The following is a 72,089-nucleotide window of genomic DNA, read 5'->3' as shown; positions in this document are numbered from 1 at the left end:
TTGATACTCAAAATATTTAAATATTTACAAAAAATTTTAAAAAATATTAACGACAAAAGATAAGTCAGATTATCCAACTTAGGTGGCCACTTTAGCATTATGTACATAGAAAATGTGCTCCGACAATAGTGATAGATATACTTGCCAAATTTTTAAATTATTCAAAAATATTTTTTTGTTAACATCTTTAATTTCATGGTACTTTTTATGGACGCTTAAATTTTGTAAGTACTGAATTATTAGTTAATTCTTCTATTTACTCGTACTTATGATGTATAAATATTAATATAGATATAAAATACGATATAATACAAAATTTGTTGACTTATAAATTTTAAAATTTTATAAGATACAAAAATACACACATACATATATATATATATATATAATATTTTTTAGATAAATTGTAATAATATTTTAATATTTTATTGATATTAAAACGTAAATTAATTTTTTAATTATTTTTAATATCTTATTTGAATTATATAAAATATTTAAAATATTTTTGTTTTAATAAATAATAATATATTTTATTTTTAAATTTATTTAAAGAATACATGTTAAGGATAAGATTGGACATGCTAACATGTGATGATATTTAAGTGTGTCCAAACATGTCTGGAGAAGAATGTTTTAATTTTTATTAAGACATAGTTGGACACAGTAGACACGTGTGTCGGACGAGAGCTGATAAATGTTGTGTTCAAAATGTGTCTGACATGTGAGCACGACAGCTCAACAAAGTATCCGTGTTTTATATGCTCATGCAATTTTAAATGTTACATGTTCATACCCTGGATCAAAAACATAAAGCCATACCCAATAAGAAAAAATGACCTACCCAAAAAAGGGTGGTCACTTCTAATTGTCTGACCTATATTAAAAGGTCGGGTACGACAAGGGAGGTTTAGTCCCACTTATCTGTACTTTATTTAGAAGATAGATCTTAACAAACCCCCAAGATAAAGGGAACGGTTATCCACTAACAAAAGTGAAACTACTTCAAAAAGATTGTTATCTATTCTACTATAAATACATTGACATTTTTCAGGTATATTCAAGTCCCAATCTGCTAAAAACCTGCTTAAAACCCTTGATAACTTAAGCATAAAGTCTCTTGCAGATACCACGCACCCCCATCTCCTCACGAAGAACTCGGACAGCAGCACCTCGACACTAGAACAAGTCGGTCACTACCTCAGGAGGAGTCTGGACTTCACATTCAGACTCAAATCACGGTTTCAGGTAACTCTCGGAACATTGGCACTGTTGTCGGGGACTTGGAAGTCTACATTCCTGTATGGTGAACAACCAATACGAAGACGGTCATACGGCACTTGAGTCGGAACCAGAGCCCCACCATGACGACCTGACACTAGCATTACCTCCACCTTGAGAAAGAACAAATGCCACCCACAGAGAAGAAACGTCGGAAAACCCTCATCCGCGGTAGATTCATTCGGATGTCCACCGGTCCAAAGATGAAGAACTTTCCTATCTGACGAAAATATTTGGGTTAGTTCATGGCCACCGTGGAAGATTAGAACAACTTGAGCTGGAGGCTGAGCGGCAACGAGAAGCAGAACATGAATTATGAAAAGAAGTACAACAACAAAAAGAGTTGGAGGAAAAGCTTTTGAGGTTAGAAGCTGACCTCCGAAGATGGAGCAATCGGGCAGATTGGGAGGAAAGTTCTCTTGGAGGTGAAGATCCATTTGATGAAGATATCATGCGAGCCAAGGTTCCTAGAAATTTCAAAACTCTTGACATGGATCTCTATGACGGAATAACTGATCCGAGACATCACCTCAATAATTTCAAAAGTCAGATGTACTTAGCTGATGCTTCTGATGCAACTCATTGCAAAACCTTTTCGACAACCATGACCAAATCTACAATGAAATGGTTTAACAACTTACCTCCCAAGTCGGTAACTTACTTTGATGACCTGACCAGAAAGTTTCTTACTATTTTTTCAATACAAAAAGACAAGGTAAAGCATGCTCCAAGCCTACTGGGAGTGAAGTAAGAAGTTGGAGAGACACTCCAAGATTTTATATAGAAAGATTCAACAAAGTCTGCTTGAAAATAAAAACTTGCCTTTTAAAGCAGTTGTAATGGGGTTGGTTAATGGCCTTAAAGAAAGGACGTTTTCCCAATCCATATCCAAGCAACACTCGACTTCCTTGTACAAAGTATAGGAGCGGATAGAAAAATACATCAATATGGAGAAAACAACTAGATTACCTAAACAAGTCTTATTATCCGGAGAATATACCATTGTTCTTTCTTTCTTTTTTTTTTTTTGAAATCACTCCGTGGTGAACACATCGTGTCCACCATCTTTTCTATTTAAAAAAATAAAAATAAAAAATCATTATTTCCAAATCACCATAAATAAAAATAGATTTTTCTGGCCTACTTATACATAATAAAAAAACTAAATGAACACCATAAAACACCTATTTTTTCAACATTATGACTATCAGAAGCGTTAGCCCTATTCCATATAGTTAAAACAGAGCATACCCACAAAACTCCAACCTATGTTAATACAATCAAATCTTAGAAACCACACATACGAAAAAAAAGCAGAAAATTCCAACCAAACTCACAACATAGATACAACGAAGAACAATTATTGCATTGCAAATAAATAATAATAATTACATACCTTCATTGACAATGAAAATGGTAGACATCTCTTGCTTACGGTAGAGGAGACGAATGCCTAAATTACACTTGAGTCAGACTATTTTCTGTCACAAAACTTTAACCCCACTTGGAACTTTACAACAACATCATTGATGAAAAGAAGAGGAAGAAGAAGGAGGGTGGAAGTGACAAAGATGAATGAAGTGTTTGTATTTGATACAAACCATTTTACATTCTAAATTTCATCCAAATAGCGTTGTTTTAGCCAAAATTGGGCGCCAAACCAAAACAACAATATTTTGGCACCCTCCAACGTGGCAAGGTAATGCCACATCAATACCGTGACAGTTGAGTCATCACCAGAAAAGTGTCCGGAGATCACTATAGTGTTCGAAATTGTATCTGAAAGACTATAATAATAAAATTGGAATCTCGAAGACCACATTGGGTAATAACCTAAGTTTCAAGGATCATTACGAGGATTTACTCATTTGAACTAGGTTATGCGTTTGGATACACCTATAATAATTGGCATAATTGCACGTGCTTCTTGCATTTTGCTTCCATATACAAGGTGTATGTTACTCCATCGAGATGGTTGCCGATGTCAAAGGGTCAAAATTGGTAATGAATTGGACATGGTCGAAAGGGGGCTGTGGAGGTATTGGAGTAAATACCCATAGTAGTCCCTGAGATTCATGCAATTACTCATAGTAATCCCTAAGATCCCGATTTTTCTATTGTAGTCCCCCAGATAGAGCTCTGAGCACTCAAACTAGTCCCTGATCATATTTCAGGTGATGACTCATCACCGGAGCGCTGACGTGGCCTCTGATTGCCACATGGGACGTGTTCAAAACGACGTCGTTTTGGGTTTGACGCCTTTGAAAGCCAAAAACAACGCCGTATAGTTGTTACTTAGTATGAAAAATAGTTTTCTCCCCCAACACAAACACTTCGTCTCTTCTTCTTCCACCCTCTGACTTCTTCTTCATCTCCCCATCAATGGCGTAGCCGTATGGTTGTATTTGCTGGGTTTACAAAAATTTGAGAGAAGAAGTCATCTGATCAGAAGTTGCTATCGCTCTTCCCTTCCCTTCCTTCACCATAAATATGAGGTTCTGACGTTGTGATCGAACTCAAGGTAACTTTCATTTTTTTACTTTGCATTTTGAATACAGTGTTGATTGATCATAGCATTGGTCAGTGTAGTTGAGGTTCTGGAATTTTGGTGTCATTGTAGTGACTAGGGTTTGAATCTTGGCTGGGATTTGTGGGGTTGCTGTAATACCCGAATGAAACAGGGAGATGTATGGAGGTTTGGAAAAATCTGTTTTCTTGTGGTGATTATTTTTCCTTTTTAATGCATGATTAGGCTTTCAAATTCTCCCTGTATACTGTAAAAATTTTAAATTTCTTGCAGATGGAGGAGAAGTTGGACATCATGTTTCATCACGGAGGTGACTTCAAAAAAAATGCAGAAGGGATTATGATATATTCTCCGAACAACAAGGCCTGTTTAGGTGATCTAGACACTGATAGTCTAGATGTCTTCTACATACGGAACTACGATAAGGAGCTTGGGTACGATGACATAAAACAGTGCTGGTGGCATGTTCTTGGAAAAGGCTTGGATAATGGGTTGAGAAATGTAAACAGTGACAAAGAGATAAGAGAGATGGTGAATTGTGCTAGGACAAATGAGGAATTTATTGATATATATTTCGAATATACAGTGTTAGTGCCGGAGGTGTTAGAGGGAGATAACACAATTGTGTACTTGAATGATGATGGTGGAGAGGGGTGTAATGCAGGTACAGCTATTGATGTGAGTCCCCCACTAACACAGACTCATGCACTCATAGTTGCTCCTATCCCTAAGGTTGTACCCAATACTTCTTGCAAATCCAGTCCAAAAAAAAAACAAAACATCTCCACGGCAATCACAACCATCACACTCCAAAACTGCTAATCCTTCCAAGACAACCAAACCTCTCAAGAAGACCAACTCCCCAAAGCCCACTAGGCCCACCAAGCCCACCAAGCCCACCAAGCTCACCAAGCTCACCAAGTCCACCAAATCAGCCAGCCCACGAAACCCAGTCAGAACACTAAACCAGATAATAGCAACAAGCAGAAACTGTCCAAGAGACCAAGTATTTTCAAGAGACCCTGTATACGTTCTGCTTCTAGAGGATTTAGTAGCAAAGTGTTTAACAATGAAGTTCTCTTTGATGTATCTTCTGACTCTTCTAACAGTGAAAAGGATAGCATGTTTAAGCCAGGTCCGGATGAGGGTAGTTCCTCTGATTCTGAGTCTATAGGGAATGATCCTAAGATTGGGAGTAGGATTAAGAGAAACATGACACATGTAGCGGTGGATAAGAGAAATATTAATCCACTAGGTAAAGGAAAGGAGAAGATATTACATGAAGACGATGGTTTGGTGGAGGAGGTGAGTGACGCTGAAGTTGACCTTGGGTTTGTGGGTTGTGTTCATGAAGGGGCAGATGATGGACTAGACCCAGGTGTTGACTCAGATGGCACCAATTCTTGGCACTCAGAGGAGATGAAGACGCCTCCAAACTCAGAAGATGAGCTGGAGGAAGGAAATGAATCTGAAGAGGCAAGTCTGCTATTTAGGGAGGGTGCAAGGTTTGGAGAGCTGCACCTTGAGGTAGGCATGAAGTTCGGAACTAAATGGGAATTTAGAGAAGCTGTAAGAGAATATACAATCCAAGAAAGTAGAAGCATAAAGATAGTGAAAAATGATAACATAAGGTGCAGGACGGTGTGTAAGGTCAAAGAGTGCCCATGGGTGGCTTATGCATCAAGAGATCATGAAGACACCTGTTGGCAAATTAAGACTTTCAATGATGACCACACTTGCCCAAGAGAGGACAAGAATAGGGCTACCAACAGGAATTGGGTATGCAGCAAGCTTGTGAAGAAGGTGAGAAAGTATCCAAATTTTAGACCCTGCGAGGCTACAACTTACTTCAAGACACGGTTTGACTTGACACTGAATAAAAACTCAATATCCAGGGCATTAATGGATGCAAGAAGTGTAGTGTATGGGGATGAGAAAGAGCAATATAGGATGGTTAGGGATTATGGTATGACGCTGGTGCACGAAATTGCAATCACACTTTTGCAATTCCGCACAACTAACCAGCAAGTGCACTGGGTCGTCCAAGTAATACCTTACGTGAGTAAGGGTCGATCCCACGGAGATTGTCGGCTTGAAGCAAGCTATGGTTATCTTGTAACTCTTAGTCAGGATATCAATAATTATCAGGGTTGATTGTGAAAAGTAAAAGAACATGAAATAAGTACTTGTTTTGCAGTAATGGAGAACAGGTTGAGATTTTGGAGATGCTCTATCTTCTGAATCTCTGCTTTCCTACTGTCTTCTTCTTCATGCACGCAAGGCTTCTTCCATGGCAAGCTGTATGTAGGGTTTCACCGTTGTCAATGGCTACCTCCCATCCTCTCAGTGAAAATGTTCAACGCGCTCTATCATAGCACGGCTAATCATCTGTCGGTTCTCAATCAAGTTGGAATAGAATCTAGTGATTCTTTTGTGTCTGTCACTAACGCCCAACCTTCAGGAGTTTGAAGCTCGTCACAGTCATTCAATCCTTGAATCCTACTCAGAATACCACAGACAAGGTTTAGACCTTCCGGATTCTCTTGAATGCCGCCATCAGTTCTAGCTTATACTACGAAGATTCTGATTAAAGAATCCAAGAGATATCTACTCAATCTAAGGTAGAACGGAGGTGGTTGTCAGGCACACGTTCATAGGTGAGAATGATGATGAGTGTCACGGATCATCATATTCATCAAGTTTAGGAACAAGTGATATCTTAGAATAGAAGCAAGCGTGATTGAATGAAAAACAGTAGTAATTGCATTAATCCATCAAGTCACAGCAGAGCTCCTCACCCCCAACCATGGGGTTTAGAGACTCATGCTGTAGAGGATACAATGAGGAACGTGTAAAGTGTCATGAGGTACTGATACAATATCAAAAGGTCCTATTAATAGTGAACTAGTAACCTAGGGTATACAGAAATGAGTAAATGACGTAAAAATCCACTTTCGGGGTCCACTTGGCGTGTGCTTGGGCTGAGCATTGAAACTTTCATGTGTAGAGACTTTTTCTGGAGTTAAACGCCAGCTTTTATGCCAGTTTGGGCGTTTAACTCCAATTTTTGTGCCAGTTCCGGCGTTAAACGCCGGGAATTCTGAAGCTGATTTGCAACGCCGGTTTGGGCCATCAAATCTCGGGTAAAGTATGAACTATTATACATTTCTGGAAAGCCCAGGATGTCTACTTTCCAAAGCAATTGAGAGCGTGCCAATTGAGCTTCTGTAGCTCCAGAAAATCCACTTCAAGTGCAGGGAGGTCAGAATCCAACAGCATCTGCAGTCCTTTTCAGCCTCTGAATCAGATTTTTGCTCAGGTCCCTCAATTTCAGCCAGAAAATACCTGAAATCACAGAAAAATACACAAACTCATAGTAAAGTCCAGAAAAGTGAATTTTAACTAAAAACTAATAAAAATATAACAAAAACTAACTAAAATATACTAAAAACATACTAAAAACAATGCCAAAAAGCGTATAAATTATCCGCTCATCACAACACCAAACTTAAATTGTTGCTTGTCCCCAAGCAACTCAAAATCAGAATAGAATAAAAAGAAGAGAATATACTATAGACTCCAAAATATCAAAGAAACTTAGCTCCAATTAGATGAGCGGGACTAGTAGCTTTTTGCTTCTGAACAGTTTTGGCATCTCACTTTATCCTTTGAAGTTTAGAATGATTGGCATCTATAGGAACTCAGAACTCAGATAGTGTTATTGATTCTCCTAGTTAAGTATGATGATTCTTGAACATAGCTACTTTATGAGTCTTGGCTGTGGCCCAAAGCACTCTGTCTTCCAGTATTACCACCGGATACATACATGCCACAGACACATGACTGGGTGAACCTTTTTAGATTGTGACTCAGCTTTGCTAGAGTCCCCAATCAGAGGTGTCCAGGGTTCTTAAGCACACTCTTTTTGCCATGGATCACAACTTTATATATTTTTCTTTTTCTCTTTTTTTTGTATTCACTGCTTTTTCTTGCTTCAAGAATCAATTTGATGATTTTTCAGATCCTCAATAACATTTCTCCTTTTCCATCATTCTTTCAAGAGCCAACAATTTTAACATTCTTAAAACAACAAATTCAAAAGACATATGCACTTTTTAAGCATTCATTCAGAAAACAAAAAGTATTGTCACCACATTAAACTAATTCAACTAGTTTCAAAGATGAATTCGAAATCCTGTACTTCTTGTTCTTTTGTGATTAAAGCATTTTTCATTTAAGAGAGGTGATGAATTCATAGGACATTCATAGCTTTAAGACATGAACCTTAAAAATAGATATAAGGTAAGACTAATAGTAATAGAAAACAGAATTTTAAATTACTCTAAAATAGACTCTTAATGATAGAAATTATCACAGAGTTAGAACTCAACAACATTGATCTTGAGAAGTGGATGCTCCCTCAACTTGTGGGGTATTTAATCCTTCAAGGGAGAGCTTTTGGCGCTTCAACTCCTGTAGCTCACGCCCCTGCTTCTTTTGTTCCTTCAGCAATTTGTAGAGCATGCAGTTTTGATTCTGCTATTCTTCCTTAATTTGTTCCATAGCTTCTTGCAGCTTGGCAACAGATGCTTCTAGATGAGTCCAGTAGTCAATTTCAGGAAGTTCAGGGAGGAACTCCTGCGCCCTCCTTTTGATAGAGTTATCTTGCATTTGTCCTTCCATTGACCTCTTGGTGATTGGGTGCTCAATTGGGATGAATTCATCTACTCCCATCCTCACCCTAGCATCTTTACATAGCAAAGAGATTAAGCTTGGGTAAGCTAGTTTGGCTTCAGTGGAGTTCTTGTTTGCAATTGTGTAAATCTCACAAGCAATCAGATGATGAATCTCCACTTCTTTTCCCAGCATAATACAATGAATCATCACTGCTCTCTTGATAGTAACCTCAGAACGGTTACTAGTGGGCAAGATAGAACACCCTATGAAGTCCAACCAGCCTCTTGCAACTAGTTTGAGATCTCCCCTCTTGAGTTGGTTTGGGACACCTTTTGAATTGGTCATCCACTTGGTTCCAGGGAGGCATATGTCCTCTAGAACTTGATCCAACCCCTTATCTACTCTCACCATTCTCCTATTAAAAGATTCAGGATCATCTTCTAGTTGAGGTAATTTGAAGACCTCTCTTATTTTGTCCAGATGGAAGTAAATAATTCTCCCTCTGACCATAGTTCTGTAGGTATGAAAAGCGGTTCCAGTCATTCTCTGCTTATCTGTTAGCCACAGATTTGAGTAGAATTCCTGAACCATATTTCTCCCAACCTTTGTCTCAGGGTTGGTTAGAACTTCCCATCCTCTGTTTCGAATTTGCTCTTGGATCTCCGGATATTCATCTTCTTTCAGATCAAATTTAACTTTCGGGATCACTGACCTTAGACCCATTATTTTGTCGTAATGGTCTGCATGTTCTTTGGTTAAGAACTTCTCTTGACTCCAAAGGTCTTTTGGAGCATTCTCTTTCTTGCCTCTTGAATTGGTTTGTTTTCCTTTGGGAGCCATGATCTTGATGAGCCTTAACTTAGTGATCACGAAAAAACACACCAAACTTAGAGGTTTGCTTGTCCTCAAGCAAAAGAAAGGAAAGAGGAGAGAGAGGAGGAGAGCAAATTCGAATGGTGGGGAAGGGGGTGTGGCCGAACATAAATTTATAAGGAAGGGGGAGAGATTTTGAAAATTTTGAAGGAGATTTGAGAAGATATGGAAGAAGTTGAGAGATATTTGAGTTTTTTTTTTTAAAGAAGATTTGGGAAGGATTTGAAAGAGATTTGAAGAATGATTTTAATTTTGAAAATTTGAAGGTGAAAGATGAAAGTTTGAAATGCGTTTATGTAGAAAATTATGGATCAAAACAGGAAAGTTTGAAAAAATTCGAAGTGAAAAGCAAAATCTCTGTCCCCCACCTTTCTGGCGTTAAACGCCCAAAATGGTATCCATTCTGGCATTTAACGCTCAAATGTTGGCCAATTTGGGTGTTTAATGCCCAGCCAGGTACCCTGGCTGGCGTTAAACGCCAGAAACCCCTTCATCACTGGGCGTTTTGCTAGATGCCCAGGATGCTGCACACCTGGCGTTAAACACCCAGAATGGTGCCCATTCTGGCGTTTAACGCCCAAAATGGCACCTTTACTGGCGTTAAACGCCCAGAATGGTGCCCATTCTGGCGTTTAACGCCCAAAGTACCCCTTACTGGCATTTTTTTTCCAGCAAGCTCCTTTTCTTTGCTTTTTGCCCTGAATCCTTCTGTAACTCTGTGAATTCCTTCAATTTTGATGATTGCCCTTTGAGAATATGTATCAAACTTTGATTAAACAAAACAGATAACCTGCTAATGACTGGGTTGCCTCCCAGCAAGCGCTTCTTTATTGTCTTTAGCTGGACCTTCACTGAGAATCATTCAAGCCTCAGTTTTGAGCATTCTTGCTCAAAATTGCTTTCAAGATAATGCTTGATCCTCTGTCCATTAACAATGAACTTTTTGTCAGAATCAGTATCCTGAAGCTCAACATATCCATATGGTGACACTCCTGTAATCACATACGGACCCCTCCACCAGAATTTAAGTTTTCCTGGGAACAGTCTGAGCCTAGAGTTGAAGAGCAAAACTTTTTGTCCTGGCTCAAAGACTCTGGATGACAACTTCTTGTCATGCCACTTCTTTGCCTTTTCCTTATAAATTTTTGCATTTTCAAAGGCACTGAGTCTAAATTCATCTAGCTTATTTAGCTGGAGTAATATTTTTTCACCAGCTAACTTAGCATCCAGGTTTAGGAATCTGGTTGCCCAATAGGCTTTATGTTCTAGTTCCACGGGCAGATGATAGGCCTTGCCATACACAAGTTGGTATGGAGAGGTTCCTATAGGAGTCTTGAATGCTGTTCTGTATGCCCACAGAGCATCATCCAAGCTCTTTGCCCAATCCTTTCTACGGGCAATTACAGTCCGTTCTAGGATTCTTTTTAGCTCTCTGTTAGAAACTTCAGCTTGCCCATTTGTCTGTGGATGATACGGAGTTGCTACTTTGTGGCTAATTCCATATCAGACCATAGCAGAGTACAGCTGTTTGTTGCAGAAATGAGTGCCTCCATCACTGATTAGGACTCTGGGAACACCAAATCTGCTGAAGATGTGTTTCTGGAGGAATTTCAACACAGTCTTAGTATCATTAGTGGGTGTAGCAATTGCTTCTACCCATTTAGATACATAGTCCACTGCCACCAGAATGTAAGTGTTTGAGTATGATGGTGGGAACGGACCCATGAAGTCAATACCCCATACATCAAACAATTCAATCTCTAAGATCCCTTGTTGAGGCATGGCGTATCTGTGAGGCACGTTACCAGCTCTTTGGCAACTGTCACAGTTACGCACAAACTCTCGGGCATCTCTATAGAGAGTAGGCCAGTAGAAGCCACATTGGAGGACCTTAGTGCCTGTTCGCTCACTTCCGAAATGTCTCCCATACTGTGATCCATGGCAGTGCCATAGGATCCTTTGTGCTTCCTCTCTGGGTACACATCTGCGGATCACTCCGTCTGCACATCTCTTAAAGAGATATGGCTCATCCCATAGGTAGTACTTGGCATCTGAAATTAATTTCTTTCTTTGCACCCTGCTGTACTCCTGGGGTATGAACCTCACAGCTTTATAATTTGCAATATCTGCAAACCATGGAGTTTCTTGAATGGCAAAGAGTTGCTCATCTGGGAAAGTCTCAGAGATCTCAGTAGAAGGGAAGGACGCCCCATCTACTGGTTCTATTCGGGACAGATGATCAGCTACTTGGTTCTCTGTCCCTTTTCTGTCTCTTATTTCTATATCAAACTCTTGCAGAAGCAGCACCCACCTTATGAGCCTGGGTTTTGAATCCTGCTTTGTGAGTAAGTATTTAAGAGCAGCATGGTCAGTGTACACAATCACTTTTGACCCTACTAAATAGGATCTAAACTTGTCAATGGCATAGACCACTGCAAGTAACTCTTTTTCTGTGGTTGTGTAATTCTTCTGTGCATCATTTAGAACACGGCTGGCGTAATAAATGACATGCAGAAGCTTGTTATGCCTCTGTTCCAACACTGCACCAATGGCATGGTCACTGGCATCACACATTAGTTCGAATGGCAATGTCCAGTCTGGTGCAGAGATGACTGGTTCTGTGACCAGCTTGGCTTTTAGGATCTCAAATGCCTGCAGACAATGTGTGTCAAACACAAATGGTGTGTCAGCAGCTAGCAGGTTGCTCAGAGGTTTTGCAATTTTTGAAAAATCCTTTATAAACCTTCTGTAGAATCCTGCATGCCCCAGAAAGCTTCTAATTGCCTTAACATTGGCAGGTGGTGGTAATTTTTCAATTACCTCTACCTTTGCTTTATCCACCTCTATTCCCTTGCTTGAAATTTTGTGCCCAAAGACAATTCCTTCAGTCACCATAAAGTGACATTTCTCCCAGTTTAAAACCAGGTTAGTCTCTTGGCACCTTTTTAGGACAAGTGCTAGGTGGTGAAGACAGGAGCTGAATGAGTCTCCATATACTGAGAAGTCATCCATGAAGACTTCCAAGAATTTCTCCACCATATCAGAGAAGATGGATAACATGCATCTCTGAAAAGTTGCAGGAGTATTACACAGACCAAAAGGCATTCTCCTGTAGGCAAACACGCCAGAAGGGCAAGTGAATGCTGTTTTCTCTTGGTCCTGAGGATATACTGCAATTTGGTTGTAACCTGAATAGCCATCCAAAAAGCAGTAATAATCATGACCAGCTAGTCTTTCTAGCATTTGGTCTATGAATGGTAAAGGAAAATGATCCTTTCTGGTGGCTGTATTGAGCCTTCTGTAGTCAATACACATACGCCACCCTGTAACTGTTCTTGTAGGAACCAGTTCATTTTTTTCATTATGAACTACTGTCATGCCTCCCTTCTTGGGGACAACTTGGACAGGGCTCACCTAGGGGCTATCAGAAATGGGATAAATAATCCCAGCCTCTAGTAATTTAGTGACCTCTTTCTGCACCACTTCCTTCATGGCTGGATTTAGCCGCCTTTGTGGTTGAACCACTGGTTTGGCATTATCCTCCAATAGGATCTTGTGCATGCATCTTGCTGGGCTAATGCCCTTAAGATCACTTATGGACCACCCAAGAGCTGTCTTGTGTGTCCTTAGCACCTGAATCAGTGCTTCCTCTTCTTGTGGATTTAAAGCAGAGCTTATGATCACTGGAAAAGTGTCACCCTCTCCCAGAAATGCATACTTCAGGGATGGTGGTAGTGGTTTGAGCTCAGGTTTGGGAGGCTTATCCTCTTCCTGAGGAATTTTTAAAAATTCTTTTGTTTTCTCTGGTTCTTCCTGATCAGGCTGAACATCCTTGAAGATGTCCTCTAGCTCTGATTCTAGACTTTCAGTCATATTGTTCTCTTCTACTAAAGAGTCAATAATGTCAGCGCTCATGCAGTCATTTGGTGTGTCTGGATGCTGCATAGCTTTTACAGCATTCAACTTGAAATCATCCTCATTGACTCTCAGAGTTACTTCCCCTTTTTGTACATCAATAAGAGTTTGTCCAGTTGCTAGGAAAGGTCTTCCTAGAATGAGAGTTGCACTCTTGTGCTCCTCCATTTCCAGCACTACAAAGTCAATTGGAAAGGCGAATGGCCCAACCTTGACAATCATGTCCTCAATTATGCCTGATGGATATTTAATGGAGCCATAAGCAAGTTGGAGACATATACGGGTTGGTTTGACTTCATCAGTCAACCCAAGCTTTCTGATAGTAGATGCAGGTATTAGATTGATACTTACTCCCAGGTCACACAGTGCTGTCTTGGTGCAAGCACCTTCTAATGTGCATGGTATCATAAAGCTTCTTGGATCTTGAAGCTTTTCTGGTAAGCTTTTCAGAATGACTGCACTGCATTCTTCAGTGAGAAACACTTTTTCAGTTTCTCTCCAATCCTTCTTATGACTTAAGATCTCTTTCATGAATTTAGCATAAGAAGGTATTTGCTCAAGCGCCTCTGCAAACAGAATCTTTATTTCAAGAGTCCTTAGATAGTCTGCAAAGCGGGCAAATTGCTTATCCGGTTTCGCTTGGCGGAGTTTCTGAGGATAAGGCATCTTGGCTTTATATTCCTCAACCTTAGTTGCTGCAGGTTTCTTCCTTACAGAGGTGGTTGGAGAAGCCTTTTTAGAGGGGTTACTATCAGCACTCTTAGGTATCTGATTCCTCATTGGCGTTTGAACGCCAGGATTGGGTGAGAAATGGGCGTTTAACGCCAACTTTTCCCCCTTTTCTGGCGTTTGAACGCCAGAACTGGGCAAGGAATGGGCATTTAACGCCAGCTTTTCCCCCTTTCTGGCGTTTGAACGCCAGGAGTATTCCTCTCTGGGCTCTTACTGTCCTCAGAGGGATTTTGAGCAGTGGTTTGGTTATCCTCTGTCAACTGTTCCTTTCTTGGCTTTTTGCTACTTTGAGCAGTGTTATTCAATGTCTTCCCACTCCTCATTTGAACTGCTTGGCATTCTTCTGTTATCTGTTTAGATAACTGCTGTTTTGTTTGATTCAACTGTGATTCTATGTTCTTGTTGGCAATTTTTGTTTCTTGGAGCATCTCTTTAAATTCTGCCAACTGTTTTGTCATCAGGAGTAATTGTTGATTAAGCTCAACAATCTGTTCTTGAGGATTAGGATCAGTAGCTACTGCCATAGCTTCTTCTTTTGTAGAGGGCTCACTGCTAGAGTACAAATGTTGATTTCTAGCAACAGTATCTATGAGTTCTTGAGCCTCTTCAATGATCTTCCTCATATGTATAGATCCACCAGCTGAGTGGTCTAGAGACATCTGAGCTTTTTCTGTAAGCCCATAGTAGAAGATGTCTAACTGTACCCACTCTGAAAACATTTCAGAGGGGCATTTTCTTAGCATACCTCTATACCTCTCCCAGGCATTATAAAGGGATTCATTATCCTCTTGTTTAAAGCCTTGGATGTCCAGCCTTAGCTGTGTCATCCTTTTTGGAGGGTAAAATTGATTCAGGAATTTGTCTGATAACTGTCTCCATGTTTTTATGCTTGCTGTGGGTTGGTTATTCAACCACCTCTTAGCTTGATCTTTTACAGCAAATGGAAACAGTAATAATCTGTAGACATCCTGATCTACCTCTTTATCACGTACTGTGTCAACAATTTGTAAGAATTGTGCCAGAAACTCAGTAGGTTCTTCCTGTGGAAGACCGAAATACTAGCAATTTTGCTGCACCATGATAATGAGTTGAGGATTTAGCTCAAAGCTGCTTGCTTTAATGGGAGGTATGCAGATGCTACTCCCATATGCAGCTGTAATGGGGTTAGCATATGACCCCAGAGTCCTTCTGGACTGCTCAATTCCACTTAGGTCCATGATGGAGAAAGAGAATATGATATGGATTCACAAGTGAAGTAATTTTTTTTATTAAAGGTGACCGAAGAATTTAAAATAAAATAAAATAAAATTTTGAAAACTAAAAAAAATGAGATCAAAACAAATTGAAAACTAAATCAATTAGTTAATAAAAAAAAGATTTTGGAATTAGCAATTGAAAAGATATGATTGAAAATTATTTTGAAAAAGATTTAATTTTTTTGAAATGAGGAAAGAGAAAAACAACAAAATAACACCAAACTTAAAATTTTTAGAAAATCAGCCTCAAATAAAAGACTCTAAACCAACAAAAATAAAACAGTCCTAATCTAAGCAACAAGATAAACCGTCAGTTGTCCAAACTCGAACAATCCCTGGCAACGGCGCCAAAAACGTGGTGCACAAAATTGCAATCACACTTTTGCAATTCTGCACAACTAACCAGCAAGTGCACTGGGTCGTCCAAGTAATACCTTACGTGAGTAAGGGTCGATCCCACGGAGATTGTCGGCTTGAAGCAAGCTATGGTTATCTTGTAACTCTTATTCAGGATATCAATAATTATCAGGGTTGATTGTGAAAAGTAAAAGAACATGAAATAAGTACCTGTTTTGCAGTAATGGAGAACAGGTTGAGGTTTTGGAGATGCTCTATCTTTTGAATCTCTGATTTCCTACTGTCTTCTTCTTCATGCACGCAAGGCTTCTTCCATGGCAAGCTGTATGTAGGGTTTCACCGTTGTCAATGGCTACCTCCCATCCTCTCAGTGAAAATGTTCAACGCGCTCTGTCACAGCACGGCTAATCATCTGTCGGTTCTCAATCAGGTTGGAATAGAATCTAGTGATTCTTTTGTGTCTGTCACTAACGCCCAACCTTCAGGAGTTTGAAGCTCGTCACAGTCATTCAATCCTTGAATCCTACTCAAAATACCACAGACAAGGTTTAGACCTTCCGGATTCTCTTGAATGCCGCCATCAGTTCTAGCTTATACCACGAAGATTCTGATTAAAGAATCAAAGAGATATCTACTCAATCTAAGGTAGAACGGAGGTGGTTGTCAGGCACACGTTCATAGGTGAGAATGATGATGAGTGTCACGTATCATATTCATCAAGTTTAGGAACAAGTGATATCTTAGAATAGAAGCAAGCGTGATTGAATGAAAAACAGTAGTAATTGCATTAATCCATCAAGACACAGCAGAGCTCCTCACCCCCAACCATGGGGTTTAGAGACTCATGCTGTAGAGGATACAATGAGGAACGTGTAAAGTGTCATGAGGTACTAATACAATATCAAAAGGTCCTATTAATAGTGAACTAGTAACCTAGGGTATACAGAAATGAGTAAATGACGTAAAAGTCCACTTTCGGGGTCCACTTGGCGTGTGCTTGGGCTGAGCATTGAAGCTTTCATGTGTAGAGACTTTTTCTGGAGTTAAACGCCATCTTTTATGCCAGTTTGGGCGTTTAACTCCAATTTTTGTGCCAGTTCCGGCGTTAAACGCCGGGAATTCTGAAGCTGATTTGCAACGCCGGTTTGGGCCATCAAATCTCGAGCAAAGTATGAACTATTATACATTGCTGGAAAGCCCAGAATGTCTACTTTCCAACGCAATTGAGAGCGCGCCAATGGGGCTTCTGTAGCTCCAGAAAATCTACTTCGAGTGCAGGGAGGTCAGAATCCAACAGCATCTGCAGTCCTTTTCAGCCTCTGAATCAAATTTTTGCTCAGGTCCCTCAATTTCAGCCAGAAAATACCTGAAATCACAGAAAAATACACAAACTCATAGTAAAGCCCAGAAAAGTAAATTTTAACTAAAAACGAATAAAAATATAACAAAAACTAACTAAAATATACTAAAAACATACTAAAAACAATGCCAAAAAGCGTATAAATTATCCGCTCATCAGACGCTGTTGAAGACTAATCCCGGTTCCACTGTACAAATATGCACCACCCTCCAACCAGATGGTGAAGTTACCTTTGATAGAATGTATATATGTTTAAGTGGCTGCGAAAATGGGTTCAAGGCTGGTTGTCGTCCTTTGATAGGTCTGGATGGTGCTTTCCTGAAGACACAGTTTGGTGGCCAGATTTTGTCAGCCGTAGGGTTAGATGCAAATCATTATATCTATGTCATAGCCTGGGCTATTGTCAGAGTGGAGAATACAGAAACATGGAGATGGTTTCTTGAGCTACTTCATCAGGACTTGGGGTATTATAAAGATCATGACTGGTGCTTCATATCAGATATACAAAAGGTGTGATTTTTTTTATTGTCTTGCTTTGACTTTATTTGATCTTATATTAAGAATTGTGTTGTTATGCTTACTGTGAAGAATTGTGCTTTCATTGGATTTTGATGGTTAGTTTTTAGGGAAAGAATTTTGATGTTAGGCTTATCTGAATTAATTGTAAGATCATTGGATATTGATGGTTAGTTATTAGGGACAGAATTCTGCTGTTATGCTTACTTGAAGAATTGTGCTTTCATTCGATATTGATGGTTAGTTATTAGGGACAGAATTCTGCTGTTATGCTTACTTGAAGAATTGTGCTTTCATTCGAAATTGATGGTTAGTTATTATGGAAAGAATTTTGCTGTTATGCTTATCTGCATTAATTGTGAGATGATTGGATATTGATGGTTAGTTATTAGGAAAACCATTGTGCTGTTATGATGACTTGAAGAATTGTGCTTTCATTATGCTTGTATGCATTATATGGAGAACTTGTAATTATTGGTTGTCTGATTAATCTAGATGTCCTATTAAGCATGCTATATACTTCCTGGATCATTATGTGCACGTTAGATAAACGTTAGGGACTTGTATGGGTCACGATCTTCAATTGTAGGGACTATTATGGGGATAGTAATCAAATGTCAGGGACTATTATGTGTCACGATTATAATGCCAGGGACCATTATGTGTGTATAATGTGTATAATGTTTATTGAATCTGGCAGGGACTGATATCAGCAGTAAATGCGGTGATGCCTGATGTGCATCACTATTTCTGCGTCTGGCATTTATGGAAAAATTTCAACAAGAATTAGAAGGACTTACAGCTACGGAGATTTCTATAGGAATGTGCAAGGGCAACAACATACCAAGAATTCAGGGATGGAATGGACAAGATCAAAAGGTTAAATGAGGATGCTTGGACATACTTAGAGAAGTGGCCGATGGATGCTTAAACCAGAAGCTTATTCATCCATAAGCCAAAGTTGGATAACATCTGTAACAACGCATACGAAGTGTTCAATGCTAAGATGCACGAGCCAAACCCATCATAACATTGCTGGAGGAGGTAAGGATGTTTGTTATGCGTACCAAAGCGAAAAACAAGGTAAAGCTATAGAATCATACTGGGAAGTTCACACCTATTATAAAGAGCAGGCTGGAAAAGGTTAAGAAAGATTCCAAGCATTGGAAGCCTATTTGGACTGGGGATAACAGATACGAAAAAAATTTGAGGTGCACGGACATCCAACTAACCATGTTGTGGACATAGGAAAAATATCGTGCACATGCCAATTTTGGATGCTAACGGGTAAGTTAATTATCTTTATGCATTTTACTTACTTTAACCATAACTATTATCATGGTTCATGTCACTGTTTGGCACCTGTAGGTATTCCGTGTATGCACGCTTGTGCTGCCTTCTCTCGTGTGAATAAGCAACCAAAAGACTTCTGTCACAGATGGCTGACCAGGGACTCATACAGGGAAACTTATAACCACCACATTAGTTCAATTCCGGGTCAATTAATGTGGGAAAGAGCAGAGGACTGTAACAGGCCACATGCCCCCTAAAATCAAGACAAAACCTGAAAAACTAAAGATGAAGAGGAGGGTGGATGCAGACGAGAAGAGTGGTTTTAGAACTAAGAAGCCTAAAGTTGACCCAAAACTCTCGGGCAACACTGCAGACGGTGTACACCTAAAGAGACAGTCGGGTGCCTTTACATGCAGTTACTGTGGTGAAAAGGGGCATACGAAGAGAGGCTGCAAAAAGAAGAGAGATGCTTATGCTGGTACTGCTGCTGCTGCTACAGCTACCGCTGCCACTGCCGCCGAGGCGGCCGAGAAGAAGAAAAATGATGAAGTACATCCTGTGCCTGAGCATCCTGTTCAGCAGCCCCAAGACGATTCTGGCCAAGCAGATTTAGAAAGCAATCCCCAGGAGATCGACTTAACTCAGCCTTTTGCTTCTGAGCAAGAGGATTCTGAAAAGGTAACTAAAATATTACATTTGAGTATGTTATTATTTCCATGAATAAATAATACTTAATGCCACTTATTTCTATTATAGGATCCTGGACCGAAAAGACCTTTGAAGCTGTCACCAAGAAGACGATCCTCTCTGCCGCCAATCGCACCAACAGTGAATCTCTTGCAGGGTGCATCTTCAGCAACATCTTCAAAGTTTGCCAACTTAATGCAGTTCATCCCAACGCCAGGATTTAAGCCCCAAGAAAGAAGAATTGAATACTTTAGATATATATATTTAGGAGTTTCTATTTTGTTTTGTGTTATTAGTCTTTTCCATCGTATAATGACTAGAAGGTGAACTGTGATCCAAAGGCCTTTTTAGTATGCCTTGGCCTTGCTTTTGATGAAACTACAGATAGCAGCATAATGGTTTCTAAGCTGCCTTTTACAGTCAACTTTTGTTGTTTTTTAATAAATAATGGAATTTATGTTAATATACTATGCTATATGGTTTACCATTCAAGAAGCAGTTTCTTTATTTTTTTCATAAACAATAGGATTTATCTTAACAACAATTTCATAGGTAACAGCACTTTTCATTCTATCAAGAAGCAGATTTTTACAACTGTTGATAACAAGGAATCCAAAACCACCAATTCATTTATCATTTACAACACAGGATCACCAACAACAGTGTCAATACACACACAGCTAACACTAACAACTGGGTAATCACTTTTTGCATCTTGACATCCTCCTCCAACCTTCAAAGCCTCCAATCAAAGTTGATCTTCACTTCATCACCACGCGATTCTGACTTTTTAACCTGTTCCTCATTCACAGAATCTGCTCAGGCAAAAAACCCGCACTATCTCTTTCCACTTGTCTGTAACCAATAAAAGATTAAAGTTTAGAGAGGAACAACACAAGAACAGTCAGGGGAGGAGAATCATAACAACACAAGAACAGTCATGGGAGGAGAATCATAACAACACAAGTAATTATTCTAACCTACATTATAATTGGGGCAGCCATAGAACGGTTTATTCGGATTCAAATCTGTGCTAGACCATCTGAGAACTGGCCTACAGCCACAGCCGCACCATTCTGGCGGGACCGATCTTCTGCTCTTCGTTTGCATTCTAGTCCGGTTCCAGCTAGATGGGGAACAAACAGAGCTTCCACCTGCAGTGCTACCTCCACCCATCATCGACATGAGTAGCAGCCCCGGATGAGAGTGTATGAACAAGAAGAAGTGTATGAAAGAAGAAGAAGAGGTGAGCAAGACGAAGAGGGGAAGTGTATGAGAATTTGGGGATTTAGGGTTATATATACTAGGAGGGACCAATTTGGGTAAAAATTGGAACTTAGCCAGCTCAGCTATCCGTTGGGAGCCCTCTAGCGTGGTAATCAGAGGCCAGTCAGTGTTCCGGTGATGAGTCATCACCTGAAATATAGTCAGAGACTAGTTTGAGTACTCGAAGCTCTATCTTGAAGACTACAATAAAAAAATCGAGACCTTAAGAATTATTATGAGTAATTACGTGAATCTCAGGAACTATTATGAGTATTTACTTGGAGGTATTGCTTGGAGGAGTACTTCGTCAACAAGTATGCAATGTGAGAAATGAAAATTGGGCGTGATCCATTACATTGTGATAACCATCAAAGCGGTCACGTGTCATCAAATAATTGACTATGTTTTTCTATAAATTAATTAAGATTCTACAAAAAAAGAAAAAATTAAAAATTCTCTTTAGAATCACACTCACACAATTCTCATATCCCAATGATGACTTTCTGAAACATATTCCTAAGTTAATTTATGTAAATTTCCTTTCATCTTCTCTTTTATTTGTCTTTTTTCTACTATTCTTCTGCAATTCACATTTATGTAACCTTTATTATTTTTAATTTCGTAAGTTGTAATTCTACTTTATTTTTTTTTGTCAAGTTTTGTACCGATTATTTTCAATTCCTTCGAACTTCTGAGAAGGAATGTTATGGTTTTTAATTTCAAACTCTGCAAAGTGTATTATCAAGTTTTTATAATAAATCTAGTTATTTGTTTGGGTAATTATAATTTTATACTTTTTTAATTTTTTATTGACAAAATATAAATTTTGATGCACGTTAATGTGTATTACCATAAAAACGGGTTTAGCTACCAAATTTTAACTACAAATACTAAATCTTGATAAAAATAAATGAGCGTGTTTTCTATTTACTACGAAACATTGTCACAGTGACTAAAATTTAATCTTTTGCCATAAATAATATTTTCTGTAGTTATACTTCCTACTTACATTAACGTGCCATGACTATCTTGTCTTGAATAAATTAATTTTTTAAATAAATTTATTAATGTATAATATCATTTTTTTAAATAGTCTAACATTAACACGTATTTATGAAATTAATTTTAAAAATATAAAAAATAAATTTAGATAAAATAAAAAATTATAAAAATAAAGATAATATTCTAATATTTAAGTTAATTATAAAGATAAAAGTTATTTTACTAAAATAATATAATTTGAATAGATAATAAAAAGTTTAATAATTTTTAAATATAAAATTTTTTTCAGCTTTTATTAAAAATAAATTATTTTATTATTTTTAATTTAAAAAAATGAGGATAAGTTAAAAAAAAATTTAGTCTTTATTTACATAGTTTAGTATTCACTATATATTTTTGTGAGTACTATACTCTTATTACATGCATAATTATCTTTTTAAAAATTATTTGGTGAAATTATGAATTAAATTTTTTATTTATACTATTATTTAATTAATATATTTCATTAATTAATTATTTTATAATTATTTTTAGTTATAAAAAAATTAATACTAATTAATTTATGAGTCACTTATATAAAAGTTTACAATTTTATTAAGTAACAAAGAAATTAATTTATAAAATTTCTTATAACAATTTTATGTAATAATTAATTTGTCTAATGTAATAAAATTTTAGTAACTAATTTAGCAATTAAAATTTATTAAACATTAAATTTTTCAGGTAAAAATATTTATAAAATTTATATTAAAGTAGTTTTTTGGTTATTTATTGTTATTATAATAAAAATTAAAGATAAAAATATTACGGACTCAAAATTTAAATTTAAATTTATATTTTTAATCATATTTGACCATTAAAAAATAAATAAATAACTATTGTATCAAAAATAAAATAATTTAAAGTATATTTAGTAGATAATAAACAGTAGAATAGAAAAAATATTTTTAAGATTAAAGAAAGTTAAAAAATCTAAACAACAATGATCAAACTGAATTTTTTAGATTTAAAATTTTAATGTGCGCTTAACTTCTCAGGTAGCTTTTTGCGAAAAGTTAAAGTAATCATGGACAAATTTTAATATAACTTCTCATCATTCACGTTGTCTTTTAACTCCTACTTTTCTGTAGCACATGAAAACACTTTTTTTAACCACACTATATGAACTCTTATATGATAAGGTATCCTCCAAACTCAAAATACCGATTTTTTTCTTCATTTTGGTGTTATTTGTTGATTTTTTTAGCAGATTTTTTCGTAAAACCAAAAAGTAATAATTCAGGAGAGGTCTTTTTAGCAGAACTACGGTAATCACATAATATCAACAACAATAAAGAATTTGCAGAAGGTTTGGACGAAATAAGTCAAAATCAACTGTATATGGAATTTTAATTTTTTTTACGTGATTTTTTGAGTTCTAATATTTAATTTATTTATTTTATTCAATTTTGTATTCAGTTGTGGACACTTAGGAGAAATCACAACTGGCAAAAGGATGACAATTCAAATTTGGCATTTAAAAAATATGAAAAAGACATCATAAAACTTGATGGGCATGGACAAAGTCGAGATAATGACATAAATTTATTGGTATGATTTCTGGGTGTCATGGTCCGTAGAGCAACGCTATAAATTGAAAAGATCTTTAGTGTTGAAAATGTAGGACGTGTGATAAATTTAGAGTAGTTGGTTGAAACTTTAGAGAAAAAGCTATGGAAATGAAAAAATCAAAATTTAGTTGACAATTCTATACAAATTTTTGTTATCAAAATACATGGATAAAGTGTATAGTTTATCTTGTGATTTGCCAAACATTTAATGAGTGTATTTAATAAGTAATAGTTGAAATTTTAAATATATTTATTCTAGAAGAGATTAAAATTTATTTTATTTATGTTAAAAAAAATTTATTTCTTATTAAATATAAGTCTAGACTATTATTATTATTATTATTATTATTATTATTATTATTATTATTATTATTATTATACTGAATTCTTATTAATATTTTTTTATAAAAAATGTTAGATATTATATGTTTAAAAAGTTTGATTTTTGTTATTAATGTTATATATATAAATATAATTTTAAATTAATAAAATTATTCTATTAGAATAAATTAGTACAAATTAGTTATGGATTGTATGTGAAAAATAGAGTGAGTTAGTCATAAAAATAGTGTGATTAAATAACCCAACGTCAACTCCAAAAAAACTGTGATTGAAAAATTCGGTCTACACAAATGAAGTATGGTAAAATTATATTTTTCGATTTGATTATTCTTATTTAGCCACGGTATTATGCGTGGACAATAATATACAAATTGTGATTTTTTAAAGGTCTCCACAATGTTTAAAACTATGGTTAATAATGTTAATATCGTGGCAAATTGAAAATACAATTCCCTGATTAGCCATAAATATTCTTTCGTAGTCAATGTATGATTGCTATGGTTATCTTAGAGTTTAACCACGATTTTTTGTGTGGCTAAATCTCTTATTTTTTGTAGTAGTGGTACTTATAAGAAGAGTAAGTTTCACTTCTAAATATTAGAAATGGAACCACGATTTGTGTTTTGAAAAAGTCTTGTTCACCCGCAAAACGTAAAATCAGCATAACACAAGGTATACAAACAAACAATATGTGCTTTAATTAAAGTAGGACAAGTGGATATTATTGTTTGTATATGTAGATAGCAAACAAATCAACGACATGTTCACTTGGAAGAATAACTCATGCTAGTATAAGTTCCAAGAAGTCATACTAGAGAATAGAGATAGATAGAGTTGTACGATCTAAGAGAGCGCCCGAAAAGACTTCATTAGACCATTCTTTTTAGTAAATACCAAATTATTCCCAAAAGAATTTTATATTAGACATGTCGATCTTTAACAAATGATTATTCTTAAAAGTTTTTCAAAATTTATTTTTGTCAAATAAATTAGTTCTTCTATTAGGTTGAGATTTGAAACATAAACTATAAATACTCTAATAGAGAAATCTATGGAGATAGTGAATATCATGACAAGGAGAAAGATTAATATTATGTGCCTACAAGAGACAAAATAGATTGGTTCGAAGGACAGAAAAATAGATCGATACTTCTGATTTCAAACTTTGATATACAGAAAAGGTGAAGAATAGGAATAGAGTTGGTATTATTGTGGATAGCAATGGAAGAAGGACGTAGTGGATGTCAAGAGGGTGTGAAATCGGATTATCTCTATCAAACTTGTGGTGAATGGAGGTGCTTTTCATGTGATTAGCGCCTATGCACCGCAAGTAGGTTCGGACGAACAACACAAGATAAGGTTTTGGGAGGATCTAGAGAGTTTGGTCCATCAAGACATACCTTTGAGAGATAAGATTTTCTTAGGAGGAGATTTAAATGGCCATGTTGGAAGAGAAGTAACTGGGTATGGAAGTATTCACAGAGGCTATGGTTTCGGAGTGATCAATGCCGATGGTAAGACTATTTTGGACTTTTTCTCAACCTTTGACCTTCTCATCGTAAATACATGTTTTAAAAAGAGAAACGAACATCTTATAACCTATAAGAGTGGCATGACAAGCTCTCAAATCGACTTCTTGTTGAGGAGAGTTGATAAAAAAAATTGCATTAATTGTAAAATTATCTCGAGAGAGAGTTTAACAACACAATAGAGGATGCTCGCATAGATTTTCGCGTTGAGCAAAAATTGAGGAAAAGATATCATACGAAGAACCCAAGGACGAGGTGGTGGCGGATGAAAGGTGAGAAACAAAGAAGCTTCCTAAGACGAATAGGAGAAGAGGCCAAGTGGGATGGAAATAGAAGCGCGAAAGAGATGTGGAGGGAGATGGCAGAAGTTATTAGAAGAATAGCAACAGAAAGTTTTGGTGAATATAAAGGGATATGACTAAGAGGTAAGGAGTCTTGGTGGTGGAATGCGAGTGTACAAAAAAAATAAAGATAAAAAAGTGAATGCTTTAAATAGCGGTCTTTATGCCGCAATGCAGATAATTGAGAAAAATATAAGGCGGCTAAGAAAAAGACAAAAGTGGTTGTAAGTTAAACAAGAACAAGAGCATATGAGGGTCTCTACCAGTCTTTGGGAACGAAAGAAGGACAAAAAGGTATATATAGAATCACAAAGAGCTGGAAAAGAAGAATGAGAGATTTGGATCAGGTTAAGTGCATAAAGGATAAGGATGGAGAGGTGCTGGCTTAAGAAGAGAAGATTAATGAAAGGTAGAAGAGCTACTTTTATGAGTTATTTAATTAAGGACATAAGACTCTTTCGAGTTTGGTCGGTTATGCACAAGGGAAGAAGATAAAAATTTTGACTACTATCGAAGGATTCGAGACTGCAAGGTAAAAGAGACTTTAAAGTAGATGAAAAATGGCAGGACAATAGGACCTAATAATATCCCAATTGAGGTTTGGAAGGACCTTGGAGAAAAAGGCATTCATTAGTTAACCAAGCTTTTTAATGATAATATATTATATATGAGTACAGTAATATTGTGATAATATAAATACAAATATTATTTCTCTAAATCAAAATAACTAGAGTAAGTTCATACAGAAACAATTAAAATAAAAAAAAGAAAATATTCGCATGCATCTTTTAATTTATTTCTCAACGCACATCACATCTATGTATAAATATTTTTGCATATATCTGATTTTTCTCAACTAATGCTTGTTAATCATTGCAGGAATAATATATATTGAATGCCACATTTCGGAATAGGCTATTGGGGTTAAAGGTGAAAAAATAGTAAGTGGCTTTCAAAAAATTTTATTTTTAATAAAGTTGTTTTAGTTTATTTTACAAGAAAGAAATGATATTTAGGCTTTTAGAAAAGATTTCAATTTGACAAAATACACTAAATATAAATAGACATACTAGAAAAATGCAATCTAAAAATTAGATTTCGGCATGAATTTTGTAAGTTTGCTTAGCAAAATAAATCTTTCAGTCCTCTAAATTTAACGATTTTATGTTAATTGTAATGTTTTTAGTAATTTTTTATGGGAATCTCCTAAAATTCAAAAGAATTGGATAAAAGTCTAGAAATTGAAATTTTATTCGGTTTTTTATATTTAATTTCTAAATATTTTTAAATATTTCAACAAAAAATTAAATCAAATATATGAATTATTTTTCAATTATGAAAAAAAAATATATTTTATCAAATTAAAATCTTTTTGGATGACCAAAATATCAACTTTTTAATTTCCGTCAAGAGAAATAAATAATGTTAGTTTGGTTCTTCTGGTGAGTTAGTAAGTTATTAGTCCCTTTATTGGACTTGATGGCTGCAGTTGGTGAACTTTCCCCTAACAGAATTTGGTTAATAATGGTAAGCATTTATTAGAATTAAATAAGGTTATTAATCAAATGTATTGGTTATATTAATAGGCTAATAATACTCCTATATGAACAATTTGTAACTGGTTATTTCTCTTTTTCAATTGATGGCTATCATGACCTGAAGAAACACACAAGTTTTATTTATATTGAGTTTAGTTTGTATCTATTGATAGTGTCCGTGGTCTGAATAAACTTCTGTTTCTATTACATTTAATCAATTACCGTCACACGGATTAAAAGCCGTAAATTTTTTGTGTATTATGTAAACGAAATTCAAGAAAAAAATAGAACAATAATATAGTTGGAGCCTTGGAGGGTTAGTGTAAAAATTTTAATGTATCTAAAAATTAAACTCTTGCCCTTCTCTCTAGTTGGTTTTCCATCATTATAATAATTACCTTTTCTAGGGTTTAATCTTTTCATTTCTGATGTAGAAGTGCGGTGTATAAGGCAACTGAACCTAACTGGCTTCTTTTGTGTTGATGCTGTCATGTATAGCATGAATTAAAATTAAAGAATTCATGCATGAATCATGTGGCCTAAAACAATTTTTATTTGGGTCTTCAATTTTCTCTCAGACATGCAGAAGTTTGAGCAATGTGACAAAATTACAATTCAGAGGATACGAAATATATCAAACGCATCAATTATTCCAATAGGATCTGAAAAGTAGTTAAGGAATAAATTATTCTCTCATATCCTCTTTGTGTTATCGTATAATAAATCTAACGGATTTAATATATGAAATAATTCTTTTCATCTTTTATTTGAATTTAGAATATTGTGTATGTTTTAATTAAATTCTAAACAATTAACTTATTATAAATAATTTGACACCGTTTTATCAAGAGTCACTACATTCGCGCCGCATAACGCCCGTCTGTGACACAATCCGGGAAAAAGAGTGGCAAAATGGTGCTTCAATAAAAGTATGAGAGTAAGTACTCCTCGTACTCTATAATTTATCTATGTCTAATGTAAGACGGGATAAAGTTAGACAGTCCTATGTTGAGAAAGATCAACGGATTTGGAGTTGGGAAGCGTATCTCCGATTGGAGAGTGAATTATTTGGAAATGTTTGGAAGAATGAATTGTTTCATATGTTCAAGTGGACAGGAAGGATAAATGACATCTATTTGGCACGTAAGGAGAAGTATGGCCGAATCCATCTATTTGCTTTCATCAGGTATACTACAAAAGGAGGGGCATTAAAGACCATCAAAGAGATGAATGGAATGCGATTAAGGAGCAAAGAAATCTTTGTGAGTGAGGCTAAGTACAGAAGGAGGATTGATGTCCGGGAAAAAACCACTACGCACGATGAAGATGTCAAGGAGTCTCCTGATGAAAAACAAGAAAAAATTAAAGAAAAGGATATTGAGGTGAACGAGAAAGAGAGAGTTGTCTTGGAACACCATAGAAGTAAAGAACTAAAAATTCAGAGGGAACCGTTGGAGTTGGGATGAGATGCGGTGGTAAAGATGCCACAGGGGCTACAGGAGGTAGAGCATGACGAGGATAGAAAGGTATTTGATGTTGAGGATTTGGATGAGTGGCATGAGGGTTTTTTGAAAATGCGAACAGATAATCTTTTGGTGTATCCGACAGTTATGGTAAATGTGGAATCTATGGGATCTCAAATAATCAGTAACGAAGCAATCTCTGAACAATCAGAGACTTGGAAATACGGGGATAAACGGAAAGAAAGGGTTGATTTGGTGTTGAATAAAAGTTCAGTTGGGGCTGGGTTGAAGTATATAAGGCCCAATATGTTAGTGGGGTGTGGCGGCGAAGTGGCTGTGTGGTGCGACGAAGAGTATGTTATTGTGCATTTTAAAAGGGCCTCCTTGCTGGTTGCTGCAGGTGACGATGAAGAGAGGGGCGTGGCTGGTCATGGAGTTCGTGAAGGGGTTGATGCCACGGTGAATAGCACCAACGAGGTAGATCTGGGAGCAGTGCGGAAGTCAGCCGCTAGTGGCGGAGGTGATAATGTCTGCACTGAACTTGATGGTGTGGAGGATAAGGAGGAGCGTGAAGCCCCTTATGCACCCGACGAGCAGAATCAAGTCGGAAAAGAGATTGGCGGAGGTGCGGAGAATTGTTCGAACAGCACAGCAGAAAAAAACATTCCACCAAGTGTAGTTAATGAGATCCATGCTAGTTTGGATGAGAGTGGTAAGCAGCATGTTGGCATATGTCTAATGAGAGGTAATGCAGTGCAAGATTCAGATTTAGAGGATGAGAATACAGTGGTGTAGAAAACTGGGTTGGATGATGAAGGGGCTGTCAGAAACTTGGAAGATTCGGAGGACTCAGAGCCAGACAGTGAAACTAATCAAGATGAACACGGAGGAAGTTTGGATAAAGATATGGCTGAAAATAGGGCTGTTTGGGATCTGGCTGTCGAATTAGGAGCTATTTTATATGACGAGGATGAGGACATTATGGCTATTCTCCAAGTTCAGAATGAAGTATTGGCGCAAAAAAGAAGGCAAGCAAAACAGAAAGAGAAAGCAAGAAGGTGCCGCCCCAAAAATCGAAATAAGGTGTGTAATAAAGTTTTTAAATGATTTTAGTTTGTGGAATATGAGGGGTTTAGGGGGTGTTGAAAGTAGAAAATGGTAAAAAATTTAAGCGTAAAAATAATGTGAATATGTTAGGATTGATAGAAACAAAGAAAGAGGTGATTTCTAAGTTTGATGTAGTGCAATTTTGGGATAATAATGCGGTGAGTTTGGAATTTGTGGGATTGGAAGGTGCTTCTGGAGGTTTAATAATAATGTGGGATGTTATGATGTCTAGGTTGAGTAATTGTTACAAAGGAGAGAGATGGTTGTGTATAGAAGGGGAATTGACAAACAATAATTTTTATTTGTACTGTTTGTTTGGTGTATGGTGCGCATACAAGGGAAGAGAAGCTTGCTATGTGGGAAGAGTTGAGTTTTTTTATCGGAAATATGTCAGGTTCCTCTTTACTACATGGGTGTCTTCAATGAGGTTGTGCAGTTGGAAGAAAGAAAAGGCGCTAATGTGTTAACATCAGTATCGAACTGGTGGATATAAAGCTGAATGACTGTAAATTTACGTGGTTCAGGAGGTCAATCATGCAGTCAAATTAATAGAACACTGGTGAGTTTTGTTTCGTTGTTAACATAAATATTTTCGCATTTTTTTTCTTTTTTCTTTTTCTCTTTTTTCTTTTTCTCTCTTTTTCGCATTTTTCTTCTTTCTTATTTGCGTGTTTTCTCCTCATCGTTGTTTTTTTATTGCTGCTATTGTTGCTGCGTTTTTCTCTCTCTTCCTCTTCCTAGTAACTTTGCAGCATTATGTGTTTCTTCTTTTTTTTGTTAATTCGATTTTTTCTTTTATTTTTGTTAAAAGAGTAAAATAAGAATAATTATGAGAAGGTAAAACAAGAAAAAGAAAATGATGAACAAGAAAAGAAGAAGAAGATAATGAAGAAGAAGGAGGAGGCGTTGTTTTGAGTTATCGTTAAGTAATTTTCAGTGCATTCTAGATTTAAATAAGGTGCACTTAATCTATACTTATTTTGAACTGAGTTTATTTGTGTGTGTCGTCTTCATTAAGTAATTTCGGTGCATTCTTAATTTAAATAAGATGTACTTTTAGTTTGTGCTTGTTTTGAATAAAGTTTGTTTGTGTGTTGTCATCGTTAAATAATTTCGGTGCATTCTGAATTTAAATAAAGTGCATTTGGTCTGTGCTTAGTTTAAACCGAATTTGTTTGTGTATCATCATTATTAAGTAATTTCGGCACCGTCTGAATTTAAATAAGCTAAGGTGCACTTTTGGTCTGAACTTATTTTGAACTGAATTTATTTGTGTGTCGTCATCATTAAAGAATTTCGGTGCATATTGAATTTGAATTGTTATACATATAAGAAGACGACGATGATGATAATAACGATAACAATAACGATAACGATAACAATATAATAATGTTGATGGTGGAGGAGCGAGGAGGAGGAGGAGGAGGAGGAGGAGGAGGAGGAGGAGGAGGAGGAGGAAAAGGAAGGAAAAGATCGAAAAAATTAAAATGAATAAAGAAAAAGGAGAAGGAGAAAAATGAGGAGGAAGAAGAGATGGAGGTGGTGGTGTGGTGGTAACAATGATGATAACGAAAGAAAAAAATGAGGAAAAGAAGAGGGGAAAAAAGATGCAGAAAACAATTATAACAATTTGGTTGGACTTAGTTACATATTTTGCTTGATTGTATAGTTTTATTCAATAAAAATTTGTCCAAAATAATTTAAAATTATCTTAATTTTTTTAATTATTATTTATCTTGTTTTATATTCTTATTTTATATATTATATGCATAAAATTATAAATATTAAATTAAATAAAATTATTTTAGATTAGATTATTATCTTTTTAGTATTACCATCCTTAAATGTATATATTTTGAACCGTTATTATATTTGTCTTTTTTCATTAAATATATCTATTAGGATACATTTTAAGTATATCACGAATTCAAGTGTTTTAATATTTTTAACAATTAGTCTCAATCACAAAAAAATATATATATATAATTGAGGTTAATAACTAAATCAATTTTTAATTAAAATTAATAGTTAAAATTACTAAAACATATGTTCTCATGCTATACTCAAAATGTTTCTTACCTATTAATATTTATATAGTTCATAGTTCATACTTCTTGCTTGAAATGTTAATTTCTATATTTTGTCTGTTGTACAAATTTGCACTTTCTTCATGAATTATTGTAGCACAAAACAAAACTATTGCTTGCTTATTTCATATACTACGTACAAAATGGTTGAATGATTATCTTCCTTTCCCTTTAAGTCCCATCATCATGATCATATATATTTTGGTTTGCATATGCATAATAAAAGGTGTATATGTTGGGTGTTGACAGGAAACAAATTAAATTGATTCCTTCAATCTGAATCTTTATTTTTCCTGTTCATTATCACTCCTAATTTAAAACTATAGCGTTGACTACTTTATCAATCATATTAATCTTTAATTTTTCTTCGCTCTTTTTAGAGAGAGGCCCTAAAGTTGATGTTCCTTGAGAACAATCCACTTACAACTGCTGATATGTTAGGCTATTTGTCCTTTCACTTTTACTTCCAAATCAAACTCCACAAAGTTTCATATATATATATATATATATATATATATATATATATACAAAAATATTATTTATATACTAAAATCAATCATTAATATATTTATGTATAAATATGTGTGATTTAATTTATTTTTAATATATATTTATATACATATATATATATATATATACAAAAATATTATTTATATACTAAAATCAATCATTAATATATTTATGTATAAATATGTGTGTGATTTAATTTATTTTTAATATATATTTATATACACCTAACATATATATATATATATATATATGAGAACGACATTCTTATAAGAATGTGAGAATGCATTTATATTTATTGTCTAATAAATGATACTATAAATACATTCATTGAATTTATGACAATATATTTATTTAAAGTCATTGTATTTATGGACATTATTTTTAATTTTTGTTAAAATATATTTAATAAAAATATTAAAATAATTAATTTCGTATAACCATAAAAAAACATAATTTAAAAAATGTACATAATAAACAATACTTTTTAAAAAAAATGAAATCATGTAATAATTAAAAAGATTCTTGAAGACGTTAATTATAAAATTGCACGGCCTTCACAGTACATTATTATCATGACCTAAAATAAAATAGGTATTAAATTAACTTCTTTTTATTTTTCTTTGGGTGTTACTTCATTTAATTTTATTTACTCTATTTTAATAATTATTTATCTCTTCTATGATTCTCTTCTTGGTTCTCACTAATGGCGCTGTTTGTAAGCCATGCATTTTAAATCCATCTTCTTAGTTGCATATTATTAGACGCGTATTTATTAGTTAATTATTTTTTTTATCTCCTTTTAATTTAATTAATACCTTTGTTTATCAGTTGCTATTTGAATATTTACATGCTTTGTTTCTTGTCGTGAGTTTTTAGTTGATGAAGCATATAAACTTCTATATATTTTTATATTAATTTCTTCAAAATTAGGCATATTAGGTACATATTTGGATGTGATTATCTATTTTTTTTAAATACGTTATATTTCTTCAAAAAAATTAAATGAAGCGACAATAGACAAAGTGATTAATTAAAATATTAATCAGGGACATTTTATAAATAATAATATTAAAATTAATAATGTATTGATTAACTAACAAGTAACTAATATCTAAAAATATATTAATTAATTTTAAAAAAATAAAACTAAGAAAACGAATTAATATAAATGAAAAGAAGTTAATTTTATACTTATTTTGTTTTAGGTCATGACAATAATGTGCTGTGAAGGCCACACAATTTTATAATTAACATCTTCAAAGATAATGGAATATTTTTAATTACTAACAATTATCTCAAAAATAAAGTTATAATATATATTGAAATGAAATATTTTTAATTATTATATGATTTCATTATTTAAAAAAATATTGCTTGTGTACATTTTTTAATTATGTTTTTTATAGTTATATGAAATTAATTATTTCAATATCTTTATTAGATATATTTTTATAGAAATTAAAAATAATGATTGTTGAGTTTGAGAAAATAAGAACAATTAATTGATGATGATTAAACATTATTATTGGGTTAAAAATCTAATTATGTGTGTGATTGGTTTGTTCATTCGGCAGAAAATTATAATAATCAAAGCAGGCCCAATAACAAGCTAATAAGGTCCAATAATGGTTCAGGTCCATAAGCACTCAACTCGCTCATTCATGACCCAAAGGAAATAGTTGCTTATCACTAACTATAACAACACATTTCTATTTGAACCAAAGCTAATGTAACCGAACACACACACACTCTCTCTACCCACGTGAGTACTTCTAAGAGTAAGTAAAAAAAGGTAGCTCTGATTAGCGCTCAAATTAAAAAAAAAAGTGATTACCAAAATCAAGAAACAAAAAGGAAAGAAGAAGAAAGTAAAAATTAGAGCACAAAAACAAAGAACAAATCAAGAGGTGAATTAGAATATTTTTCAATACATCTAACTATTAAGATGAAGAACGAAACTCAACTCTTAAAAAAGTATCAATGCATTAATTAAAATAAACAAAAATCACATTACCAATCCATGAAAATCAAACAGAACTCCTAACATTAACAGAGTAGGTTTAGTAACTCATGATGAAAAAAACAAAAACCAATGAAAAAAATGCAGGAATGCTCAAACATCTTTCTTCTGAACCATCGTTCACTTATTTATACCCTAAATCCTATCCTAAAATTTAAATTCAAAAACTAAATCAAATCTTATTTTTGAAAGGATAAAATAACTAAAACAATAATTCAAATCTAAATTAAAGCTAAATCTTATTTTTTTAGAAGAAGTTAACAATAACTAATCGTTCAAATCTTGAATTTTTTGGAGAGTGTGGGCTGAATTAAAAACGTCATGGGAGAATATTTTGGGCTTAGTGTTGGGCTTTGATATTAGTGCCAGACTTCAATACATTTTTGGATCATTGGAGGTGAAATGGTCTTCAAAGTTGGGTGCCCAACTTGGCACAGGGCGCCCATTATTTTGGAACACTTGGCACTAGGTGCCACCCTTCCATGTCAGGCGCCAACCTTCATTTTCTAGTCAAAGGCACTGGGCTTCATTTTTGGGCACTGGACTTTGAACTTCTGGGAGCTAGGCATCCATTTGGGTGCTGGACTTGGTGTGTCGGTGCTGGGCACCCATTTGGTAGATCCTGGGCATCTGATGGTGCCTCACTTTTTTGGGAGTTCAATCTTGTGCCTTCTTTGTTTGCTTCTCTCCTCTCTCCTCTCTGTTTCTTTAAAGAATAATCATGAATGCACAATAATTCTAAACAACTCCAAAAATATGATTAGCTATGAAAAACTTCATTAAAAATATAAGAACTTCGAATTTAAACCTAAGAAAAACTATTTAAAACAATATGAGAAAATAATGAAAGATGCCAAGGCATCACAACACCAAACTTAAAATTTTGCTTATTCTCAAACAAAAAGAAGAATAAACAGAGGTGATCTTAGTGATAAGAATTGAAGAATTTGTTAATTCAAATCCAATGTTAAAGTGAAAAGTGGGGTTTATAATAATCTCTATGATCATATATAGATTTTTCTTATCTTGATGAATCTTGCATATTTAGGAATTAAGAATATTCAAAATCTCTAATTTGAATTATATTATGAGAATCCTTTTTATAATTTCTTGCAAGTTTAATAGGGGTGTCTTGTTCAATAGACACCCTGGCAGCTTGACAAAAATGGTGGACGATACTCGAAAATCTGAGTTTTGCTCTTAAATCTTCACTTTGAGCCATGGCTTGTACGTGTGTGGGGATGAGATTCTCTACTCTAACTCCTTTCCCAGTCATGATAGAGTGGCTTAGTACTGCTCTATCCACTGTTACTTCAAAATGATTAGAGGTAGGGATAATAGAGTGTTGAATAAAATCCAACCATCCCTTAGCAACAAGAATGAGCTCCGTCCTCTTTAATTGGTTTGGTGTTCCCTTGGAATCAAGTTTCCATTGTGCTCTTGGGACACATATGTCACGGAGCACTTTGTATTCCCCTTTTTTATTCCTCATCCTCACTTCATAATCATAATAATTGGAATTAGAGGAGCGAGGTTGGGAAGGGAGGCAGAGAAGCCTTCAAATATTCTAAGGTTCAAAGTCAACAGGTAGATCTCGGACATAACTCATGAAGCTAGGCTCTTTGGGTTCTTAGGTTTCCTCCTCAAGGGTCATCCAAGCATTAGCATAAAACTTATGAACCAATGTGTGCCCCATCCTTCTCGGTGGATTGGCCAGGATACTCCATTTTTTCGTGATATTTTGGCTTGAACATCTGCATAGTCATCCGATTTCAAGTCTTATCTTACATCGGAGATGATCATTTTATCCATCGTCCACATGCTATATTGGTTTTCATGAAGCTTGGAATGAAACTGGTTTGCGTCATATGAAGGAATGGCTAGTTCCTTTTCTTTTCTCTTTTTGAACAAAGACATATTGATTCCTTGAAATAATACCTCACATTATGCAAAACAGTTTCAACACCAAACTTAGACTTTGAATGTATAAGTGAGGAGAGAATAAAATATGAAGTGAGGTGAATAAAGAAGAAGATGAACATGAAGAATGAAGTGTGTGATATGTGTGTAGTGTGTATGTGCAATTATAGTGTAGTGAAATGTGAATTGTGTGGTTAAAAATAAATGATGGTGTCTATGGTGTGTGTGCTATGTGCAGAAAGAATTTGTGTAAAACAAAAGCTAGATGACAAAATTGAAAACTTTGAAGGATGAAAAAGTAGATACATAAAGGTAACGTGTGGTTCACTACAAGAATAATTAGTTTTAGCGACAATTTTTTAGCGGCAATAATACAATAGTCACTATTTTTTATATTTAAGTTATGTTTTTGTGACTATTATATATTTGCCATTAATATTATATATTATCATGGCAATTATTATTATTGCCACTAAAAATATAATAAAACTATTTTTAAAAAGTTTTTAGTGGCCATAATACTATGGCTGATATTATTTTTATTAACATATAAAAAAATTACTTTTAATAAAAAGTTTTTAATGGCCATTGTATTATGGCTGGTATTAGTTTTATTAAAATTTTTTTTTATAACAATTAGAGAGAGAAGAACAAAATTTACGAACACCCCCTTTCTGTTAGCAACCTAACCCTAAACACAGTCACCATCACCATCACTCATCGCCGAACTCTTCTCCTCCGGTAGAGAGTGTTGTTGCCGCCGACAGAGACAGACTATGAGTGTCATCACACTCTTCTTATCGCCGAACTCTTCTCTCTCTCTCTCTCTCTCTCTCTCTCTCTCTCTCTCTCTCTCTCTCTCTCTCTCTCTCTGAAACAATAAAGAAGGTGAGGAATCGCCGAAGGTACATTTGCCAAGAACACTGACACCGGAGACAGCATTGCCATTAAGGTCATGGCTAAATACGCGATTCTCAAGCATAGAATGGTTGAACAGGTCAACCTTATACTTTAGTCTTCTTTGTTTACTTATCTTCTCAATTATTGTTAATTGTTCTTTTGATTCCTTTTATTTTAATTCACGTACTCACGCTTGTTTTTCATTTAGGTTGAATTTATATCAGCCACAAATACAAGGTTAATAATACACTAATACGCATTCCTTCCATTATTTGCTTACATTGTGATTTTTTTTTATAATTTGTGAAAAATTGAGAATAGGCACATAATGTGTTTAAGAAAATGCCAGCTGGAGCTTCAACCGTTTCTGATGATTTTATGTTGCAGGAAGATATGAAACTCATGGTGGGAAGAGGCCTTGATGCTTATAGGTTATCTATTTCTTGGTCAAGATTGATTCTAAGTATATAATACTCCTAACTCAAACTTGTGTTTGTAATGAGAAAAGTTAAAATTTAATTTATGTTCTGTATTAGTTTCTATAGTAAAGCCTTTAAAAATGCTTTTTCCTTCTTTCTTTCTTCCCAGATGGTAGAGGACCCATCAATTCCAAGGGATTACAATTCAATAACAATCTCATCAATGAACTCATTAGCAGTGGTAAATATAATGAGTTTTCTTAATTTGAAATACCATGTATTGCTACTTCTTCAACTGATATGTTCCTTATTTACATTAAGCAAGAATCCAACCACATGTAACACTGCACAATTATAATCTTTCACAGGCACTCGAAGATGAATACGGGGGATGAGTTAGTCCTAAAATCATGTGTGTTAATGAATCATTGTACACACTGTTGTTTGAATTAATCATTGAAACTCTTGTGCTTGAGACACAATTGCTTATTTTACAACTGTAGAAAGAACTGAGAAATATGAATCTAAAAATCACTTGAATGCGAATGCAGGAGAGACTTCATAAATTATGCAGAAGTGTGTTTCAGAGAGTTTGGTGACAGAGTCTTATATTGGAATACTATGAACGAGCCGAACGTGTTCACCGTAGGTGGTTATGATCAAGGAACAACCACACCTACACAATATTCGCCCCCATTTCGCCAGAAATATAACAGCAGTAGGGGTGACTCCATAACTGAAACTTACTTGGCAGTTCATCATATTTTGCTATCACATTCTTTAATAGTGAGATTGTATAGAAGAAAGTATAAGGTATATAGTATTTACTTGTTGCAAAGGAAAAAGCTTTGACTTAGTTACTTATACCAACTCTTAATTGAAGTTCATAGTCTTTTTATATTGAATTTAGATTATTCTTCCTGCAAATGATACGGATGAAGATTGGGCAGCCACTCAAAGAGCCGGTGATTTTTTTATTGGTTAGTAAGTTAGAGACCTTCAACTGGTTGTTTTACTCTCATGTTTTTCTTATTTAGATTACTTAGTTGCATAACCACACGGCATTACCTTTGTTCTCCTGAAATTTGATTTTCTTGATCCTCCTTCATGTAAGAGAGTTTTTTCTTATTTAAAAATTTACTAAATTGTTCTTTTTTTTCACTTGTTATTTCAAAAGTTTTTGAATTCTTTCTATGGCTTCTTCAATGGTGTTCTACTGTTACCCTTGTTTTTTTTATCGGCCCAAAGTTCTGTTCCTAACTGATTTTAATGCATATGTTTAGTTTCTCTTTATTTTAATCTTCCTGTTCCATCTTCCATGACAATTAGTGATTTAGTGGATTTTACTCGACTATAACTTGGCGATGAATGACTGGCTTTTCTGCAGTCGAGTCCTTACAAGATGCCTTGAAGCAATTATATCTGATTGATGCTATTGATGAAAATGGTGCAATTACAAGTATTGGACAGAAAATGGCTGGTAGTAATTTCTCCTTTTCTTTTTTGGTTGAATTTTAAATTAGTCTGGAGAAATCATGCATTTCACTATCATTATCTTCATCATGAGATGTCAGTATGAATGAGTATTTCAACAAGTTTCTTGTGCACTATTTTCTTTCTAACTTCATTAATTTTAATTTTAATTTTTTGTTCTAAAATTCTATGCAGAGCTTCTATTAGAACCTTCCTTATCACGAACCTTGATGGAGGCAAAAGATTATGGTTGTATACTTGAGGCTTTGACTGTTGTTGCCATGTTATCAGCTGAAACTACATTGTTACCAGAGCAGAGGTTCTCTCTCTCATTCTCTCTCTCTCTCTCTCTTTACTCTCTCTCTCATATATTATTTCAACAACAAGAGTGAATACGAATCATTATAATATATTGTGCTATTGGTAAAGTAGTGTGACAAATGGCTTGTTTTGTTAGGTCAACGGATACAAAAGAATTCATCACTTCAAGATGTGACAAGGGTGAAATACTTGCATGTATATATTGGTGCTGTGCTTGATTCCATAAGGTAATGCAGTTGCTAGTTTTTTGTGGTTTGAAAAAAAATGAGAGTTTATTTTTCTTGAGTTACTACTCTATTTAGCTTATTTAAAAAGTTCAAGATAGACCTTATGAAATTTTGGTTACATAACATGTGAAATCTGGTTTTTGGCTAACGAGTTACCTTAAAGTAGCCGATTCAGTTGGAACCAGAATAGTTCGATTCTAGAAGGCTCATAGTGCTAATGAATTAGACCCTTATAAAAGGAAAACACAATTGCTTTATGTGTGTATATTTTTTTCATGTGATCCTAAATTTTTCTTCTCAGAGATGGATCAAACATAAAGGGATATTTTGCATGATCTTTCATGGATGTATTTGAATTATTTGAATTTTGGTTTAAGTGCTTGAAATGCTTTCTGTAGAGTTTCATTAAGATTATGTTTGTATATATCCTGAAGACATATCTCTTGGCTTGGGGTTTTACAGGTACTTACTAAATTAATTATGGTCATAAAAATACTTTTTAATATATATGAATTGATGTTTATAAATTTATTTTTTTAAAAGAGTAATGGTGTTAGTGCGAAAGTTTTATGAGTAATGATCTTTTGAGTAGGTTTACAATTGAAGGCTTGAACATTCACATTAATTAGACTGAGTAGCCTTTAATGATTGATTCATTCATTCAAATTGTAAATGAAAGGTTTCAGAATGAACTTGGTAATCTCATGGTCCCTCAATTCAATAATTATTTTTAATTGTTATTGACAAATTTTTCCCACTATTACAAATGTTAACCATTTATTAACATTACTCTCTTTTTTATTGTCAATACTAATGTCTAACTATTTAATTTTCTTATTAAAATTTGTATCAAAGTCAAACCAGATACACATGAACACTCTCTTTTCTATTCAAAGTTTCACCCATCTAAAGAGAGTTTTAGAAGATGACTCGTCAAGTGGATATTCATCGCTAATCAGCAGCAATTCCGACTTAGGTTCTTGCAGGATTGATATAGTTATAGGCTTGTAGTATTTCTTGTTTAGATTTGTAATATAATATATTACTTTTCAAGAAAAATTTGTGTATCAATATTTTGAGATTAATGAAATATCTCATTTTGTAGTAATTAATTTCAGTATATTTATATTATGCATAACAATAAAATTTGTTAGCAAAAATAATTAAGATTCTAAAAAAAAGATAGTTCGTTGCTTATAAGAAAATCAGTATAATATAACTAAAAAAAGTCTTAAGATTTTACCGGCAATAGTAATGGCCAATAAAAGTGAATAACATTACAATTCTAGAATTATTTTTAGTGGCTATATAAATTGCCGGTAAAATGGGTTTTGCCGGCAATACTAATAGCCGCTAAAAATGAATAACATTGAAATTTTAGAATAACTTTTTGTGGCCATATAAATTGCCAAGAAAATGGCTGCTAAAAATTATATACTTTTTGCGGCCATTAAAAAAGTCTTTACCGGCAAATTTTATAATTGCCACTAAAACCTTTTAGCGGCAAAGCATAAGACGGATAATGTCTAATTCCCGTTAAATGTATTAGCAGCTATTTTTATTGCCGCTAAAAGCAAAATAAATGGCCACTAAAAATAATTTTTCTTGTAGTGGTTGCATTCTTGCATGCATGTGAATTATGACAATAACAGATATTGGGAAGAGTAATGTGCATGCACATTAGGTGGCTGCACGAAGTGATGTATCATGCATGCATGATGATAAAACTTGGGAAGACAAATGATTCATGGTGGTAGTTGTAAAGTAATAACAAAAGGTAAATATGCATGTAAACTATTTCAAAAACTCGTTATTTAAAGTTAAAGATCAATAACAAAGAACAAGAATTACAAGTAATTGGAGAGAATACATCACTGTAAGCGAAGATGAGTCATTAAAGGTGCTACGCTTGAGTCTAGGCATTGGCTTGAGTACTGCGCGCTAGCCACCCACACTTTATAATGCTCCGTGGCCATCCCCAACACATGGGTGCTGGGCGCCCAAACCAGGAGTTGGGCGCCCACACCAGGCGCTAGGCGCCTGTCCTCAAACTCCATCGATGGTACTAGGCACCCTCTTTAGGCTCTGGGCGCCACCCCTCCTTTTATTTAGCTTAAAAGAAAAGGCTTTAATGAAAGAAGAAGAAGAAAAAAAGAAAAAAATACTTTAATGAAAAAGAGAAGGAAGGAATTTTAACCGTGGTTGGGTTGCCTTCCTACAAGCACTCGTTTAACATCACTAGCTTGATGAGTGGATATTTTATACGCTTTTTGGCATCATTTTCATATAGTTTTTAGTAGTTTTTGTTTAGTTTTTATTGAGTTTTTATAGGTTTTAGTGTTAAATTCACATTTTTTGATTCTACTATGAGTTTTCGTGTTTTTGGATAATTTCAGGTAATTTCTGGCTGAAATTGAGGAGATGGAGCAGAAGTTTGATTAAGAGACAGAGAAAGCACTGCAGATGCTGTCCAGATCTGACCTACCTGTATTCGGAAGATCTTGTCTAGAGCTACAGAAGTCTAAATGGAGCGTTCTCAACGGCTATGGAAAGCTGACTTCCAGAGCTTTCCAATAATAGATAATAGTCCATACTTTGCTCTGGATTAGAAGGCCCAAAACTGGCATCCAACGCCAGCTACCTGCCCCCTTCCAGGCGTCCAGTGTCCAAAGAGCAGAGTCCAGCGTCCAAAGGTCCAGAGAGGATCCCCTAGCTGGCGTTCAACATCCAGGAGACCTCATATCACATGGATCTCATCAAGCTCAGCCCAAACACTTACCAAGTGGGCCTCAGAAGTAGATTTTAGCACTAAAAAGATTGTTATACCCTTACTAGTCATTAGCTTAGTATTTAAAGGATTTTATTCATGTCATTCAAACAACTTACTTCACTTTTTACTATCATACACATTTATCATTGTTTTTCACCTCAGTATGAGTTTTTAAACCTCCTAGGTTGAGGGGAGGAGCCTTGCTGAGTCCTATGAATCAATAAAAGTACTATTATTTCTTCTTCGATCCGTTTCTGTTCTATCTCTAAGATGTATATCCGATTTTCATCATGATGAACAGGATGATCTGACGAATTAGCTCTGTTCATCACATTAAGACTAATGTGCTTGACAAACATCTGCTTCTACTTGGGTTCGTGTGAGTACCTAGAAGAAAAGCAGGAGCCAACAACTATGTTTATACATCTCTCTGACAGTTAATCCACGATTTTGTTGGGGACTTCTAAAAACACAAGTTCAGCCGATCTCTGGGGAGATTAAGGTCTCCGTGGTATAGGCTAGATCCCAAAAAAGTAGTGTTCTCTGATCCGGAAGATTCGACCTTATCTGTGGCATTTTGAGTAGGATTGCCAGGAGAATGACTTGCTAAGCGCTTTACCCTCCATTGAGGAATGAATGACAAAGGCCCTGGCATTCAATCTGTAGCAGAGGAGATCAATGACCACAGACAATGGCTTTGATCACTTACAGCCTGCCATAGAAGAAGATCATTTACAAGCAAAGAAGATAGTAGTACCAGAGTTACTTCAGAAAGACAAAGCAACTCTAATTCTCAACTCTATTCCCAGCATAAAATTCATAATAGCTAATTCCTATTATTTTATCCAAGCATTTATGACATATAATTATTCAAAGTTTATCCAACATAAAACCTTCTGATTTCACCTGACTAAGACCTACAGGACAGCCATAAGTTGCTTCAAGTCACAATCCTCGTAGGATCGACCCTAACTCGCTCAGGTATTACTTGGACGACCCAGTGCACTTACTGGTACTGCTGTTGGACGAAAAGGTGTGGGGGTTTGCGTGCACGCGCACCATCTTGCCCCATCGAAGTTTGCATGCAAGTATAAGGACCAGCGTATCTCCTAACCTCCCACTTTTCTTGCTTTCGGCGATACGATATGAGTATGCTCCAATTACAACTGGGTCCGAATTAGATACATTGTGCATTGTATCTCAACTGGTCACTCTTTACTATTTTGCACTCCGCAACCCTCCTGATGTTGTACTGCTTAACTGCCAACATGACTTATTCCTTGTTCTTAAATTGTTGTCCAACCTCAAACTTGTTGCTTGGATCCTCTTCAGAGCCTCCCTGGGTGAACGACCAATCCGAGGTCATTGCACCGAGATTCAACCTCGTGAAATGATCCGGCCGGTCATATGATCGAGAAATAGCAGACTGTGTCAGAGCGATTTGTGTGTCATCGTTAGGGGTGGCAAGCGGGGAAGCCCGCCCCGCCCCGCCAGAAGCCCACTCTTTGGCGGGTTGGCCTGCCCCGCCCCGCCTAGTGAGGCGGTTCTAGAATCCCACCCCGCCCCGCCTAACTGCGGGCTGGCGGTCTAAGCCTGCCAAAGCTCCTATTTTTTTACTATTAATTAACTACCAAATAATATATATAATTTCACAATCATATTAATAAATTTATAATTTCTAAAGACATAAAAAATTATACTTTTTATAATCATAAACATTAAAATATTTGTAATTATAAATATCTAATAAACATAATTAGAAACCAAGTTTTCATCCAAAACATAAGTATAAATATTCTCTCCAAAGTAAAATAAACATAATTTAAAACATAATTATAGATATTATTTCCAAAATAACATAAATATAATCCAAATCACTCAATTTTTATCTTCATACTCTTGTAAGTTAGGTTGGAGAAAGTTAGGTTTTGGCAAAAAAAATTGTAAAAATACCCCTTCACTAAAATAATACTAAACCCGGCAGGGGAAGCCCGCCCCGCCCCGCCAAAGCCCACGGTTTAAGCAGTGCGGGTTAGGCGGGCTTTTGCTATTTGGCGGTTCCAATTTTCTAGCTCGGCCTGCGTTTCTTGGCGGGTTACGCGGGCCAGCCCAACTGGTTTAGGCCTGTTTGTCACCCCTAGTCACCGTAGTAGTTCATCTCTTCTTCCTCGTCACCATCTTCAGGAATTTCAGGCGGTTCTTCGTCAGTATCGTCTCCGTCATAGGGGTTAACTTCATAATGATCCATCATCGAATCTTTGATAGCAGAACCATCATGACTTTTAACACCATCATCTATTAAGTCAACATTACGAACTTCAACATTAGACCCCTCCTAACTACCCTCGGGTGGCATATTCAGGTCCATCATCGTCCTTCTGATAGTTCTTTTAACAGCTCCACTCAACGGACTATCATCGACAGTATTTGCAGATGTTCCTCGGCCGCCCAACTCAACGAGAAACACGAATAATTCCAACAGATGAATATTTGTCCATCGGTTTTGCCACGACCTTATAAGCTGTATGTCCTCGTCGTCGCGCAAACGGTACCTAATTCAAAGCAATAGAAATATTTCTCACAACCATGGTCTGATAAATATACTAGTAACAGAGAGAATACAACTGTAATATACCTTTTATAAAATAAACTGCCATATACTTCGGTCGGATATCTGTAGTAAATTTTTTTCACCCTTTTTGCCTCTTGCTGCCCAATGGAATGCAATATCAAATTCTTCAGAGCTGTTAAACTATTGATTTCTGGCGTCATATAGGTAATTATTAGTTGCCTCGATCTAAAAACGATAGAACCTTTTTCGTCATATACTATTTCACCATCACAATGAATGGATAATAATGGATTCTTTGACATCGTAGAGAAAATGTCAATAATGAGAAAGAAAGTGAACAACGAAATTGTGTCTTTCTGATCCACTCTCTAATAGACATGCTTTTATTTTAAAAACCTAACATAAAAATTCGCCAGGATATGCAACGAATTTGACATAATTACCAAAAAAATTGCATTCTAAAAAATAAAGCTGAAATATCTAGTTTCGGAAATTAAATAATGTTTTTATTTATAAAAATAAAGTTGAAATATCTAATCAAATGATTAATTTATACGTCTACTTAAATAATTATCAGAATCGGAATTCAAATCTTAATTTGTACATAAAATATTTTATTGATTATTAGTAAATTTTTCAATAAAATTCTAAGTCACGGCGAATTAAATTTTTAACTTTGTCGTGTATATATATATATATGCAACTATTTGTCATTATTATTAATCAAAGCAAATTTATAAAGATAGATCACTACTATATACACCAGCAATTAGTTGTCTCACATTAACAGATTCTATATCTTTAGGACTTAGCCTCTTGAATGATGAGAGATTTGTTTGTTGTCAGGTGACAAAAAAAAACGTGTCCAGATATAATGATAGCTATCTTAATTAGATTCCCCATTTTCCCCAAATACGCATCCATGATTAATTTTCTCTTTATAGTAAGTGCAGAAAGTTAGGGATTGAATCATGGTTCCTTTTTCTTTTTTCTCCTCTCCTTATTTCATACAAGCTAAGATATATGGGTTAGGACTAAAATGTCCTTAAAGCCTATTTAACTTGCACTAGCTAGAGTTGGGACTAAAATGTCCTTAAAGCCTATTTAGTAGCATGACATTATATATTCATCATGAAGCTAAGCTGGATACTATGAAGTGGGGACACTTTTTTTTATTTATTATGTTTATATGTGAGACATTTTGAATACAATATTTATCAATATTTGTTTGATATATATGTATTCTCTGTACTCAATTGTTTTAACAAAAAATAAATTTTTTTTAAGATATACTTAATTATCATCACATGTCTAATTTTATTTTTAATATGTATTTTTAAAATAAGTTTAGAAATAATATATATTATTAATTATTAAAACAAAAAATATCTTAAATATTTTAGATAATTAAAAAAATACTAAAAATAATTAAAAAATTAATTTATTTTAATATTAATAAAATATTAAAATATCATTATAATTTATCTAAAAAAATTTTATATTATATTTGTGTTGTGTTTTTATATCTTTTAAGAATTTTAAATTTATATATCCCGTGTCCTATATTTATTTTCTATATCAAATCGTGTTCTGTATCTGTACATCATAAAATAGATATAGAGGGAATATATATCTGAAATATATGCCAATTTTTCATTCTCCGATTAGATATTTGGAGTAGGATTAAACATTTGCAAATAATTTCTGTAAAAAAAATTAAAAATAATTTATTATTTAATTTTAGAATAAAGTATAGGAAGCGTTTCACATATACCGTTGTATTTTATTAGCAGTACATGATGTTCCATTCTTTTTAATCATTGAGATTTATAATAAAATAAATCAAAGAATGAGATTGAATGAGAATCTTGTACGTAGACTTGTTTGACTAATGAGCATGGTGAAGAAGATATTTGTCCTTTCCTTCACCCACCAAGAGAGAAATAAAATTATAATATTGTCCGATCTATAGCTAGCTTGTGTTGCCGTGTTGGATGAGTTGAGCCTGTGATAGGTTAGTGTGACTGACCTCTTTTTCAACAAGCATTGGAAAATTTATTAAGAAAAAGCTTATTGATTATTCATTTTCTTCTAAAAAAAATTATTGGTTCATTTATAAACTTTTTTTTTATAAAAAAATATATTATTTAGGCATTTAAAAATAACGATAAAAATTTTTAATTTATAGTTATTATTTTCATTAATTATAATTATTGTAATAATAGTATAACAATAATTAAAACAATATTAACAATAATAACAATATTTTTCTTACAAAAAATTAAATGTAACACGCAAATCAGACTTCTTTTTATTTCTATAAATTTCTTTTATAAATTGCACATAATTATATTTTAGCAATAAATGTCACAATTTCTTTAAGCATCTCATTTGTGTTAGAATAAGTTATAAAATAGGATCCTAAAGTTTACATTGCCGACAAAATTAACCTTAACAGATATAAAAGATAAATAAAACTCCAAAAAATTTAATTGATAAATTGATCCTTTTGTTATTTTTAATTAAATTTTTAATATATTTATGGAACAAATAAATCTTTAATAAATTTTATTACAAAATAGTTAAGTTCCAAAAATATACTCTAAAAAAAATTAGATTCTTTTAAAATAAACGATGGAAGGACCAATTTATATGATGAGAATAATAAACGAAGATTTCTAAAAAATAAAATTTTTTAAAGGCTAAAATATCCGATCTAAAATTCTTTAAATATCAATTTAAATATTTATCCATATACAATAAATAACCAAAAATCTAGCATATAAAATTTTATTCAGTAAAAATAAATTATAAAAAATATGTTATGAATAACATTCCTATTAAAAAAAATTAACATTCATACTTTTATAATAAAAAAATTTAAAATGATAATACAAAGTTTAAATTAATAATGTAAAAACCACCCTATGAAAAAAATCATAATACATTTGATAAAAAGAATTATATATATATACATATATATGAAAATTTTGATCCTAATGGTAATGTATTTTTTTAACAGAATTAATAAAAATATTATAATTACTCACAAACTAATACTTTATTAAATATATTGTAATTTGTCTAAATACTTTTTTCATAAAAATTAATTATTTTTTGGTAACATTTGGGTGTATTATTTTTTATTTGGACTAAGAACACTATAATATAACAAACTAATATGATTCTAAGTATTATTATTTAAAAAATTTTACGATTTATTTTTAAATTAAGATCCTACGAAAATGATGAAATTTTTTCTATTTTACAAGTATGGTCAAACTTATTAGAAATATTAATTCGTCAAAGAAAAATATCTTGTAAATATTAATTTGCAAGAAATTATATATATATATGCATTATGATTTTTATCATTGGAACGATTTTTACGTTTTTCATTTAAACTTTGTATTATTTTTAATATTTTGTTATTATAAATTTATGAATGTTATTTTTTTAGAAATGTTTTTTTCTAATATATATTTGTATATTTTGTTTTATTTTTATTCGATAAAATTTAATATATTAGATTTTTGGTTATTTATTCGTAAATCGTGTTATACTAATAAATTTTATGTATAGTTTTAAAAATTTATTATTCTATTATTATTATTTATGTATTAATTAATAGTATTAAATTTCAAAGTAGTTAAATAATAGTAAAATAGCACAATTTATGTAATAAAAGAAGATATAATAAACTTAATAATTTATAATAATAAAGTATGATTTATGAATAAATAGTATATTTATTACGTATCCTGTAACAATTTATATAAGTTATAAAAAAAATATTTACGTGATGAATTTTAGTTTAAAATAATTTGATAAATATAGATTTATTTTATTTTATTTTAGTAAAAAATCTAAATTATTTAATACATTTCTTTTTTAATCATCAAAACTATACATATTTATCTATCTTATATTTTAAAAATATATTTTAATAGTGTAATACTAATTTTTTTATTTTTTGTTATATTTAATACGTTAAAAATATAAAAAAATCAATATATTGAATGTAAGTTTGTGGCCCAGAAAATAAAGAATTGCTAGTTTGCTACATAACTCTTCAAGCCAATAACCATGTGTTTTAGTTGGTTATTTTAGAAAAATTAACAGTTCAATTAGGATTTTTTGGTCATTACATAGTTATTAAATGACAAAAGTAAAATTAGCAACCTTTTAATACCAATAAATATTATATTCCAATATTTGTCAGTGAACATGTGATAATTTTTCTAAAGTATATTCTTTATTTTTAATGTTTTTAACTTTTTTTTTAAAATACTCCTAACGTTTAGTTCATTTAATATTGTTTCTAACATTTTTGATTCATTTAGTTTTATCTCTAACGTGTTTAATTTTTGTCAAAATTATCTCTAAAATTTTTTAACTTTTTTCATAATATTTTACCCGAAATTAATTTCTGACATAAATAAAAATATTATAGATAAAATTAAATATAACTAAATATTAAAATTATTTTTTTAAAAATTCTAAATATTAATTTTACTCTTAATTCTAAACGTGAATAGTGAAGTCTATATATCAATTTTAACACACGTTAAATAACGATAATATAAAGAACTTAAAAATCTATTTTCTCTTTAACTAATCTATTTTCTCTTTAACTTATAATTTTTGGATTAAGATTATGTGACATTTAACTTGGTATTTGTGTGTTTTTTCTTTTTTTTTATTTCATTTATTGGATTAATTTTTTCTCAAAATATAAATTAATTTTTGAGCACTTGAAATTGAACATATCTAATTTAATACTGAAATATTCTTGAAGACAAATTCCAAATAAATTCTTTTAAGTTTTAAAAGCTATTTATGTCTAATGTCTAATTTGTGTGAGTTATTTTCATAGATTTTTTTATTTGTCATATGTTATTTTTATTTTTTAGAAGATATTTAAGATTGAATTTTAGATTTTTTAATCATAGAAATTTTAATATCATATTGTATTATAAAATTATTTTTAAAAAAAACTTAAACTAACAAAAAATATATAAATAATTATATTTTTAACATATTTTCTACTTTTTTCATATAAGAGTCTCCTTTGATTTGTGTAATTTTTTTTTGTTAATCAATTCTTAGATTACATATGATTAAACAGTTTTCACAAATTAAAGACACAAATAATACACACACCTTAGCGACCAATGCAACTAATAATGAACAAAGACAAGACCGCATAATATAAGTGGTCGTTTTCAATTCATTTTGCATGAATGCTGCAGCTTGTCCTCTAAAAATATTTTCTCTTGGCACAAAGCTCATAAACTTGTCTAGAAGATACTGATCGAACCCCACAAATCTCTTTTTGAAACTACTTTTCTTTTTCTTCCACTCTTTTTGGGGAATGTCTTTGGTGAAAAAAATATAATTTGGTCCTTAAAGAACCATGTAAAAATATTCTATATGAATGGTGGAGATGACTGTCGTACTAAATTTGTTGGTAATGCTAATTTTGACCAAATATTAAATATATTTACAAACAGGTACAATATGTTTTAGTTAGACCAAATTTTTAATGATCGGTTTTTTTTTTTTTGGAGAAATTGATGATGAGATTTTTTTTTGTTTTTGCCATATGAGCCACACCCATAACCCGCTCAACACAACTCATGAAAACCTATACCCTCAGTTACTATCCACTATCTAATAACGTTATCCATATCCTCTACAATTTCATCTTCTACCTTTTCATATGTATAAGTTCTGGAGAATGAATGAATCAATCATTTCTGAAAAGGAAAAAAAATTACATTTCCATAACGAACCAAGATGGAAGAAAAAAAATCAAATCGAATCAAAGAAAAAGAGAAGAAATGAAACATGAAAAATCCTTGGTGAGGCAAAGGATGTCATCAAAGGAGTTAGGGATTTGATTTTTCTTGCTTTTTTTGTTGCCATGGAAATCGAAGCAACCAGCTAAGCTGAAGAACAGAACTTCAATAATTCCGATAAGCAGAATGCACACCGCACAGTGTTTCATCTCTGATAGATCCTTTCATGAAAGCACAGAAAGAGAAAGGAAAGTGAGAATGAAATTGCAGTGTATGGATATTTCATATCACACCAGTGTCAATGTGCTATAGAGGACTCTTTTTTTTTGGTGTGAATGAAAGGGATAAGAGAGATTCTGCATGGCATTACTGAAAATTTATTTTAATGGACTATATTATTTTTTCCGGTAACCATTCAAATGGCACTTTTTTTAGAATTTTTCAATCGCAAAGACTTTATCTTTACTGTTAACCACACACCATATGTGTTTCCTCCTTCTTTGGCACTGTCTTTCATGGTGTTCCTACCGTAAGATTTAACAAAATCTCACTTCTGCAATTAACGGCATCAGCCATTACTGATGGATCATCTAGTAGGACCGATAAAGAGTGTAATAAAAATTTAAAGATGGTAGTGACAGTATCTATGAAGATCAATTTATAATTGCAATGACCACAGAAATACCTGCTGTAATAGAAGACCATAATTTTCAAAAAGCTTGGAAAATATAATCAATAACAAAATATAATTTTTTTAAATTTGACCCCTATATTATTTTTTATTATTTGTAAATCGGTCCTATATGTTTTATTATTTTTTTTATTACTTAATCCTTTAAAATCCAAAAGATTCTTTCCCCACCGTAGAAAACTCCCTCTTTTTGTACGTTTAGACAATAGCATCTCCCACTCTACAGACACGTCACACACAGACATGAACCCATGCTTTGACGATCCTTTTTAGTTTTCTAAATGATTAGACTCAAAAGTTGGGTTTGCATTTGCCATTTTTGGCCATTGTCATTGTTTGTCTGTTATAAATCGAGTTAACATCCAAAATGATTCTTGAAATTTAAGTTCAATCTCAAACGGAGGAGCTAACATGACTTAATTTCTAAAATTTGAAAATTAATTTGAATCAATTGAAATTTGAAAGATTAATTTAAAATTAAGTTTAATTTTAAGAATCATTTTAAATATTGACTCATTATATATCATATCAAATTGAGCAACGAATAATAATAAATGTATATATGATGGCCCTCCCTCACCTTTTTTCTTCTTTGCCCGTCACTCTCCTTTCATCACTTTTTAATTAACTTTAGCCTTAAGCCAGGTACAACCGAATTTATTTCATCATATCTATAAATCTTAGTAAAAAGGATTGAATATATATACGATAAAAATAAGGCTCATTCATAAATGTTCTTTACTAACTAAAACATAATGTATTCTTTGTTAATTAAATACATTTTAATTATTAATTTATTATATTTTTATCGATTATTTAGATTTAGGATTTTTAGTTATAATTTATAATTTAGAATATTGTCTTCTTTGAGCTCTAGGGCGTCGAACCCATTCCTAAACATGATATTCAAGTCCTCTCCGGTGTCTACCAAAATTTGCTTGACGAGACCCATCTTAATTCTTGCCATAATCACCATTGGTGGATCCTCGAGGAGGTCGTTGCACCAACGATCCTCCGGGCCGAAAGATATTTCGGGAAGCGCTCTGGATTGAGGGTTAGAACTTCTCGATGTCACTGCCAAAATCTTTGCATTCTTTTTTGTTGTTGATTTTGACTTGAGTGGTACATCTTTTCCGACCACAGCATTCATGAACACAGTTGGAACATTTTTCGCTTTATTGGGAGGCCCCTGCCTTGACTTCACAGCTCGACTGCAATCTTTCTCGGACCATTTATGCTATCTCCTTCTTGGTTCTCGTATGAATTGCGAGAACTCAGTCAGCTTACAAAGTATCCTTCAAATCGAAACAGTCTTGAATTTTGTGTCCAAAACCGTTGTGGTAATCACAATACAAACTTTTGTTTCCACTCGTTCTATGCTTGAGCTGCTGGGGTTTGGATAGTATGCATTTGTCTGCAATTTACTGATAGACTTCCACAATAGGTGCTGTGAGAGGTGTATAGTTAATAAACTTGCCTACCCCGGAAAACGGTTTGAATGGCTTCCCAGACGTTCTCTCCTTTGGAACCTCCTTTGGTTTTTCCATGTAGCCGACTTGACGAGCCGGCAGGTTGAGCGGCTGCCGCTTATTGGCGGCCACCACTTGACTAATTTCTTCATCGTTGATATATTCTTTCGCCACATTTTGGATTTCTTGCATAGTCCAAACGGGCATGGTAGTGAGATGTTTCCTGAAGTCCTTGTTCAACATGACGTTTGTTAAGCATAGACTCGCCACCGAGTCCATCAAGCCATCAATCTCTAAGCATTCATCATTGAAACGATCAAGGAACTTCCTCGTCGGCTCGCTGGCACGCTGCGTCACACCTAACAAGTTGATCGGGTGCTTAGCCTTGGCTATCTGTGTGGTGAATTACACTAAGAACCTCTGAGAGATATCCGCGAAGGCCGTAATGGACTCTTGCAGGAGCGCGTTAAGCCACCGTATCGATGGACCTACCAAGGTTACTGGAAAAGCACGGCACCTGACAGCATTACCAACACCTCCAGGTTTATTCTGGCCTCAAAGGCCGTCAAATGTTCCTAGGGGTATTTTTTCCCATCGTATCTCATGTCCGTGAGCTTGTCAAAGTTTTTCGCTAGTGCGGAATTTATAACCCACAAACTAACCGGCAAGTGCACCGGGTCGTACCAAATAATACCTCAGGTGAGTGAGGGTCAATCCCACGAGGATTGATGGACTAAGCAACAATGGTTGATTAATTTACTTAGTTAGAAAAGCAGAAAATGATGGTTGAGAGTTCAAAAGCATTAAACCTAATCAGAAAATCAGAATATCAAGCAGTAAATTGATGTAAATAATATGGGAGAAACAGTTAAGGCATCAGAGTTATCTATTTTTCGGATTGACTTTTTTTACTAACTATTTTAATCATGCAAGATTTAATTCATGGCAAACTATATGTGACTAAACCCTAATTTCTTAGACCTTTTTAGTCTCCTCTAAAATTCATCAACCACCAATTTCTTGGTCACTTAATTCCGATTAGAGGGTGAAGTTCAATTCTAGTTTATATGCCACAGAAATCCTAATTACCCAAATATAAGAGGATTATATGTCACGTATCCCGTTAACTCCAGATAATTAGAAATTTAGGAGAATATGTTTTCAAACTGTTGTTCAAGTAAAGAGCTTTTCCAAGTTATACAAGAACTCAATTAGAACAAGGGTCACACTTCCGTTCCACCCCAATTCATAAGATAAAGAACAAAAATAATTCTTGAAATATAAATTATTACATGAATTAAAATAGAAAAATAATAGTATCAATCTATACAATAGATATAGATCTAACTTTAACTGTGGAGGTTTAGTTGCTCATGGTTTAGAGAGAAAACTAGGATTCGTAAAACTGTAAATTGCGGAATGAGGTAGAAGAGAAGAGGAAAATTTCGAAGGGCTGATTCTTTTCCCTTTTATATCTAATCCTAATTAATGTAAAATATATTTCCTAAAAGCTAAATAATATCTTTTCCTAATTATAAAACAAATAAAAGTTTAAATCAAAATTGATTTAATCAATCCGTGCAACCTTTGGAACAAATTGGGGACCACTTGAGTTCATTAAGGTCCACGCCGAACTTGAAAATTCCCATGTTCAGCGTGGAGGGGACAGTGGTTACTCTTTTGCTTTTCTTGAGTCCACGTTGAACTTGGATTAACCCAAGTTCAGCGTGGAGTGGTGTGTGCTACTTCCTTTGGTGTGTTGGGCTAGCACTGAATTTGTGAAAGCTCAAGTTCAGCGTGGAGGAGGCAGAGTGTTTTCTTGGAATTCTTCATGTTGACGCCAAACTTGAAGAATTCAAGTTTGGCGTGGAGGAGGCAGCGTTGATTCTTGGAACTTTTTACCTCCATGCTGAACTTGGAACTTAGAAATTCCCAAGTTCAGCGTGGAGGTGGCAGCAAGTCCTCCTTTCTCCGTCCTTGACTCCAACTCTTGTCAGATTCGTCCAAAATGTTACATGAAATTAACAGAATTGCACACAACTAAAAGTAGCATCCATAGTGGCTAAAATACATCTAATTTTGATTAAACTCAATAATTCAAGTGCAAATTCACTAGGAAAAGATAGAGAAGATGCTCACGCATCACAACACCAAACTTGAATTGTTGCTTGTCCTCAAGCAGCCAAACTAATATAGGCTCAGGATGTGGATTTATATGAGAAGCGAGTATTCAATTAAGCTCCTATCTCTTTTCAAAGTGGGGTTTATACACTGCAATCCTAAGTAGTTTTGGCATCTTGCTATTATTTGAATCAAAGGAATGTCACTGTCATTTGGAATTGGAATCCGGATGATATTATGAATTCACTTATCTGTTTACTTCGGATTAATCCTTAAACACAGCAAATTCCCTTTTATTCTCTTTTCCTTGGTGCTTTGCACCTTGATCCTAGCCGTGACTTTAAATGTTTTGTCTCAAGCTTCACTTGACACAAAAACACCACAAGCACTTAACTAGGGAACTCTCTTTAAGTTCTGATTTTTCTTTCAGTTACTCCCAGAAAGTGGTGCCCAAAGCCTTTGGCATACTCTATTAAATGCACTTCATCTCGACTCTTAGTGCTCTGTCTTAAGGATTACTTGACACAATTACACCACAAGCATATGAGTATAGGGGAACAACTCTTTGAGCTTTTAGTCATGTCTGACCTCCTAATCATTGATGCTCAGAGCCTTGGACCTTGCTTTTATTTTTCTTTTGCTGTTTCTTTTACTTCAAGGATTAAGCTTTTGTTTACTTCAGAGAATTCATAATAGTTCTCTAAATTCCTATTCCTCATACATCAACATCCTTTGATTCAAATTCAAATATGCACTGTTCATGTCATGCATTCAGAATCACAAACAATACCACCATATTTAAGTAAATAAGACAATTATTTTTTTATATATTCAAGCTCAGTGAGTGGTTGATAAACCCATATTTTATGATATATTCTGTACTTAATTTGAGTGATTTATTCAATCTTTCACCCACTTATTCATGTAAATTGCATGGTTTTACTTTCCCTTTCCTTATTATATGATATTTGTGAAAAACATGTTTCCTATTGAAATTAATTATTTTAATTACCCTTTATTATCATTCGATGCTGTGATTGGTGTGTTGAGTTGTTCTAGATCTCCTAATATTATTTGAGGTATTCCAGTTAATATTGCTTTCTTTTATTTATGTTATTGATTATTCCCAATCTGAAGACATTTTTATTCTAGTAGATTTAATTCCTTTTCTTTTTGGTCTTGGTTAAGAAATCAGTAACTCAGGAGTTATCTTAGCTCAACATAATTGATAACTATTATCTTTGCTAATTGAACTGAACTTCAATAATCCCGACCTTTTCTTAGGAAATAAATAGGATTCGAAGGTCAAACTAATTAGTCCCTTGACTTTCCTTTGCTTTAGCAAAGGTTAACTAAGTGGAATTAAGATTCAACTTTCATTATTATTGATAAGAATAACTAAGTATGGACTTCCAATTTCTTGTACCTTGCCAAAGGGTTTGCTTTACAGTATTTATTTATTTTAATTGCCATTTAAATTATTTACCATATTAATTCTTCATTCTCAACCCCAATTTACAATCTCCATAACCAATAATAAGAACATACTTCCCTGCAGTTCCTTGAGAAGACGACCCGAGGTTTAAATACTCGGTTATCAATTTTAAAGGGGTTTGTTACTTGTGACAACCAAAATGTTTGCACGAAGGGATTTCTGTTGGTTTAGAATCTATATCTACAACGCGACTATTCTTATAAAATTATTTACTAGCAAAAATCCTAACGTCAAAATGGCGCCGTTGCCGGGGAATTGCAAACGTGTGCCTTATTATTGGTTATTGTAAATATTTTTCAAAAAAATATATTTTTCTTTTACTTGTTTATTTGTTTCTCCTTTTTCCCCCTTATTTCTGATAACTGCTATGAATTCTCACCCCTCTCGCTTTGAGTTTGGTTCTAACTTTGTTGAAGGAAATAGAAACCACAGCAGGAATATGCATCAAGGTCAGACCAATCAAGGATGGATGGAGCCAAGAGGATCTAATCAACCCTTTAGGCAACAACACCCTCCAAGATATCATGGACAACGACCATTCTACAATGCATACCCAGTTGAAAGATTTGGTGGACCGCCTAGTAGCTACCAACAAGCCACACCCTATGCTCAGAGACCATCCTCTCGACATAACTTCGAACCATCACACTCACAAGCTTCTTTTCACCATTCACTACCACAGGATCCTTATCCACCCCAACGCCAATCCAATTACTCCCAAGAACCACCACTCCCTTTTGCACCATGTCCATATCCATCAAGCTAAGAATCACAGGTTCACTTCAAGGAATCAGTAAACCAGTTCAATGCAACCTTCATCAACTGGAGCAAGCAATAAATCAGTTATCTTCCAGACGTTCAGACACTCGACAGACTCCCATGGCTTCATGTGGAGAATTTAATGAAGAACGCATCACGAAGAAGACACTAGAGACTCCAGTGGACACCATAGAGCATGACTTCGTACTGGAACAAGTAGAGGGCGTTGACATTGCAGAAGAAGAAGAGTTGGTTGAAGATTTAGGAGATGCCAAACCGCCACCTGAATCCAGAGTTGTGGAGAACTCCGTCAAGGATGTTACAATTGATGCTAAAGAGGATGTTGCGCAGCCCCCAATGAAGATATCTTATGAAGAACTAGACGGAATTACCCAAGACGCATGTTTCCTTGATGATGATAGTCACCAGTCAAGTCCCCCTAGTGATGAACTTGCACCCGCAAGTGAATTCCTTGAGACAGAAGAATCTTCCCCAAGTGAATACAAAGATGATGCAGAGGTCGACTTTTCTCAACCTCCTAATTATGACTCAAGTGATGAGGAAGATATGGAAGACTTTGACTAGGACATGGCTGGAATGGAAAAGGTTTCCAAGGAAGTGGAGGAATTCACTGAAGACCACAAGGGAGTAAAGCTTGCAGAACCACTAAAAACACTGATCCCAAGGCCACTACCAACCAACACAGACTTCAAGTGGGTAAAATCCTTGACTCTTATCTTTATTTTTCCACTTGAATACGGTTTACTTGAAACAGATGGCCAGCTTAGAGTTCTCTGCGGCTTTAAGAGTAAAAGGGAAATGGCTCGCACTCAGAGCTGGTATACAAGGTTCAATAAGGTTCCACGCTTCAACTCGAAGTGCACGGATTCGTATCATCTTCAATCGAATGGATCTCGGAAAACGTTTGGTCATCTTGGTGAGAATCTAATTTCCAAACCGCCCGGATGGAAAAGTATAGATCAAAACGAAAGCAGATTTGGAACCCAAGTTTGGGATCCTGGAATATATTCTGATATTCATCACCCCGGGAGCCTGAAAATCTGTTTGAAGCTGCTCAGAAGCTTCACATGCCTAGTTTGGGACCCCGGAGGCTACTGGAACTCCAAACATTGGTGGAGATTCCTGGATCAATACAAGCACAAGCCGCCATAACAGGAAGCTCCTCAAATGTCCAACTTAAGGACTTTAACTAAAAGTGCTAGGTGGGAGACACCCCACCATAGTATGATCGTTCCTTTTTCATTTTTATTTAGTTTTATTTGTTTTCGAGTTTTATTTTATTTTATTGAACCTGGAGTTTTGCATAACATTCATATTAGCATTGCATTTTGCATTCTGCATATAAAAAAAATGCCAAGCGACGCGACCGCATCAGCGACGCGTCCGCGACGAAAGGAAAGGGGAGAAAATAAAAACGAACAGAGAGTCACGCTGGAGGCGTGCTAGTGGCACAAATCGTCCCACGCGACCGCGTCGCTGACGCGTCCGCGTCACATGGGAACATTGGCCTTCCACGCGACCGCGTCACTCACGCGGCCGCGTGACCTGAATATCGACGTGAAAAGAGTGCATGGCCGAAAGTTGTGCTGGAGTTGGGCCGGACTCGTGCTGGAAGCCCAAGCCCTCCCACGCGAACGCGTGCCCCACGCGTCCGCGTCATATCTCCATGATGGCCACTCACGCGATCGCATGACCCACGCGATCGCATCACCTAAGATTTGGTGAAAAAAAATTTTGAACAGAAAGTTGTGCGAGCGCGAGGCTGCCCTCGCGCTAGTAGCATAAACTGTGTCATGCGACCGCGTGACCGACGCCACCGCGTCAATCCGTATAGGTACAAGTCACGCGACCGCGTGCCCCACGCGATCGCGTCGCTTGCGTCGCACAGCTTATCATAATTTGCCAAATATCTTATCTTTTCTTCTCCAAATCCTTATTTTTCTTATCTTTTCTTATTTCTTTCTCCTTCCTTTCTTATTTTCTTTGACTTCTCATCTTTTTCACCTCCATTCTATTTTATTTAATTTATTTGCATACTTTCTTCCATTGCATTTTAATTTTGTGCATATTTTTATTTTATTTTCTAAATTTATTATTTTTCCATTGGTGTTACTTGTTCATATTCAACTGTTGTGTCTTTTCTGGTATTATTTTGGTACTCAGTGACTTGTTTTACACTGTTGGGTAATATTGTTTAAGTCAATGCTAATCTTTTATGATATTTGTATTAATTTACATTGACATGAATTTATATTATCTTGCACTCTCTTTCCCATTGTTGCAAATCTTTGCACTCTTGCTTTGCCATGTACTTCTACTGTTTTCTCACTTGCATGTTGTAGCTACCATGTAATTGAAACCCTTATTATCTGGCATTAACACCCATATTTTATTTATTTTCTATCTTTATTTTTGGGTTACTTTTCTTCTTTTTCCTCTTCTTTCAGGATGGCCACCACGAAGGGAGAGGAAAAGCTTCTTAATGGGAAGACAAACAAGTCCACCTGCACAATCTTTGGAGAAAGGCATCAGTTGGAGCAGCCCATCCACTTGTACATCTTAGCATGCACCGAGGACGGTGCAATCTTGAAGTGTGGGGAGGTCGATACCGATCTCCATGGGTTAGTACTTTCTTGTCTCAACACCAATGTTTAAATTTTCTTTGTAGCTAGTTGTTGCATTTGCATATTTATTTGATTTTGTGCATATTTTACCACTTGGTTGAAGAAATATTTTCTTTTTCAAGAAACTTTTTTAAAGCATTTCACTAATTTGAATAAAATTTAATGTTACACTTGTTTAAAGAAATATTATTTTGGAACATGGGTTAGAGCTCGAACACATAAAACCAGTGAGATTTTGAGCCTATTTGATTGGTTGCATTTTATCAACCAAAATTTTTTTGTTTTAGAGTGTTGTTCTCTCTAAAATTGTGATCTTTATCTTGCTTAATTCTATATTTCTATGGTTTAATGTATGCATGCACTGAGATGATTGAGGCCTTTGTTTCACTAAGCTTACATACCTATATAGCCTTATCCTTTCATTATCCTTTGCAAACCGATTTGAGCCTATTTTACCCCTTGTTCTTTACTTTAGCTCATTACTAACTCTAAGAGGAAAATAATAATGTCCTTAATTTGAATCCTTGGTTAGCTTAAACTAGTAAAAAGTGCTCATGATTTAAGTGTGGGGAAGTTGGGTTTGAAAATATTTGGTTTGAATAATTGGGTGTTGTATATTTTAGTGAAAATGTGCAAAATAATGGTTGAGCACATGTTATTGCATTCAATACTTTAATCATATGCATTGAGAAAAATAAAAAGAAAAAAAAGTGAAAACGAAAAAGAAAAGAGCAATTAATAAAAGGGGACAAAATGCCCCAAAATAAATAGTGAAATCAATGCATATGAGCTGTACTCAAAACTTGGAATGCATAAACATGTGAAAAGCACAGTTAATGGGAAGTTAGATTTTGTATTTTAATTAAATAGATTGTCTTAAGTTAGGTGGAAAGTTTATGTTAATTAAGGATTCAAATTTTAGTCCACTTGGCCAAATACAATCCTACCTTGACCCTAACCCCATTACAACCCTTAAAAGACCTCTTGATTTGTGTATTGGTGCATTAAATTTTTGTTGATTGTTAGATGAAAAGCAAGCTAGAGAAAGCAAGATTAGTAGAGAATTGAGAGAATTGACCCTAGACACTTGAGAGTCAGAGTGATATACGCTACCAGTAAGGGTTCAATGCTTAATTCTATGTTCCCTGCTTTCATGAGCTATCTTCTTCTTGCAAGTTACTTATATTGTATTTTGTGATTTGAATTAGTGAAATCCAGTTCATATTTATTCTTGAAGGATTTATTTACTTTTTTCACCAAGTAGGTAGAATCATTTTAGCATGTAGTTGCATTTAGATTAGATTGCATTGCATGACATTCCACCACTTTAACCTTACTTTTTACCTTGGATTTAGCATGAGGACATGCTATTGTTTAAGTGTGGGGAGATTGATAAACCCATATTTTATGATATATTCTATACTTAATTTGAGTGATTTATTCAATCTTTCACCCACTTATTCATGTAAATTGCATGGTTTTACTTTTCCTTCCTTATTATATGATATTTGTGAAAAACATGTTTCCTATGCTTTGAAATTAATTATTTTAATTACCCTTTATTATCATTCGATGCCGTGATTGGTGTGTTGAGTTGTTCTAGATCTCCTAAGGCAGTAATGACTTAAAGGATGGAAAGGAAACATACAAAAATGGAAAGAAAGCATAAAATGGAGTTTGTGAAGAAATTGGCAGCGACGCGACCGCATGGATGACGCGGCCGCATGCCAAGCGCGAAGAAGCAGCGACGCGGCCGCATGACTGACGCGACCGCGCACCTAAAGAAGAACACCTATGATGCGGCCGCATGACTGACGCGACCGCGCGACAAGGAAAACTCCAATTGACGCGACCGCGTGACCCACGCGGACGCGTGACAGAGGCCACGCACCAGAAATTGCAGAAAAAGCTCATAGTGAATTCTGAAGCCCTTTTTGGCCCAAATCCAAGTCCATAAGGCATAGACCAGAGGTTATGAAGTGGGAGAATGCATCCATTCAGGGGAGTCTCCAATTTTTAGTCACCTTCCATGATTTAGTTTTGAGAGAGATATGCTCTCTCCTCTCTCTTAGGATTTAGGATTATGATTTTTAGAAATTAGGAATTTATCTCATCTTCTTATCAGGTTCAATATTCCTTTTCCATTACTTGCTTTTCAAATCAGTTTATGAATTCTTCTATGTTACAGATTACTCTTTCGAATTAATGTTATTTGAGGTATTCCAGTTAATATTGCTTTCTTTTATTTATGTTATTGATTATTCCCAATCTGAAGACATTTTTATTCTAGTAGATTTAATTCCTTTTCCTTTTGGTCTTGGTTAAGAAATCAGTAAATCAGGAGTTATCTTAGCTCAACATAATTGATAACTGTTATCTTTGCTAATTTAATTGAACTTCAATAATCCCAACCTTTTCTTAGGAAATAAATAGGATTCGAAGGTCAAACTAATTAGTCCCTTGACTTTTCTTTGCTTTAGCAAAGGTTAACTAAGTGGAATTAAGATTCAACTTTCATTATTATTGATAAGAATAACTAAGTCTAGACTTCTAATTTCTTGTACCTTGCCAAAGGGTTTGCTTTACAGTATTTATTTATTTTAATTGCCATTTAAATTATTTGCCATATTAATTCTTCATTCTCAGCCCCAATTTACAATCTCCATAACCAATAATAAGAACATACTTCCCTGCAGTTCCTTGAGAAGATGACCCGAGGTTTAAATACTCGGTTGTCAATTTTAAAGGGGTTTGTTACTTGTGACAACCAAAATGTTTGCACGAAGGAATTTCTGTTGGTTTAGAATCTATATCTACAACGCGACTATTCTTATAAAATTCTTTACTAGCAAAAATCCTAACGTCAATGGTATATGAGACAATTATTTTTTTTTAACTAAAAGCAAATAATAGAATGAAACTAAAGCTAAGAACTGAAAGTACTAAAGATCATGCAGGCAATCAAAGCAAGAGAAAACAGAAGACAACAAAATAAGAACAGAATGGGAAATAGAATAAAAGGAACTCAACCACCTCAATTATGCTGGTGGCCATCTCATTCCTCTGGCAGTGCTCCTCCAACACCAAACTTAAAAGTTTGCTTGTCCCCAAGCAAAGAAAAACTCCAGGGTGTCAAAAATTCCTTTTAATTGCTCATGTTCCTGTTCTAATCACTCTGCATGACCAAAACACATGTAAAACAAGAAAAATTTAGTAGTTGGGTTGCCTCCCAACAAACGCTTCTTTAATGTCACTAGCTTGACACTTGATTGTTGAAGTTTCTTCCTCTTCTTCCAGTTGGTTAAAAGAAATGTCTCCAAGGGGGGAGAGGTTAAAATTAGTGCCCCCTGATATAAATTTCTCCTAACAAGCTTTCTTTTATTGTGGTTAGCTTGATTCACCTTGCTTGTTGGGATAGAGGTTGGATTATTTTTTGCTGACATTCTCTTTTTCATGGATATTTTTTTCTTCTGTTTCTTGGTCACAATCCCCTTTTTAGTGCTTTCCTTGGTTGCCTTCACTTCTTTGATTTCAAAATTTGGGTGTTGTGTGATGGTTGAAGTGTACACTTCATCAAGAATTTCTTGAATTGGTGGTTCAGTAAACTCACCTTCTATGCCACTCTCTGCTTCATTGGAGTGTAGATTCCCATAATTATTTTCATCCCTTACAACCTCCTTTGTTTGTGCATCTTCTTTCTTTGTTTGTGCATCTTCCTCTTCTTTCATGTGTGAGGGTGAAAAGTTCTCTAATTTACTGAAGTATGAACTCCTTTGATTGATTTCTTCACTTTCTTCCATAGGATCTTACATTATATCTCTTAGGAAGGAATTTGCTTGTTCCTCTTTCTGGGGCTTGATAATCATCGCCACATATTTTTCTACATTTTTGACACTCATCCTCATATCATGTATGCATTCTTTCATGAGAAGCTCTAGAGCTAATGGTTCTTGATATGAATAAGGAGATGGTGGCACTTAATATGAATAAGAAAGAGATGATGGTTCTTGATAAGAGTAAAAAAAAGATGGTTCTTTGTATGAATAGGGAGATGGTGGCTCTTGAAATGGGTAGAAAGATGATAGTTCTTGATATGGATAGAGAGGTGGTGGTTCTTGGTATGAATATGGAGATGGTGGTTCTTGATATGAATGTGGAGATGGTATATTTTGATAGTTGAAACATGGAGTACTGAAGTTTCTTTGGTTTTGACTTTGCCAACCAAAATTCGGATAGTTTCTCCATCCACAATAATATGAATCACTACTTGGGTGTGAGTAGTAACCCATGTGATCTCTCTCTATTATTTTTCCTTAGCACAAAGCACCAAACAGAATTAAACGCACCATGTGGTAAATAGGCAAGTAAAGAAGAAAGAACAAAAAGAAAAATAAAATAAAATATAAAAGAAAACGAAAATAAAATAAAGAAAATAAACTGAATAAAAAAAATAACTAATAAGCAAAAAGGAGTATAAAATTTAAACTCAATAAGTAAAATAACAAGGAAGAATAATACAACTAAGGGGACACCAAACTTAATTTAAGAAATTAAGAAAAAAAATTTAAATAAAATAAATCAAAATATTTCTTTTTAATTTTAAAGAAATAAGTTAAATGAAATTAAAGCAAAAACGCCTAATCTAAGAAATCAAACAACCAATAGCTGTCAATCACAGTCAATCCCCGGTAACGATGCCAAAAACTTGGTGCATAATTTATAACCCACAAACTAATCGGTAAGTGCACCGGATCATACCAAGTAATATCTCAGGTGAGTGAGGGTCGATCCCACGAGGATTGATGGACTAAGCAACAATGGTTGATTAATTTACTTAGTTAGACAACCAAAAAATGATGGTTGAAAGTTTAAAAGCATTAAACAATAAATCAGTAAATCAGAATAGCAAGCAATAAATTGATGTAAATAATATGGGAAAAACAGTTAAAGCTTCAGAGTTATCTACTTTTCGGATTAACTTTTTTTACTAACTATTTTAATCATGCAAGATTTAATTCATGGCAAACTATATGTGACTAAACCCTAATTCCTTAGACCTTTTTAGTCTCCTCTAAAATTCATCAACCGCCAATTCCTTGGTCACTTAATTCCAATTAGAGGGTAAAGTTCAATTCTAGTTTATATGCCACAGAATCTTAATTACCCAAATATAAGAGGATTATATGTCACATATCCCGTTAAGTCCAGATAATTAGAAATTTAGGATAATATATTTTCAAGTTGTTGTTCAAATAAAGAGCTTTTCCAAGTTATTCAAGAACTCAATTAGAACAAGGGTCATACTTCCGTTCCACCCAAATTCATAAGATAAAGAACGAAAACAATTCTTGAAATATAAATCAGTACATGAATTAAAATAGAAAAATAATAGTATCAATCTATACAATAGATAGAGCTCCTAACCTTAATAGTGGAGGTTTAGTTGCTCATAGTTCAGAGAGAAAACTAAGATTCGTAAAATTGTAAATTGCTGAATGAGGTAGAAGAGAAGAGGAAAATTCCAAAGGGCTGATTCTTTTCCCTTTTATATCTAATCCTAATTAATGTAAAATATAGTTCCTAAAAGCTAAATAATATCTTTTCCTAAGTCTAAAACAAATGAAAGTTTAAATCAAAATTGGTTTAATCAATCCATGCAACCTTTGGAACAAATTGGGGACCACTTGAGTTCATTAAGGTCCACGCCGAACTTGGAAATTCTCATGTTCAACGTGGAGGAGGCAGTGGTTACTCTTTTTCTTTTCTTGAGTCCACGCTGAACTTGGATTAACCCAAGTTCAGCGTGGAGTGATGCGTGTTACTTCCTTTGGTGCGTTGGGCTAGCGTTGAACTTGAGAAAGCTCAAGTTCAGCGTGGAGGAGGCAGAGTATTTTCTTGGAATTCTTCATGTTGACACCGAAATTGAACTTGAAGAATTCAAGTTCAGCGTGGAGGAGGCAGCGTTGATTCTTGGAACTTTTTACCTCCATGCTGAAATTGGAAATTCCCAAGGTGGCATGGAGGTGGCAACAAGTCCTCCTTTCTCTGTCCTTGACTCCAACTCTTGTCAGATTCATCCAAAATGCTACCTGAAATTAACAGAATTGCACACAACTCAAAGTAGCATCCATAGTGGCTAAAATACATCAAATCTTGATTTAACTTAATTATTCATTTGCAAATTCACTAGAAAAAGATAGAGAAGATGCTCACGCATTATTCGCCAGCCAAACCTTGAGAATAGAGGGGTGGAAAGGGGTTGCACCCATAATAATGGGATCCCGTTGCTTCTTCCATTTGTCTCTTCTCGTCTCCCCATGGCCTTCCGACCTGCCGTGGGTGTAGGTGTGAGACCGAGCATCAGTTCATCCGTGTTCGTTGTCCCTCCTGGGGCTCCTGCGATCCTCCGGTCCCTTAGTCGGTGACCGGGTACGAGATAGGCTCGGGTGGGAGTCTCTGCTATACTCGGGACAGTAACGGTCCCTCGCAGCTAGCTCCCTCTCCAAGTTTTGCACTCGGTGCCAAAGTTCTTGCATGATCTTTGAGTTATCATCACCTGCGCCACCAAACGGGCGTCTCTCGGGAGATCGGGAGGGGTCATCCCGACGAGACAGCAGTCTCGGGTGTTCTTGAGAAGAGGCTGCGAAGCTTACCTGCTTCTCAAGCGGGCTCCCCCTTCTTCACGTATCTCCTCTCTACGAGGGAAAAGCTCGATATTTGCGCTAGGTCCCCACAGACGGCGTCAATATTCAGTTGCTCGGGTGAATTGCAGTTCGAGTGGAGTCGAGGTTGGAGCAACTGGGTGTGATAGGGGATCTGGACCGGGGCGCAAGTTGAGAGAGAGAGAGAGAGAGAGAGAGAGAGAGAGAGAGACGATCGTCTAAGTCTTCGATTGGTTAGCGGGTGAGGCCACCTGTAAAGACACTCCGATGTTAAAGTTAGCGTCCATATGAAAAGGCGACCAATTAGGGTAGAAAGGTAACGTAACTCTGGGAAGGGGTAGGTCCCTCCCCGTTTATACTCTGAATCCGGATGGGCCCCTTCACTTGGGACCATTTGCCTGGAAACTTCTGCTAGTTGTCCAGATCTTTTTAGTAGGGTGTGAGTTGGCACGCAGGTCATCTTTAGGTCCAGGTTGAGTAATCTAGTGGGTCGGTAATCCATAACCGGACCCGAGTCCCTGGTTGGGCTGGGCCGAAACAATACCTAAATAAATATATAGTATAAAAAAATTTAAAAATAAGCTACTAAAAACATCTCTAAAAAATTGAGGTATTGACAAAAAAATATTTCTAAAAAATTAAAACAAAAATATCTTTGAAATATTTTAAACTCTTATAAAGTACTCAAATATTAAATATTAAATCTCAACAAAAAAATTCCAGAGAGAGAATTTTATGGTGGTCGGCTAAATTTTAAAAATATTAAGAAAAGAGGTTTAGAGATGGTATTTTATTCCATGTTCTCACAAAAGTTCACATATGCGCAAGTTGTTTGACAAAAAAAAAAAATCTTTGGCTACTTATAAGACAATTAGTGATCTTGTGTTATTTTTGTTGCAAAATTTTTAGTACATATTTGTCGTTTTGATCTTTAGGGTAAAAATTTAAAATGAGATGTTGATGCTCGATATTGAGATGGTGACGTTTGTGATGAAGACCTCAAGTATGGAATCAACTAATCATCCCATGATATAAATCGGTAAATCAAGAACTAAATGAACCAATCAACAAATTAACTAATTAGCTAGATCAAGAACAAGCATTAGTGAAATCAAGATACACCTCATCAATTGAAACCCTAAATCAACTAATTACCTAAATTAAGTGAACCGAAAAAAAATAAACTATCCAGAGGTGAACAATCCGCAGAAGCGAAGCAAGAGGTGTAGAGAAATAATTTCTATACGAGGGTTATCTGTGTTGAAAAGGTGGTGTCTTTGACAATATTGAATGATGCTCAAGATAGCTGTTTGGGGAGGTTATTACTTGAAAACTTCAACGAAAACAAGACTCATGTCCTCCATCCATACAATGTAAACTGTGTAAAAGGGAAGTAGAACTAGAAGTTTAGAGCAAAATGTATATTGAGCATAAAGTAAAATACAGACCAACCTGCTAGGTAGGCAGGAATACATTTTATACCACCGTTTTTAAACCTCAAGCCAAGCTTTCTAAAGCTAGACAATGGTATTGATACCATCTAATGTTGGTTGCTTGAGGACTGGACTGTGAACAGCAGTCATACTTTGAGGGAAGGTATGAACTTCCACAGATATTCTGGCCAAATATGGATCCCTCGTTCATGATTCTCCTTGGATCTGGCATTCACCTCCAACTGAATTGAAGAGATTTTCTTGCTGGCCATTGCCCAAGGAACGCAATTCTCATGTTGAATGCTAAAACACCAAATACTTGCTAATTGACTATTATGTTAGGATTTACAGCAATTCACCCAGAATTGCTAAAAAATAGGGTGCACTTTTATTTACAACTTTTTAGTTTACTTTCTCCCTCCAACAAATTATATAGTGCATGTGGATAAAGAAAATATTTCAGGGATACCAAATCAGTACAAAGAACAGAACAGAATGTATCCGCAAAATCAATGAACTTGACTTGTTGCACCAGGTCGGTATTCTCCAATTCCTAGCAAATCCTGTAAAAGTAACAGCGTGCTAGATGTTTGTGGTCTAAGTTGGTCTGAAAAAGCTTTTAGGTGAGTAGTTTGTAAGAAATCTTAGATCCAAACCTCATTGCTCCCAATGTACCAAAAACAAAATAAAATAGACAAAGTACACACCAAAAATGACGTACCTGACAAGCTTTGTTTTTGGCTCTGGTCTCAGCTGTGCTTGGAATATCATGATTTGGTTTCTGAAATCTCTTTTCACATCGCTCACAAGAGCCCCAGCCATCTGAGAATCTGCCACCCCTGATGAAATGCAAAAGAAAAAAAAAATTAGCAAAGCCAATTGCAATAGTTGAGGCAAAAATAGAAATCATTTGGAAGAAAATTAGTTGAAACTACCAAACAAGAACATACTGCATGTATGCACGAACAACAAACTCAGCACGGTGAACATTGCGATTCTCATCAAACTCAATGTTCTTATCTCTGATTTCATAAGAAATATTAAAGTAGCAAGATATCTTTCTCCAACCTGTAAAAAACTCACCAATGTTACGACTACTGTATCGTTTTCCCAGGAAAGACAACAGTAACTTTGTTTACCTGTTTTTTTAATGAAAGACTTTCCTGAAATCAAAGTGTAATCAGTTTTCTCCAAAATCTGTCATTGACATTGACAGAACAACAAAGGATTTATTCATTAGGTACATCCTAATCAAAGGAAACTAATTATGCCACAGGAACTCTTATATCTTCTGACACTTGCATAAAGTCCTGTGGAAATATAATTGGGTTGTTATATGCAAAACCAGGGGCAAAAACATGTCAAACTGACTCAAATACAATAATCCAAACCAGGAGTATCTACTCATAATGCAAGTAGTATTTTATATTTTATAAAGGTTAAAAAATACAAAAAATTAAAGGCGTTGAATTTATCTCGAGTCTGGACAAGCAAGCCGTTAAGTTATCATATTCAAGAAAAATATGTTCCTCAGAAGTTAGCATTGTCAAATGAAAAAAAGATGCAATGCAGCAATAATTTGTCCAAGTATTAGGATAAAAAAAGAGGTGTAAAAAGTAGGGAAAAAAAGGAATCAGACGCTTTAAGTTTCAATATTGATGACAGGTAAAGGACAGAAGCACTGGAGAAACTTATCTGTTGGATATTCTAATGTGATACAGAATAATCAAGTAAGCCTCACAAGCAAATACCTGAAGCGACTAACATGAAGAAAACAACTTATAATTTGTACACACTACAGTCCTTACAAAAATGTTCATTGTAGTAGCTTTCCATTCAAGCGCTAATCAGTGGTTTAATGTGTTGTTTTTGTCGAAAAAAATTATAAGAAGCATGACAGATGTTAAGAATAGAAAGTGGTTAGTTATGTTATCTTGTTCAAGAACATGATATGAAGCACAAAATGCTAAATCGACAGAAACTGGTCGAACAATGGCACTTAAGCAGTGAACTTATATGGAAAAGATTACGATCAAATTCCCAGTTATACTTTTGCATTTTACAGATTGTTAAGTGTTCAATCCTACAAAAAACAGATAATCTGAGATGATAAATCATATTTTTGGATCATGTAATAAATAAGAAAATATAATTCTTGTTCAATTATGCAACACAACTATACTAACACTCTATCAAAAAAATTACTCTACTAACAATGATGCTCGTAAAACCTCCTTTTCCATGCAAATTCTATGCTCCTTAGTATCCCTTCTATTCTCTCTCGTAAATCAAACAGCAACTTCAAAATCAAGTCACAAAACCATATCATTTATTCTACCGCTCATTATTCAAATTCAGCTTAAACAGAAAAAAAGAAGTAAAAAGCACAACCTAGAACCGATCATAGAGACAAATGAAATAGATAATTACCGCCATAGCTGCATTTTGGTACTCCTTGAACAAAGAAACCGAAGGAAACCTTCCAGACAAGCCATGCCACATGCCATTCTCCTTCTCCTCATCTACCTTCTCGCTCCTCCTTCCGCCGCCGCCAAAACACTGTGGCGACAACTCCGTGCAGCTCCCGCTCACCTCTTGCCCTGTCAATTTTCCAATCCCCGGCGACAGGTAAGACTCCGGCGACGCATAGGCCTTCGCTGGCGGTGTCCTCTCCACGGTCCTGACCAAAGCGAGAGGGCTGCCGCTCACGTTGGCCTCTGGAGGAGCAGCGATCCTCGCCACCTTCCTCGGCGGTCGGTAAGCCCACGACTCCTGCACAACCTCGCCGGAATCCCGCGATATCCGGTGGAACTTTCCCGGCGGAAGCGACGATACCGGCGACGGCGATGGTTTGGATACCGGAGAAGGGGATTGGCGTTGATTGGGATAAGTGATGGTTGGTAGGGTTTTGGATTTCGATGAGGAGTGGGATGCTGCGGCGGAATCGATTACGGCCCACAAAGCGGCGTCGTCTATGTCATTGTCGTCGACAATGACGGGGTACGGCATTTTGGCGGGAAATTAGGGTTTTGAATTTTTTGGAATGGAAATATTTGTTGTTGCGGGTTGAAGAGAGAAAAGAGAGGTTTAATAGCGTGTTGGTAGGGGTGCACACACTCAGCCCGGCCCGAAGGCCCGGCCCGGGCCCAAACACTTTAGGGGCTAATTTGGTGTGATTTCATCGGGTTAGGGTCTCAAAAATAGACCCGGTCATTATTTCAGGTCGGGTTCGGGCCATAACTCGGGTCACCCGAAGTCGGCCCGGTGGCCCGGTCATCATACATAATTAATATTTTGTGTTATTAGTGATGGATCATGACTATTTTTATGTGGAATTTAAGTATTGTAAACCTTAATATTTTGTGTTATTAGTCATTATAAGACTATAAGTTAATGTTTTATGTTTAGAATGCATAAGACTTTAGACTAATGCATAATATTGTGTTATTTGTATTGATTTAAATATTTGATATTATTAGACAATATTAGTATTGATTGTGGTTTTGCTTTAGTATTGATTGTGGTTATGCTTTAATTTTAAAGAAGGATTGATTCTTGTTATATTTTTCTAAGTAAATTTTACCATGTTAAATAATGGTTTGAGTCTTGGAAATTTGGATATTTTTACATGCTAACTTACAAGAAGGTATCAACGTAATGTAATGTTAATGGCCCGGTTTTTACCCGGTTTTCACCCGGTATAATTGTGGCCCGAAAGTGTATTGGTTTTATCGGGTCTAGGGTCGGGTTCGGGTCTAATAAATAGACCCGGTGTATATTTCGGGTCGGGTCTGGATCTCATCAAACCCGGCTTCACCCGGCCCATGTGCACCCCTACGTGTTGGCGTGGAAATGAGATTTGGGAGCTGGTAATGGTAATTGAGGAGATCAACTTCCTTGACTTTGAAATTTTAACTCCGATGAAGCACGTCGGCGGACTCGCGGTGTAAGGCGACAGTCATTTAACTTTTTTTTTAATATATTATAATAAAAAAATAAAATATATTTTTTGAGACATTTAAAGACACTAAAGTTGGGATTTTTTTAAATAAAATCTTGTGATAGAAAATCATAGAAATATCTTTATTTTACAAAATAAATTAAATCACATCATTTGAAGCATAC

At 34.8% G+C, this 72,089-nt stretch overlaps 2 protein-coding genes across 13 annotated transcripts; one reads left to right on the top strand and one right to left on the bottom strand.

Annotated features, from left to right (window-relative positions):
- The first annotated feature begins 36,803 nt into the window (after positions 1-36,803).
- Positions 36,804-40,654, top strand: LOC112789890 (hydroxyisourate hydrolase). 7 transcript variants are annotated; one of them, XM_025832019.3, is made up of 11 exons: positions 36,804-37,203; positions 37,315-37,343; positions 37,494-37,569; positions 37,695-37,766; positions 37,894-37,937; positions 38,077-38,338; positions 38,436-38,505; positions 38,913-39,005; positions 39,194-39,317; positions 39,456-39,546; positions 40,402-40,654. In XM_025832019.3, coding segments are annotated over exons 5-10 (633 nt in total). In that variant the 5' UTR covers positions 36,804-37,203; positions 37,315-37,343; positions 37,494-37,569; positions 37,695-37,766; positions 37,894-37,935; the 3' UTR covers positions 39,538-39,546; positions 40,402-40,654. The 7 variants fall into 7 exon arrangements, with proteins under 7 accessions (XP_025687804.1, XP_072088691.1, XP_025687803.1 ...); XM_072232590.1 differs by lacking the exon at positions 37,894-37,937; XM_025832018.3 differs by having other exon boundaries at positions 39,456-40,654.
- A 27,283-nt stretch (positions 40,655-67,937) lies between these two features.
- On the bottom strand, positions 67,938-71,027 carry LOC112789889 (uncharacterized). 6 transcript variants are annotated; one of them, XM_025832007.2, is made up of 5 exons: positions 70,395-71,027; positions 69,104-69,161; positions 68,900-69,032; positions 68,686-68,803; positions 67,938-68,580 (listed from the first exon to the last, which is right to left on the bottom strand). In XM_025832007.2, exons 1-5 carry the CDS (start codon positions 70,971-70,973, stop codon positions 68,518-68,520), a joined length of 951 nt encoding a protein of 316 aa, XP_025687792.1. In that variant the 5' UTR covers positions 70,974-71,027; the 3' UTR covers positions 67,938-68,517. The 6 variants fall into 6 exon arrangements, with proteins under 6 accessions (XP_025687792.1, XP_025687793.1, XP_072088689.1 ...); XM_025832008.2 differs by having other exon boundaries at positions 67,938-68,527; XM_072232588.1 differs by having other exon boundaries at positions 68,915-69,032.
- Between the last annotated feature and the right edge of the window lie 1,062 nt (positions 71,028-72,089).

Source organism: Arachis hypogaea, chromosome 3, assembly GCF_003086295.3.
Source record: "Arachis hypogaea cultivar Tifrunner chromosome 3, arahy.Tifrunner.gnm2.J5K5, whole genome shotgun sequence".
NCBI classification, from domain to species: domain Eukaryota; kingdom Viridiplantae; phylum Streptophyta; class Magnoliopsida; order Fabales; family Fabaceae; genus Arachis; species Arachis hypogaea.
Note: the sequence above shows the minus strand (reverse complement) of the source record. Positions and strands in the feature narration are given on the sequence as shown.

Excerpts from the sequence above, each read along its gene's own strand:
- LOC112789889 (XM_025832005.2), bottom strand. The coding sequence starts at position 70,973 with ATGCCGTACCCCGTCATTGTCGACGACAATGACATAGACGACGCCGCT. Across the intron at positions 69,162-70,394 it reads ACCAAAATGCAGCTATGGCG|ATTTTGGAGAAAACTGATTA; the intron begins GTAATTATCTAT and ends TGTCAATGACAG. Across the intron at positions 68,804-68,899 it reads ATGCAGTATGTTCTTGTTTG|GGGTGGCAGATTCTCAGATG; the intron begins GTAGTTTCAACT and ends GCATTTCATCAG.
- LOC112789890 (XM_025832019.3), top strand. Across the intron at positions 38,506-38,912 it reads AGCCGGTGATTTTTTTATTG|TCGAGTCCTTACAAGATGCC; the intron begins GTTAGTAAGTTA and ends GCTTTTCTGCAG. Across the intron at positions 39,318-39,455 it reads ACATTGTTACCAGAGCAGAG|GTCAACGGATACAAAAGAAT; the intron begins GTTCTCTCTCTC and ends TTGTTTTGTTAG.